General features: G+C 51.0%; 1 protein-coding gene across 5 annotated transcripts; it reads left to right on the top strand.

Moving 5' to 3' along the window:
• Positions 1-22,179: 22,179 nt before the first annotated feature.
• Positions 22,180-57,028, top strand: P4ha2 (prolyl 4-hydroxylase subunit alpha 2). 5 transcript variants are annotated; one of them, XM_045152398.1, is made up of 17 exons: positions 22,180-22,253; positions 22,769-22,897; positions 33,296-33,395; positions 34,017-34,113; positions 34,534-34,685; positions 37,023-37,160; positions 41,826-42,065; positions 43,041-43,234; positions 44,146-44,322; positions 48,630-48,700; positions 48,920-49,019; positions 51,932-51,985; positions 52,392-52,451; positions 52,499-52,564; positions 54,460-54,528; positions 55,120-55,216; positions 56,570-57,028. In XM_045152398.1, the coding sequence occupies exons 3-17, from the start codon at positions 33,314-33,316 to the stop codon at positions 56,638-56,640; spliced, it is 1,668 nt and encodes a 555-aa protein (XP_045008333.1). In that variant the 5' UTR covers positions 22,180-22,253; positions 22,769-22,897; positions 33,296-33,313; the 3' UTR covers positions 56,641-57,028. The 5 variants fall into 5 exon arrangements, with proteins under 5 accessions (XP_045008333.1, XP_045008330.1, XP_045008331.1 ...); XM_045152395.1 differs by lacking the exon at positions 52,392-52,451; XM_045152396.1 differs by lacking the exons at positions 22,180-22,253; positions 52,392-52,451 and having other exon boundaries at positions 48,920-48,995.
• Positions 57,029-70,088: the final 13,060 nt, after the last annotated feature.

Raw genomic sequence — 70,088 nt, 5'->3', positions numbered from 1 at the left:
TTATCTTGACTTTTCTCTCTTGGCTCCACTTTATAGTCCTCTGCCTCTTCTTACGCACTGATGACATTTGAGTAGGAGCTGGGCATTGCGGGGCCTTCGTTGTGAGTTCGGATGCTATTGTTTCCTTTACAGGGTGTTCCGTTTCACTAGACAGCAGATTTACCAGATGTTCCACTGGGTTCTGTTGAGTCTTGAGTTTCGTCTTTGTTGGAGCAGATCTAAAGTCACGCACAGCCTGGAGGTAAAGTCCCCTGTTGCTAAGAGGCGGACTTTCCACGGTTCTGATGGAACACCCCGGCCGTTCAGCAAAGTCCTTCCCTCCGGCTGGTCAAAACAAGTGCCTGCCCTGTGGGGCTTCTGGAATGCCTCTTAGTTAGGGACTCAGACGTGTCGACCTGCCAAGACTCCCAGAACCTTCGCTGCACGCACCCGAGACAAAGCCTCAAGAGGACCCCTGCGTAGCTTCCCAAGCCTCTTCTTCTAGACCTTGCCCCACAGATTTCTTCTTCCTCAGCATTCTATTTCTGATCTCTGTCATACACGCAGTCCGTCGCTCTGTTTGGGCTCCTCGTCCATCTGTCATGGTTTGGATGGAGTCCCAGACAGAGAACACGGGTGAGGACGGAGCTCACCTCGTGTGTTCACCTTCTCAAGACTGAAAAGGTGATCGGAATGCGACTGCCTGCAGTCAGTCGCTATAAATATTTTATCTAGTTTTGGAGTTGCTGAAGAAGGCAGTAACTTTTTTTAAAAAAATCACTCAGCCTTGGCTGGAATATAAGAAAAGTTGTAGAATTAAAAGAAAGGTAGAGGGCTGGAGAGATGGCTTAGCGGTTAAGCGCTTGCCTGTGAAGCCTAAGGACCCCGGTTCAAGGCTCGGTTCCCCAGGACCCACGTTAGCCAGATGCACAAGGGGGCGCATGCGTCTGGAGTTCGTTTGCAGAGGCTGGAAGCCCTGGCAGGCCCATTCTCTCTCTCTCCCTCTATCTGTCTTTCTCTCTCTGTCTGTCGCTCTCAAATAAATTAAAAAAAATTAAAAAAAATAAATAAATAAGAAAGGTAGAGAAAACCCTCCTTACTTCAGGAGGTGGACTGACTGACATCACAGATACTAAGAGGCTGAGTTTTACCTGAAATATCTGGGTCTGTTAGGTCTCTCCAACTCCAGGTCTTTCTAACGTGGCCTCAAAAGTTGGCTGAATAAAACTTCCCGCTCTGGCTATGAAGGGTAGAATGTGTCAGACTAGTATCCTCTTGCCAAAAGAAACTATAAAAGCTAGATGAAATATATAAAACCGCTATTTGATAGCAGTGTAGAATAACCAATACAGGTAAAATTTAGTATTTTGATCCTTGAGAAAAGGAAGCATGTATTAAACTCCACAATTACCTTGACTTTTTTAAATTGAACATTTTTATATTTATTTATTTATTTATTTGAGAGACAGAGAGGGAGAGAGGGATAAAGAAAGAGAGAATGGGCATACCAAGCCCTCTAACCAACACAAACAAACTCTAGATGCACGTGCCACCATGTGCATCTGGCTTACATGGGTTCTAAGGAGTCAAACCTGGGTCCTTAGGCTTCGCAGGCAAGTGCCTTAACTGTTAAGCCATCTCTCCAGTGCATAGCATGACTTGTTTCCCTAGGTGTATTTCACTCATTGGTGCATGAAAGAATAAAGATGAAGCAGAAAGCATTGATCTTTCCTCATGGTGGGTACAAAGATCAACCCGAGTTGAGGGGTGCTAAGGGAGCTGGAATGTAGGAGGAAAATTCCAGAAATGAGGCCCAATAGTCATATACAAATTCCTCTGAACTTAGCATATATTTCAACAGTGGCCCAGAAGCTAAAGAATTGAGCAGATTTCACCACAAAGTGGTGAGCAGACAAATGGGTTCAAGTTCTGTCAAGGTCTCAGTAAACACCTCGGTTTGCAGCTGAGGCCCCAGCAAGGACATATGTAGGAGAATGGGCATGTCGTAAGAGTGAGAGCTGTGCCCTGGTACAGATATGAACCACCCCAGCCCACAGAGCATAAAACAAAAATTTCACCCAAAATGTGCTTTGACTAGAGGGAAAACAACTAAGCACTAAGAAAGAAAACACAATGAAAATAGAATGAGAAATTTCAAATAATTATGATTAAAATGGTCAAGAAAATAGAGGAAAGAACAAAAGAGTGCCTAAAACTGTAATTTCAGTACATAGAAAAGAATCACCTGGAAGTTGAGAACTAAGCAATCTAATACCTGGCATTAAGAACTCATAGGTTTACTGGGCATGGTGGTGCACACCTTTAATCCCAACACTTGGGAGGCAGAGGTAGGAGGATTGCCATGAGTTCAAGGCCACCCTGAGACTACAGAGTGAGATCCAGGTCAGCCTGGACTAGATGTGAGACCTTACCTCGAAAAAAATTTTTTGTTCATTTTTATTTATTTATTTGAGAGTGACAGGGAGAGAAAGAGGCAGATAGAGAGAGAGAGAATGGGTGCGCCAGGGCCTCCAGCCATTGCAAACGAATTCCAGATGCATATGTCCCCTTATGCATCTGGCTAACGTGGGTCCTGTAGAATTGAACCTCGAACTGGGGTCCTTAGGCTTCACAGGCAAGCGCTTAACCGCAAAGCCATCTCTCCAGCCCTCGAAAAAAATTTTTTAAAAAGCAACAAAAGCATCATATATTTGACAACAGAATGGACATATCAGAAAAAAGAATAAGTAAACAAGAAAATATTCTAATTAAAGCACAGAGATAGGAACAGGGAAAAAAAATAAATGAAGAATAAGATATGTGGGACATTGTCAAACAGAAAAGTGTGCATAAAATTGATATTCCATAAGAGATGAGACAAGAATGAGTGCAGTAGTAAAAAAAGTGATAGAACTAGAGGGATGGCTTAGTGGTTAAGGTGTTCGCCTGCAAAGCCAAAGGACCTAAGTTCAATCCCCCTGGACCCACATCATCCAGATGCACAAGGTGGCACATGCATGCACTGGAAGTTCATCTTTAGTGGCTGGAGGCCCTGGCATGCCCAATCTCTCTCTCTCTATGTGCTTCTTTCTCTCTCTCTGTCTCAAATAAATAAATAAAAATATTTTTTTAAAAAAGAAGTGATAGCCAAGAGTTTTCCAATGCCAATGAAAGACATCTTATGACAGATTCTGAAGGCTAAAAAGGAAAACAAATACCCCAAGAAGTAGAAAGACAACCACATGTTACCATATCATAGTCAAACTGAGAAACTAAGGCTGGGGTGATTCGAACACAGTGCCCCCCATAGATGCATGTGTTTGAATACTTACTCCCTAGTTGGTGGCACTGTTTGAGAAGGTTACAGAACCTGGAGGAGGCAGAGCCTTGCTGAAGAAGTGTGCCACTGGGGGGGGGGGGCGTGTGGGGTTCTAGTCCAGCTCCGCCTCCACCCTCTCCTCTCTCTTCCTCTGTGATGACGGGACATCAGTTTCCTGCCCCTGCCATGCTTTCGTTGCCATGATCGACTTCTCTTCAGACTGAAATCTGAAAACAAGCCCTTTCCTTCCTTAGCCTGCTTCTGGCTGTGTATTTTGTTCCAACAAAGAGAAAGTAACAGATACAGAAGATTGGCTCTGAGAAGTGGGGCGGGCGGAGCTCTTCTTTCCAAGGTGAAGGAGAAGTTATTGCTCCTGTACTTTCCCAGCACCAGGAAAGAAGCACAGCTCTTAGTGGGCCTATGTGGATTTTGGCAGCAGCACATTCCTCATTTGGGTATGTTACTTCGTCCCATGTACCAAGTGTTATGGTTAGCTTCTCGTTGCTGGGACAAACACCTGACCAGGAGCAGCTCATGGGAGGAAAGGGCTTCTTTCAGGCTTATAGATTCCAGGGGAAGCTTCATAAACACAGGAGAGAGATTGAGAGAGAGAGAAGGGAACACAGCCAGAGCTCAAGCTAGCTCTGTGCACGCCTTTGGGCTGAACTCAAGGTCTGCCCTCAGTAACACACCTCCTCCACCAGGGCTCCACCTGCTAGAGACTAAGTAGGGAGCTTGATCAAAAATACCTGAGGCAGGCTGGAGAGATGGTTTAGCTGTTAAGGCATTTGCCTGTGAACCCTAAGGACCCTGGTTCAATTCCCCAGAAACCAGGTTAGCCAAATGCACAGGGGGGCGCACGCGTCTGGACTTTGTTTGCAGTGGCTGGAGGCCCTGGAGCGCCCATTCTCTCTCTCTGAGTCTCTCTCAAGTAAATAAATAAATAAAATATTCATTAAAAAAGAAAGCCAAATGAGACTTAAGCTCTGTGGGTGTTTAGATGGATGGCACATGTGTGTGGATGTCAAGGGCACTTGGGCTGAGTGGTCAGGATTGTTGGTCTCCTGAATTCCTGTTCCAGTCTTCACATAGTTATACACAGCTTCCTCAACATCCATCTCCTGCTTGCCTACCTTCACTTGTCACTCCCATTGGTTTGGCCCTGTCAGAAGTTACAGGGCAGGAGACCCCGTTTATGCTGTGTACATAGATCAGAAACCAGAACACAGGACAGGGCATCATGACAGGGGATCAGAAGAGCAAGCGGTCAGCCACACACGGTGTCCACTGAGCCTTTCCTCCCCTTAGTCCTGTGAGAGTGTTGCATAGATTAGCTGGCCAGTTGCAGACGCAGCCCAGGGCTTCACAGGAGGACAGCGGTCCTGCTTCCTGGGGAGTTCTACCAGTGGGGTTTCCATCTCTTTCCCAACTTCACCGCATGCCCGGCTTCTGGTTTTCTTATGGCTTCCCTCCCGCAGCCTGAGCCGAAAGTGGACGGAGCTGGCTGCTGCAGGCCCTGGTTTTCAGGAGCCAGCAGAGAACTCCATGCCCTCTCAACACCCTCCCTGCCTTCCCCACCATTGGGGGTGCCCCACTCCCAAACTGGAGTTATGCTCTAGGGTCTGGGAAATGCCCGTTTGCTCATACTTATGCTGCTTTAAGCAAGGGTCTGGGTTAAGCCTTGTCAGGTTAGAGGGGTGGGGTCCTCAATCAGACCCTGAAAGATACTTATTTATCTTTCAAGGCTCCTTTCACTGAGTGTCCCATGGTGGGCTTCATGCGCCCTCTGGTGGCCATCTTTTGTTTTGCAGTTAGGGTGCTGAACTAGGAGCGCTAAGAAGTTACTCTGCCACCTCCCTGATCTTTCAGAAAGATTCCTCTCAAAGGTCCCACATGCCTTTGCCTTAAGACACAGAGCTGTTGGTTATTTGGGTTTGGACGTAGATAGAATGCTAGGCCTGGACGAGAGCAGCCGTCAGCCTGGCCTGTAGCCATTGGGTGAGTGTGGAGGGAGAATACTGCTGCTCTCCCGGACAGCCGCCTCCATTAAAAAAGCCTCCATGGTGTCTCATGGCCCGGCCACTTTGACAAAGCCACATTTCCACCTTCACTGCCTGCATCATTCTCTCTTCATTCAGGAAGACATTCTGTCCCAGTTCCCTTGGGGCACTGGTTTCTAAAAATATTTATTTTAAGTTATTTATTTATTGGAGACCGAGAGAGGGAGAAAGAGATAGAGAGTGAGTGAGAATGGGCGTGCCAGGGTCCCCAGCCCCTGCAAACAAACTCCAGACACATGTGCCACCCATGTGCATCTGACTTATGTGGGACCTGGAGAATTGAACCTGGCTCCTAAGGCTTTTCAGGCCAATGCCTTAATGGCTAAGCCATCTTTCCAGCCCGGGGCACTGGTTTCTGAGGTGATAGAGGGAGACAGTCAGTTGCCTGGGCCCAGGTCCTCAAATGGCTGGTGCAGGGCAAGAAATGCAGTCAGGTTCTGGTTTAAAGTTAATATCAGGGGTGGAGAGATGGGTGGAGAGAGGGCTTAGTGATTGAGGCACTTGCCTGCAAAGCCAAAGGACCCAGGTTCGAGTCCCAGGTCATAATGAATTTATGTAACTGAAGCCAGGGATTCTTAGCCTTTATAATTAATACAGATCAAAAATTAGCATCTGCCGGGCGTAGTGGGGCATGCCTTTAATCCCAGCTCTCAGGGGGCAGAGGTAGGAGGATTGTCGTGAGTTGAGGCCACCCTGAGAATACAGAGTGAATTCCAGGTCAGCCTGGGCTAGAGTGAGACCCTACCTTAAAAAAAAATTAGCATCAAACAAATATATTTCTTCTCGAAGGGCATGCAATGAGTTTGAAACATGGTCAAATGCTTGTCTTAGGGGTCTGCTTCCCAGAGTTGATAGGAAATGTCTAGCCAATCATGAGATACTATGAGCTTCATTAGATTTACTTCTACCTTGCTAGCTGAAGATGCAGCGAGGGTTGGAGAGCTGGCTTAGCAGTTAAGGCGCTTGCCTGCAAACCGTAAGGACCCAGGTTCAATTCCCCAGTGCCCATGTGACACAGATGCACAAGGTGGCTCATGCATCTAGAATTCATTTGCAGTGGCTAGAAGCCCTGAGGTGCCCATTCTTTCTCTCTCTCTCAGATAAATAAATGCAAATAAAAATATTTATAAAGTTAATATCAGGTTCTGGGTCAGCACCAAGGTTACGGGAATGAGGAGGAAAAGCCAACTTGTGCGTGCACGTGATTCCCTCTGTGCACACGCGTGTCTGTGTCTCTGCTGGGTGGGTGAAAGGTGTCACCACGCCATTCTGTTTCAGTTACTGGAAGTACTGGGACCATTAAGATTCTCATAGTTTCATGTTAAAAAAAGGCATGAGCCGGGCGTGGTGGCACACGCCTTTAATCCCAGCACTCGGGAGGCAGAGGTAGGAGGATTGCCATGAGTTCGAGGCCACCCTGAGACTACATAGTGAATTCCAGGTCAGCCTGGGCTAGAGTGAGACCCTACCTCGAAAAATCAAAAAAAAAAAAAGACAAAAAAAAAAAAGGTATAAAAGCATAAAAAACTACAAAAGGAGAAAATATAAATAGTAACTGCTGGCTAATGTAACATTGTGTCATAGGAACTCATCCATTGAAACACAGCCTGTGTGTGTGCATGTGTGTGTGTGTGTGTGTATGTGTGCACATGTGTGTGTACAGATGTGTGAACCACGTGAGCACGCATGCCGAGACCCACAGAAAGCATCAGGGGTCTTCCTCTATTGCTCTTCTGCTTTATTTCGTTCAGAGTCTGTCTTACTGAACCTAGAGCTCCCCACTTTTCAGTCAATCCGGCTGACCAGTGAGCCCCGGGTGAGTCTCCTGTTCCTGCCACTCTTACAGATACTTGTGGTCAGGCTTGGGTTTAAAGTCTTCATTTTCACTGACAACCTCCATAAATCGACATAACATGCCACCCTCATAATCTCCTCCCACCACCCTCCTTTGGGTCTCCCCCACCCCTCTTCCACCGACTCCCTTCTTATCTCCAACTAGTCCCTGGTCTGTTTGGATGCCATCTCCCCCACCCCTCCTGTTACGCAGGTCTCATATAGGCAGCTTTAGCCACTGTGAGACCGTGAGTACCGTGGCCACTTTGTGTCTGCAAGACAGTCTTGTCAGCTCTCCTCCCCTTCCGTTGGCTCTTACATCCTTTTCTCCATCATTTCTGCAATGGCCCCTGAGCCTCAGAGGATGTGATGGAGATGTCTCACTCAGTACTGAAGACTCCGCTGTCACCTCTTCTCAGCACTTTGATGAGTTTTGTGTTTCCCGGTAATCATGTCATCTGGAAAGAGAAGTTTCTGTAACTTAGAGTGAGGGCAACATTTATATACAGGCATAAACATAAGTGCTTGGATGGCCATTTGGTGGGCATTATATATCCATTTAACCAGACAACAGTCGTGATTTCACCCCTCAGGCTGTGACCTCCCCTGCTACAGGCTTTGGATTAGGTTTTCAGAACCAGGCAGGAATTCCCTCTCATGGATTGTGCCTCAAATCTAATTAGAGAGTTCTCTGGCTTAAAAAATATATTTATTTACATAAGAAGGAATGAGAGGAGAGAGAGAGAGAATAGGTGCACCAGGGCCTCTTACCACTGCAAATAAACTCCAGAAGCATGCACCACCACTTTGTGCATTTGGCTTTACATGGATACTGGACAATTGACCCTGGGCCAGAAGGCTTTGCAAGCAAGCACCTTTAACTGCTGAGTCATCTCCCCAGCCCTCATGCCTGGATTATTATTATTTCTTTTTATCCAGCTTTTATTTGCATGCTCAGGATCTAACAAAGGTCTTCATGCTTGCAAGCAAATGCTCTAACCCACCGAGTCATCTCTCTAGCCCCCTTTTTTTCTTTTTTGGTTTCTTTTCTTTTTTCTTTTTTTTTTCTTTTTTTGGTTTTTCGAGGTAGGTTTCACTTCTAGTTCAAGCTGACCTGGAATTCACTATGTAGTCTCAGGGTGGCTTCGAACTCACGGGAATCCTCCTACCTCTGCTTCCCGAGTGCTGGGATTAAAGGCGTGCGCCACCATGCCTGGCTTTTTTTGTTTTTTTGAGGTAGGGTCTCACTCTGGCTCACCTGGAATTCACTCTGTAGTCTTAGGGTGGCCTCGAACCCCTGGTGATCCTCCTACCTCTGCCTCCCAAGTGCTGGGGTTAAAGGCGTGTGCCACCACGCCTGGCTCTAACCCATTTTTTTTTAACCGTCTTTCTTCTTTTCTTTCTTCCTGAGACTGGGTCTCGAGAAGTAGCCTCGGCTGGTCTCTGACTTACTATGTAGCCAAGGATGACCTTGGATTTCTAATTGTCTGGTCTCTAACTCCTGATTGCTCAGACGAATACCAACATGCCTGGCTTTATGTGGTGCTGTGGATCAAATGCAAGGTTCTGTGAGCACTCAGGCACAAGCCAACAGAGACGGTTCTCTAGCCTGCAGCCTTGTTTATTAATGCTTTTTTCGAGGTAGGGTCTCACTGTAGCTCAGGCTGACCTGGAATTAACTACGTAGTCTCTGGGTGGCCTTGAGCTCAGGGCGATCCCCCTACCTCTGCCTCCCAAGTGCTGGGATTGAAGGCGTGCGCCACCACGCCCAGCTTAAAGTAATTTTTATTATTATGAACGTTACAGTATGAACATATCGATCATATTCTCATCAAGTTATAATTTTATATCCTCTCCCCCCACCCCCATTTCACGGAGGGCCCTTGCTCATAAATTCACCAGTCAGTCTCAGTGGGCGGCATGCCTCATTACAGCCAGATGAAGAGCTTTCATTTAAAGGAGTTGTGGAGCAGGAGGCGCTGGGGAGGAAGGGCGGGTCTCTGAGAATGCGTGCCGGAGCCAGAGCCGTCATTAGATGGATAGTTACCTCGTGATAGACGCTCTTGCCATTGAGGGCTCAGACGCTGTGATAGGAGTCCATGCCAGCCCAGTGCTGGCGTGTGCCCTGACCAGGCAGCTTCGCACGCCCCATCCCTGTTTAGCCTGGCTGCTGTCCTGTGTCATCCTTTAGCAAGGCCTGCCCTAAGTGACAGGGCTGGGGCCCCTATCCACCCCCCAGTGGAACTCACAGTGGGAGGCAGAGCATTCAGAGTGCCTATTTGTGGAGTGAGGGAGGGAAGGAACACCGCCACTCCTGTTTTAGCTGCTCATGGATTCTCAAAGCCAGCATTTCTCTCTCGGTGCGTCAGCATCCCCAGTTGAGGTCATCGCCAGCTGTCCCCTAGCCTGCGCTAGCATGGCCCCTGCTCCTCCTCCCCCTCCCACCTCAGACGAAGCGCTCTTCCTCAGCCCGAAGACCGTCCTCCCGCTGCTCTGCCTCCCCTCCGAGCTGGCAGCTGCCTGACCTCAGTTTCACTCCCAAATCCCTTTCGTGGCCCATGAGATCCCGGCTGATCCAACCCTGGGCCTCTGTAGCTGTACCTCTTGTTACCCGGCTCCACTGTCTTCTGACTTCTGACATTTTGTCCAGACCTCAAGAAGATACAAAAGCTGGAGTTGGTCAAGGGCTTATCACACGAGCAGAGGACCTGAGTTCCAATTCACGCGGAGAAGATGGAGACAGGAGGGTGCCTGGGCCTTGCTCACAGCTTGTCTAGCCAAATCAGTGAGCTCAGGTTCAGTGAGAGATACTGTCTCAAAAAATACCATGGTGGTGGGCTGGAGAGATGGCTTAGTGGTTAAGCACTTGCCTGTGAAGCCTAAGGACCCCGGTTCGAGGCTTGGTTCCCCAGGTCCCACGTTAGCCAGATGCACAAGGGGGCGCACGCGTCTGGAGTTCGTTTGCAGTGGCTGGAAGCCCTGGCACGCCCATTCTCTCTCTCTCCCTCTATCTTTCTTTCTCTCTGTGTCTGTCGCTCTCAAATAAATAAATAAATAATTTAAAAAAATTTTTTAAATAAAAATAAAATAAATAAAAAAAATACCGTGGTGGTGGGGGGGGTGTGGCTGGAGGGATAGCTTAGTGGTTAAGGTGTTTGCCTGTGGAACCTAAGGACCCTGGTTTAATTCTCCAGGTCCCACATAAGCCAGATGCACAAGTGGGCACGTGCGTCTAGAGTTAGTTTGCAGTGGCTGGAGGCCCTGGTGTGCCCATTCTCATTCTCATTCTCATTCTCTCTCTCTCCCTCCGTCTCTAATAAGTAAATAAAATCTTTTAAAAAATAAGGTTGGGGGGCTGGAGCGATGGCTATGCAGTTAAGGTGTTTGCCTGCAAAGCCCAAGGATCCGGGTTCTACTCTCCAGGACCCATGTAAGCCAGACGCACAATGGAGCACATGCATCTGGGGTTCGTTTGCAGTGGCTGGAGAACCTGGCATGCCCGTTCTCTCTCTCAAATACACAAATAAATAAAATATCTTAAAAAAAATAAGGTTGGGGGCTTGAGAGACAGCTTAGCCTATGATGCTAAAGATCCAGGTTTGATTCCCCAGTACCTACGTAAGCACAAGACATTTGCCTGGAGTTCCTTTGCAGTGGCTAGGGGCTCTGGCATGCCCATTCTCTCTCTCTCTCCTATATAAATAAATTAATTAATTAAAAAATAAGGTGGAGTGATTGAGGAAGGTATCTTGGCATCAGCCTCTGGCCTCCACATGCACACACATGTGCACACACCCAAATACAAACACACATTAGCACATATGCATTACACACACACACACGCATACACACATGCTCGCACACGCAAGAAACTTACACAGGCCATGAAACTTATGTCATAGTTTAGACAGAATCTCAGTAGTTGTCCTCAAACTCACCTTATCTTTACTCATTCCTAATCCCCACCCAATCCCAATATGGGCCCAGGGTGAGGGTAGAGGGCAGGGCAGCTGCTGGGTTATAAAAATTTTAAAAAGTATTTCTTATATTACATGCCTCAAAATGCATGGATGTGTAAGCACACTGCGGAGTTGATGCCTGGCCCTCTGAGTGCTTGCATTATGTGGAGCAGCATATCATTCATATATATATATGTATATATATGTATATATATATATGTATATACATATATATATATATATATATATTTTTTTTTTTTCACTTAGCAGCACTGAGGCTTGAACCGTGGGCATTATGCGTGCCAGGCAAGCACTTTACCACTGACATGCAATTCCAGTCACGTACAGAGTCTTTTGTTCGGGACACAGGCAGAGTTGAGGAGGAGGCTGACGTCTAAGTTCATGGTCTGCACCTTGGGGAGTCTGCCTGAGATCTGCCGGGTAATTACTGCTTCTCAAAGCCCTAGGGTGTGTGTAATGACAGCTCAGTTTATGCTGGCTCTGCTGTCTTGGGTGGCAGTGACCATGTGGGAGGCAACTGGGAAGAGACCTAAACTCATTCTAAGGTCTCTCACCAAACAGCTCAGGGAAAAGCGAGTGGGACCTACCTGGTCCTGTTAGATAGGTTCATTTTGAGGCAATATGGTCACCACTAGGTGGCCTCATTGTAACTATATTGCCTGCCTTCTACCTCTGGCCTTGCACCAAAGCTCTGGCTCATTTGGACACACCCAGTCTTTCTTCATTCCCTAGGAGAGCCTGAGCTGTCTAGAGGGCTGGTCCTGGTGCCTATGGGGAGGCTATATGCCAAATGTGATGAGGGGCACAGACGTGTGTCAGTGTTCACAATGCTGTCTGTACCCGGGGCCCCAACCCTGGGAAATGCCAGGCAAGGCCCGGAGCTTATAAGCCCTGATCAGACTTCCAGCTGCTGAAATAGTGAGCAGGGCGCCCGAGCCAGCAGCTGTCGGGGAGGCCTGAATGCCAAGCAGTGGAGCTTACCTGCTCTCCTTACCCAGGAAAAGGGACCAGAGGCAGCTGGCAGGAGGGGCTAGGGCGGGAGGGGTGCCGAAGAGGCTTCTGCTTAGAAGAAAGACTGACCCTCCAACTGCCTTCCCATTCACCCCTCACAGGTGCTCTGAGGTAGCGCTAGGCCTTTCCCTAGAATGGGGCTGCAAGGTCAATGAATCAAGGAGCCATTGGCCAGAAAGGTGTGCTTAGGAATGACAATGGGGTAGAGTCTTGTTTGGCAATGCCTTGACTGTGCTGGGGTCAAAGGCACAGGCGACTCCCTATCTTGAGTCTGAGGAGTGTCTCCAGAGCTGGTTCTAGGCCTGTGGCTGTTTCTCGCAGGGGCCTGCCCCTTCTGGGGCGTGGTGGGCCTTCCCCTCCCCAGATAAGGCTGGTGTGTGGGCCTCCATTCATCTGCCGCTTTCCCCGTTGATGCTCACGTTCCCTGAAAACCTCAGTTTGGACCTCGACTAGTGATCAACAGTTGTCTGTTAAGTAACTGCATGAAGAAAACAATAGAGCTGTTGTTGGGAGGAAAGATTGGCTTTTTAAAAAAAAATTTTTATGAGAGAGAGCGAGAGAGCAAGAGAGAGTGAGAATTGGTGCCCTAGGGCCTCCTGCCACTGCAGTAGAACTCCAAACATGCATGGCGCCTTATGCCCATGCGTGACCTGTGTGCAGGCCCCACCTGGTGTCTCTGGCTTACATGGGTTATGGGGAGTTGAAGGTGGTTCCTTAGGCTTCTCAGGCAAGCACCTTAACAGCTAAGCCATCTCTGTAGCCCCATCCCCTCCCCTTGTTTTTATTTTTATGAGAGAGACAGAGAGAGAGAGAGGAAGAGAGAGAGAATAAAGATTGGCATTTGCTTACAGGATGGCTCTGGGGAAAAGGGGTAGGAAGGTGTGAAACTGAAAGGTATGGCTGTTCAAGATGTTTGTTTGTAGATTCGTTGAGTGACCCCCACTACTGTGCTCACTGGGGACGCCTGGAAGCCACAGTAGTGGCAGGGCGGCATCCACGCATTCATTCCATTTTTTTGGCTCAGCGCCTCCCACGCAGGCCCTTTGCACTAGGGCCTGTGCTAGGTCTGGAAGCACAGTCACGAACAGGACAGAGCCCGCCCGCCCTTGGAAGGCCGCGCAGAGGAGGGAGTGGACGTGGAAGGACGTCAAGTGGTGCACGGCCACGTGGAGCTGTGGGGTCAGTGCAAGACCTGGCTCAGAGTGGCCCAGGCGAGGCGTTGGGAGGAGTGAACTTCCTAGGGGGGGAGTGTTCCAGACAGCAGGAATGGCACATGCAGAGGCCAGCAGCTGATAAGCACCTGGGGAGGGGTGGCTGGAAAGTTTGTGGCTGCACATGGTAAGAGAGGCCATCAGGCAGGAGTAAGGGGATTGGTAGCTTTGGTGAGACTTATGTCTATTCTTGGGGTGATAGGACTCCTTTGAGGGGTTTGTATGTGGAAAATGACCAGAACTATTCTGTTAGAATATCACTGTACCAGGGGAATGGTCTCAGAACAGAAGGGACTGAGGAGAAGCGGTGAGCCGCGAAGAGTTATCCCGTGGTGGGATGGTGTGTCTTGAATTTTGGTTTGTGACAGCCGGATGGAGAAAAGTGAGTAGAGCGGCGAGATCCACTGGATCAGAACTCCAGGGATCCCAGACGAAAACCGTCAGGTGATCAGTCCAAAGCCTGTATTAGGGGAGCTTACGTACATACACGAGGCGTGCCCATCACCCTTGTGGCAGAAAGCAGGACAAGGTGTGTCGCCGCCGCAGCGAGGGCGTGGGGCTGATATTAGAGCCGGGGGAACTGGCTCAGGCCCATGGCTAGCTGGTTTCAGTGATTTGGCCAGCAACATAAATATCTTGGTTTTTGTTTGTTTGTTTATTTGTTTTTTGAGGTAGGGTCTCACTCTAGCCCAGGCTGGAATTCACTATGTAGTCTCAGGGTGGCCTTGAACACATGGTGATTCTACCTCTGCCTCCCAAGTGCTGGGATTAAAAGCGTGCGCCACCACGCCCAGCCAACGCAAATATCTTTATCAGCGCCTGGGGATGTTTGTTCAAGGCCTCTGCTTCTAGTCAAGCTTACCAGGAGTATCACACGGCTGATTGCTCACAGAATGGTTGAGGCACTTTTTATTTCTCAGAAAACTAAAGAAAATAATTAGCCACAAAGAAAAGGCTGTGACCAAATCCAAAATCAGTAGACAGAAATGATAAAGAACAGATTAGTGAAACAGACACTAGAGGAACAATTCAGGGTTGCAAGGATGGCTCAGCAGTTAAAGGAGCTGCAGGCCTGGCTTCAATTCCCCAGTATACACATAAAGTCAGATGCACAACATGCTGCATGTGTCTGGAGTTTTTGCAGTGGCAAGAGACCCTAGTGTGCCCATTCTTGCGCTCTATCTCTCTCTCTCCCTCACAAATAAATAAAAAATGCATATTTAAAAAGAGTAATGTATCCATATTCCTTTGCTGGGTGTGGAGGCACACGGCTCTCTGAAAAGGCACACAACCACTTTGGAGATCAGCATGGAAATTTCTCAAAAATCCAAGCATAGACCTGGTGCACCAGCTATTTTTGTTTTTGAATTTTTATTTCTTTTTACTCAATAAAACTTTGCCTCACCAAAAAAAAAAAAAATCTAAACATAAAGCTAGAGAGATAGCTGGGTTGGTAGAATGCTTGCCTTGTGTAAGTTCAACCACTGGAATCCAAGTGAGAAAAATCACGTGTGGCCAGGTGTGATGGCACATGCCTTTTAGTTCCAGCACTCAGGACAGAAACAGGAGGATCACTGTGAGTTTGAGGCCATCCTGCTGGACTACAAGGTGAGTTGCAGGTGGTTTAGGTTAGAGTGAGACCCTACCTTGCCCCCCCCCAAAAAAAAACACAAAAAAGCTAAGTGTGGTGATAATAGGCTTATAATTCTATCACTAGGGTGGTGGAGACAGGAGAATGACCGGGACTTGCTGGCCAGCCAGTCCAGCCTCCCTGGCAAGTACAAGACCAATGAGAGACCTTGCTTCCAAAAGCAAAGGTGGACAGTGCCTGAGAAATGATACCTGACCCTGTCCTCTAGACTCCATGTGCAAACGCATACACACACACACACACACACACACACACGCACGCACGCACACGCACGCACGCACACACACACACGCACACACACACACACACATGCCTCCAGCAAAACCCCTAAAAATCATTGCTGTACTAGCCAGGTACTAATCCTGAGTATTTACTCAAGAACTCCAAGTCAACATACCTCAGAGGTACTGGCACGTCTGTGTTTACTGTAGCACTATTCAGAACAGCCAAGTTACAGAATGCTTCTAGCTGTCCAACAGCAGAGCAGTGGAGAAATACAATGTGGTACATTGGGTCCTGGGGAATCAACCCTGGGTTTGCATGCAAAGCCAAAGGACCCAGGGTTGATTCCCCAGGACCCACGTAAAGCCAGACACACAAGATGGCACATGCATCTGGAGTTCCTTTGCAGTGGCTGGAGGCCCTGGCTCACCAATTCTCTCTTCCTCTCTCTCTCCCTGCTTCTTTCTCTCTGTCTCAAGTGAATTAATGAATAAATGAACACTTAACAAATTAAACACCAGGGCTGGAGAGATGGCTTAGTGGTTAAGGTGCTTGCCTATGAAGCCTAAGGACCCAAGTTTGATGCTCCAGATCCTATGTAAGCCAGGCACACATAGGTGAGGCAAAGTTGCACATGCCCACTAGGTGGCACAAGTGTCTGGAGTTCAATTGCAAGGGCTGAGGCCCTGGCACACCAATTCTCTCCCTCTCTGTCTCTCTTTCTTGTTCTCTCTCTCTAAAAAAATAAAATAAATACCAAACAATGTAATCAATAAATGAGCAAATAAGCTGAATAGTCAGTTCTCAAAGGAAGAAGTAAAATAACCAATACATACATGAAAAAATGTTCAACATCTTTAGCCATCAAAGAAGTGAAAATCAAAATTAAAATTCCATTTCACACGTCTAGAGAGATGGCTTAGCAGTTAAGGCACTTGCCTGTGAAGCCTAAGGTCCCAGGTTTGATTCTCCAGGTCCCATATAAGCTAGATGCACATGGTGGTGCATGCATCTGGAGTTTGTTTGCAGTGGCTATAGGCCCTGGCGCACCCATTCTCATTCTCTCTCTCTCTTTGTCTCCCTCTCCCTGTCTGTAATAAATAAATAAAAATAAATCTTTTGAGTTGGGCGTGGTGGTGCACACCTTTAAGCCCAGCACTCAAAACGCAGAGGTAGGAAGTTCACCATGAGTTCAAGGCCAACCTGAGACTACATAGTGAATTCCAGGTCAGCCTGGGCTAAAGTGAAACCCTTCTTCTAAAAAATCAAAAACAATCTTTTTAAAAAAATCCATTTTTACTACAGTCATAATAGCTATTACCAAGAAAACAGAAAGCAACAAATGATGGAAAGATGTGAGGGAAAAGGAGCCCTTATACACTGCTGATGGGACTATGAATTGGTGCAGCCACTCAGGAAATTCTTCAAGGAACTAAGAATAGGAGGCTGGGAAGATGGCTCAGTGGTTAAGAGCGCTTGTCGCTTACGCACGAAGGTTTCTCAGGTAGGAGACTCCCCAGGACCCGTGCACATCTGTAAGCCATGAACATCTGGGAAAGGTCAGAGATCAGTCCCTGGGGTTTGCTGACAAACAGAAGGTCTGGGTGGAGAAAGAGACCCAGCCTTAAGGAAATAGGTAAATGAGTGGCAAGAAAAAGACACCCAATGTTCATCTCTGGCTTTCACATGCATGTGCATGGGGTATATGTATCTGCACATACAAATGTGCACATATCACAGCACACGCGCACTCTACACATATATACACACATGCCAAAAATTCACTAAAGATGGAACTACCATAAGATCCAGCTGTACCACTGCTGGGCATATACTTGAACAATCAGAGTCAGCATACAGTAGAGATACCTGCATACTCATATTTATTGCAGCACTATTCATAATGGTCAACTTATGGAAGCAACTACGCGCCCATCAATGGATTTTAAAATGTGATACTACACGATGGCATGTTATTTTGTCATAAATATTGTGTCTGGTTTGGGGAGACCGCGGAGCCTGACTTCCCAGAGGCGGTGTGCTGCTGGGGGCGGACCCTGAAGCGCTCCAGCCCGACCCCGGCGGCCTTGCTCAACTCACTCGCGCTGCTTCCTCTGCTGTGGTGGGGATGTGATGCACAGCCGTCTGCTCCTGCCGCGCTTTCCTCACCGTGGTGAGATTTCTCCTGGAAACTGGAAATAAACCCTTTCATAAGCTGCTTCTGGATGGGTGTTTTGTCCAAGTAACCAGAAGGCAGCTGCTAAGCTCTCCAAACCGTGTCCTCATTCCTGAAACCTGTGAGTGTGACTTTGTTTGGAAAAGAGGACTTTGCAGATATAATTGAGTTACAAGTCTTAAAACGAGATTATTTTGGATTACCTGCATAGACTGTATAACCAAGGACAAATGTCTTCATAAGAGACAGAAGAAGGGAGGGCACAGACACTGAGAGGGCCACAGGACGATCAAGGTAGAAATGAGTGTTATATAGCAGCAAGGCTGACAATTCTGAAAGCTACCAGCAGCTGGAAGAGGCAAGATAGAGTCTCCCCTCCACCTCTCATCAGAGGGAGCCCGGGGCGCTGTCAGCATTTTGATTGTAGACTTCTGATCACCAGAACTGTTAAATTGGCATCTGCTATTTTTTCCTTTAACTATTTTATTTAGTTATTTGAGACAGAGAGAGAGAGAGAGAGAATGGGTGTGCCAGGACCTCCTGCCACTGTAGACACACTCTATATGCATGCACCACCATGTGGCTTACATGGGTTCTGGGGACTCAAACCTGGGTCCTTATGACTTTGCAGGCAAATGCCTTAACCACTAACCCATCTCTCCAGCCCACATTTGCTGTTTTAAGTCACAGTTTGTAGTGACTTGTTGTAACATTCCTAGGAAATGAATACATCCAGGGCCCAGAATAGGATCCCATGATCTTATGCTGAGCTAGATGGGGGAAGGAGGGTTACAAAAGACAAGATAGCCTCTATTTTTTACTGACAACTTCCATAATTGTTGACAATAAACCATGGTAATTCCCTTTCCCACCTCACTTTCCCCTTTGCAACTCCACTCTCCAAGATGGCTTCTTCTGAGTGGGGGCAAATTAAGGGAGAGAAATACATGAGTGAATGAATGGCTGTCTCCTACAAGGTAGGGACAGTGGAGACCAAGGAGATGTGGCCCTTAACAAGTTCTGCCACCGCCCAGGAGCTCAGATTCCGACAAGCAGATACGACCAGTGATGAAATCCTGTGATGTGGGGAACCGGAACCACTGTAGAGCCCTTACACCTTCAATGACTCAAACCTATGGTGCAGAGCAGGATGTGCAGGAGATAGCCATCCCTTCATGTGGTCAGCAAATGCCTAGGGTATATTTCTGTGGTGGCTGGTGAGAAAATAGTGATGGAAAAAGACACTGGTCATTGGAATGTGTGTCCCCCAGTAGACTCAGAAGTCTTGTCAAAGCTTGGAACTTTGATTTCCGGCCACCTGGAGGGCAGAGGCATCACTGCAGACGAAGGGGCGAGGGGTCATGGGGTCCAGTCCCAAGGTGTTTTGGGGCAGATTGGGTCTATAGCCTAAAGCTATGTAGAGCAGCCTGAGCTCTGCCTGGGTCCCTGTGCCCGCCACCCTGCTTGTGCGTGGCTCTGCCTGGGCGGTGGGGCCTCTCTGCTTGGCTCTGGGAAAGGCGGCCAGCTTCTCCCACCGTTGATGCAACTTCCCCTTGGATCTGTAAGCTGGTATAGGCCCTTCCTCCTATAATCTGTGTCTGGTTTGGGAGCTCATCCCAGCACCGTGGAGCTGACTACAAGAGACCCACATAGTTTATGCAACCCTGGAGCTCCCAGGCCAGCGAGGGAAGTCATTACTCAAGCAATTATTCACTCCTGTCTGTGGCAAGTGCAATAGAGCACATAGGAAAGCTAGAGACGCTTATGGGAATTTTTGAAGTCCTCAGGGACGTGAGGGAAATCTGTCAGTGGGGATCTGAAGGAGTCTGAAGGATTGAATCAATTATTGGGTGGTATTTTTTAGACAAAAACGACAGCATGTATAAAGACCTGGGGGTCGTGTGGGAAGCGGGACTTCTAGTGACACAGACTGCAGGAAGATCCGTGTGGTTAGAAATGTGAAGAGGGCCAAGTGGTGTGGAGCTCTGCATGCTTAGAGCTTCTCCAATGAGTGGTGCAGCCTCTCCAGCTGCAAGAGGTACAGGAGGTCGTTGACGCTGCCGTGTGGAAGAGCTGGGAACAAGCAAAAATGGCAGGGTAGGCAGTCAGAAATGTGTTACAATTACCCAAGAGGATCAAAGAGGCTGGAGCGATGGGTTAGCAGTTAAGGCGCTGCTTTGAGAAGCCTAAGGACCCAGCCCCGACGCCTCAGAGCCCACATGAGCCAGATGCACAAAGTGACACATGCGCTCAGGTTGGAGTTTGTTTGCAGTGCCTAAGGCCCTGGCCTGCCAATTCTCTCCATCTCTCACTCTCGCTCTCACAAATAATCATAATAATAAACACAAGGGGATCAAAGAAATGGTGGAGTACAGAGATTCAGGTAGGAGAACTGGGTAGACTTGGGACATGGATGGGGTCTGGGAGCAGGGAAGCAGGTACCCCAGTGGGAATTCCAGCCTTTCATCAGGCCTCTCCTTATGCGCAGCAGGGAATAGGGGCTGCGTGGAGTCCGAGGAACGGGGAGAATGGGAACTCAGTGCTGGACATCTGGCCACTGAGGTGCACGTGGACATCCGCAGAGATGTGTCGGCGGTTGTAGAGTCTGAGGGTGGTAAGGACAACAGTAAAGGCATTTGCTAGGCATCTCACACAGGAAAAAGTATGGAACAAGAGAGTAGAGTGCCTCGGCTTGCGCTCTGAGGGATCCTCAACCTTTACAGACGATTAGGAGTGCAGGAAGAGGGGGACGGTGGAGAAGCGAGGGCCCAGGCTGCAAGACAGCGCGGAAGGAAGCCCAGGGCCCCAAGCGCTCCAAGGAGACAGCGGGAGACCATGCTGCTTTGGTATTGGCGGATGAGGACTGAAGAAGGGCTGAAGCCGGGCGTGGTGGCATAAGCCTTTAACCTCAGAAGGCAGAGGTGGAAGGATCTCCATGAGTTTGGGGGCGGGGGTGGGGGGGCGGCTGTTGAATTTAGAGATGTGGAGGTCGTTGAGAATTTACTGAGACTCAGTTTGGTGTTGGTTTGTTGGTTATGCGACCTGAGGGGGGTGGGAGGTGAGGGCAAGGAAAGTTCTGGCTTGCATGCTTGCTTGGATGAGGAGACACCCCGAGGTGGTAGGGTTTTGGTTCCACAACAATGGCTTGAAATAGCTACAGATTTTGGGATCCACTGGAAGGAGGAGGTTGGGCATCCTGGAGAGACAGGATGGGAGGCGTGGGAGGATGTAGACACAGGCTCTGCGGCATGGCAGGGTGTAGCAGATGCAGGGAGGTTTCTGTTGCGCTCTGGCTGGTGGCTGACAGGGAGGACATTTATCAATTTATTTGAGACAGCAAGAGAGAGAGAGAGAGAGAGAAGAAAGAGAGAGAGGGGGAGGTAGGGAGGGAGAGAGAATGTGTGTGTGCGTGTATGGGCGTGTGTATGGGCGTGCCAGGGCCTCCCCGCAGCAAACTGCAGACACATGTGCCACTTTGTGCATCTGGCTTTACATGGGGGCTAGGGAATTGAACCTGAGCTGGCAGGCTTTGTAAGCAAACAAGTGACTTTAACTGTAGAGCCATCTCTCCAGCCCCCATCTGTATTTTTTTAATTTTAATAATATGTTATTTATTTATTTATTTGAGAGAGAGAAAGAGAAAGAGGCAGATAAAAGACAGAGAGAATGGATGTGACAGAGCCTTCAGCCACTGAAAGCAAACTCCAGATGCTTACGCCCCCTTGTACATCTGGCTTTACGTGGGTCCTGGGGAACTGAACCTAGGTCCTTTGGCTTTGCAGGGAAGTGCCTTAACCGCTAAGCCATCTCTCCAGCCCCCTGTCTGTGTGTGTCTGCGTGTGTCTGCGTGTGTGTTTTTTGAGTTGTATTTCTGTGTGTCTATTTTCCCCAGGTCTGGCCTGCCAGCCTGGCCAGCGCATCATAGGGAACATCCACGCCGGGGCCGGGCGCAGGCATCTCCATTCTGGGCTCCGTTCCCTGATGAGATTCTCAGACTGCCTCCCCTCATTCATGAGCGTGCAGGCTCGCAGGGCGGGCGTGGGAACCTGCCCGGCCACCAGGGCATCCTCTGGTTATCTGGGAGGTCTGCTCCATGCCAGCTTCCCCAGGCTGTCAGATAGGACCGACCCACCACAGGGGCCCAGTCTTCTCGGCCCGCGTGGTGACCAGGAAGGATTTGGGCAAATCATGGGTTGGCTGGTTGGCTCTAGGCTATGGTACAGTTCCCTTGGTCTTGGGTGGGCACCCTTTTCTCATCAGCCCACATCTATGACCAGGAGAGGCACAGCCTTGGGGTGGATGTGCGGGGGGTGTCATGCTCCGCGTGGAGGTGAACCCTAGACCCTCCTCTTCCTCGCCGGCCCTCAGCGTCCACCGTGGGCGACCCCAGCCGCCTGTCACCCGCAGATGGTGGTGATGGATGGGGAGAGGGGGGCGGATGGCAAGGGCACGAGAAGCCAAGCACCCGGCGGGGCCCCCCCCCCCCCGAGGAAACGGCGTGGGTGAGACGCCCGGGGGCTTGGGGAGACGAGACCGCGGCGGGCGCGTGGGGCCTCGGTGCGCGGCGGACGTGCAGCGCGTGGCGGGCGGAGCACGCGGGGCCCGGGCCCTTCCCCGAGGGAGGCGGCGGCGCGCGGGCAGCGGGCCGGGGCCGGGGCGGCGGCGGAGGTGGGGACGTGGCAGAGGCTCAAGCGGGGCGGAGCCGGCGGCGGCGGGGGCGGGGCCGCCCGGGGAGGACGGGGAGGAGCCCGGCGGCTCGGGGCGACGCCACGGGAGGTTCTGGAAAGGCCGGGAGCGGCGCGCGCGGCCAGGTGAGCGTCCTGCGGCGCGGGCTCCGGGGCCGGTGCGCTCGGCGCGCGCGGGGCCGCCTTGCGGGGAGCCGAGCCGCCCTCAGCCCGCCGCCCGCCGCCCGCTGCCCGCTGCCCGCCGCCCGCTGCCCCGCGCGCCCTCCGCCTTCTTTCTTGCAGCCGCCGCCTTAGGTTCCTGTCCCGCCCGCGTCCCTTTCCCGGGGTCAGGGCGGTGAAGTCAGCGGCGCCCTTCCTGCCCGTCCCTTCGGGTGGGGCGGGACCCTTGGCTGCCCTGGCGGGTCAGGCTCTCTGGAAAGGGGGTGGCCTGACCCCCAGGGCTGCCTGGGGCTGGGGGTGTGGGGTGGGGGTTCACTGTCCTGGTCCTGGGAGCGGGGGTGGGGGGCGCAGGTCTGCTTACAGGACTTGCAGCAAGCCCGGGTAGGGGCCGGTTTGGCGCCTGTTAATTTGATGGGCGGTTAGGTCAGAAAGTCGGCTGCAGACACTCCTGGTCACGAACCTGCGGCGTTTGTCCTTGGCAGTTGCGGAGAACATTGGCAATTAGCGGACTCCTCCTCCTCCTCCGCCGACAGACAGACAAACGGAGCCTTCTGTCTGCCAGAAGCCGAGAAGACTAGACCAGCAAAGGCCAGGCTCCCAGCAGCGGCGCGGTGAGTACCGGGCTGGCGACGAGCCCGGCATGCGGGGGACTTGGCGGAGACCTGGGTGACTTCAGGCCCGAGGAGCTGCCTGCAGGAGATGGGCTGGAGTGGTCAGGAAGTAACCTGGACAGCTGCTGTCACCTTGGCGACATTTTCGTGGCAGCAGGATGATGGGGAAGGGATGCCTTAGGGCATAGCTGTCCACGGGCCCCGCCCACAAGAGTCCACACTGAGGGGCAGTAGTACCAGTTATCATGGCCTGCATGTGGACAGCACGGTGACCCCTCGCAACATGAGCATCCCTGCTTCCTGCCCTACGTGTTACTGGGCAGTACAGGTGGGCTCCTGTCTTTATTTTATTTATCTAATATTTGCTTATTTACTTGGGAGGGGCTATAATGGGTGTGCCAAGGCCTCTTGCCTCTGCAAACGAACTCCGGGTGCATGTGCCACCTTGTGCATCCAGCTCCATGTGGGTACAGGGGAGTTGGACCCCCTGGCAGCAGGGCTTCGCAAGCAAATGCCTTTAACTATTGAGCCTTCTCTCCAACCCTCCTCTGTGTTTTAATCCCATAAATTTTAGATAATGTAGGAGCATTAAGGTTGTTTCCAGAATAGAGCCCCCCCTTCTGTAGGGTGACATTAAGGCTCAGATTTTTTGATGTAGACCACCTGGTGACCAACATTCCCAGCCTCTTTATAAGGTGGGGTTCCTGTCCCTAAGAGCAGGGACCTCATCACTTAGAGCACTCTCAAAGGTCTCAGGGATCAACGGTCCACCTACAAATGTCCAGGATGTTTTTTATAAGCGGCTTCTTTTTGGCCTGTGTCACATCTGAGTCAACAGGTTCCACAGTTAAGTTCTCTGTTCAGTGGACAAGGGTTTCCTTTGGCTAGTGCTCAAATTGCCCGGACCTGTCCAGGGTCCAGGCTGCCAGTGTGGCTCAGGGCCTCAGGGCCATCCTTTCTGTTTGCTTCGCCCCGCTCACAAGGGTGTTTGGGCTTTTGAATTTTTTCTTCTAGGGTTTTCTTCTCCCTCAAACAGCCACACATGTCCATCCACTATGCTGCTCAGCCAGTGCAGTCACGTAGCGAGGATGGCGTTGGCAGGGGGTGGGGGGCCTTATCCCAGTGACGTCATGCTGACCCAGCCTCGTTCTTGAAGAAGAGAGCTCAGCATGGAGACGCAGTGGCACCTCGGCTAGGCCGTGTGTGGCTTGGTGGTTGCTCTCAGCCTTGTCACAAGGAGGTACTTGTGCCTACTTGACCAGTGCTTTGGATTGGTCGCAGTGATCTTGCTTTTTTTCCCCCCTTAGGTACTCCCTGTGTGCTTGGGGTCTGTGTGAGTGTGCTGGCATGAGGGAGGGGACAGAGGGGTTGGTGGGGGCACTCTTCTTGCCTGTGGGCAACTCAAATCTCTACGATGGCTGATTCACACTGGCGGCTGGCCGTGTGCCCGGGGAGGAGCTCAGAGTGTGGGTGCTCATCTTGGGACACTGGGCTCGTTTGTGCAACTCTGGGGGAATGAGTGGGGTGAGGGAATCTGGGGTCCTGTCGCTTCCTGAGAAGACCTTCCTGTTTGGCTGTGCCCTCCCACATCCCTGGGAGGGTTGGAGGCTGGACACAGGGCCTTGGCTGACATGTGGCCACGCTGGCTGATAGTGTGTGGAGGGCCGGTAGGTGTGTCCCTGGCTTCTGGGATCTGTCAAGAATTTAATCTTATGCAGATGGAGTTTGGCAGCAAATGCTGAACTGCAGGCACGTGCTAGGCCCGCAGAGTGCTCGAGTGAGAGTGAGACCTTGACAGAGCTTCTCAGATCTGGTCAGCTAGACCTTTGAAGTGCCCGAGGGCGCGACAGCAGCCTGTCCCAGAGCAAAGGGAACCAGTGGGTCCTGTGGTCTGTGGGTTTTGTGTTGAGGACATGGGATGAGAGACGGTGTTTTTGTTTTTTGTTTTTCCCCAGAGAAATAGAGGAATGAAGAAGTCTGGACTCGATGACTTGGGGCCCTCAGAGAGAGCTCTTGTTCACTGGTGCCGCTGCAGGGTGGAGGACTAAGAACTTGGTAGTGAGTTCTGCAGCTTAGGTCGGCTCTGTCTGCACCTGGGCACAGGCCAGCCTCTGTTCCAGGTCTCTGGGGAAGTGCCCGCTAGTGTTGAACGTGGCGCTCCCGAGGATCAGGGTGTAGTGGAGATCCGGGTAGCCTGGTCCTTGTAGGAGCGTGGAATGAGCAGGCAGGTACACAGAGGAACGTGAGGGCTCTCGGTATCGGCTCAGCCCCTGCCTTTGGCCAAAGAACTTTCAAAGAGCTTTGGAGGCCAATTCCAGCGTTCCCACTGAGCAGCAGTGTACGTAACTGACTTGACACCTGACTCTGGTCTTTGCTGAATTGAGTGTGTCACTTCCTCTGGCACTCCTGGACCACGGACATTGCCATGTCTTTACTGCCCTCTAGCCGGGCGGGACCTTTCTCTTCACCCAGAGATCAGCTGACTTGGGCTGGGAGCTGGTTGTTTTGCGGCGCTTTTGGTGGTGTTGATCAGCATAGACGGCTCCTTGCTGACATCTGCCATTTCGTTCAGTGTAATGCCAAAGACATGCTATACAGGTCCCCGTGTGACTCCATTTGAATGGGCGGGGACGTTGAGGTCCAGGGAAGCCTGGGTCTTGTCCAAGGTCATGAGGCCAGGCCGTGCTGGTGGACCTCGGAGTAGTTATGAGTCTTTCCAACTTCAGGCAAGTAGACCTGCTCAGGGCTGTGTTGCCTGGTTGGTTTATTTGTAATGCTTTCTGAGCCTGGGCAGGGAGTGACTGCCCACTTGACCCCGAAGAACCGTGTTGCCGTTCCTGGGCGCGCGGGCTCTTCTTCTTGTGGGATTGGCGCAAGGTCGTTAGGCGTACTTGTGAATCTTTGGGTCATCTGGGCTGAAGTCCTTAGTGCGCGGAGCTGGCGCCCCTGTGTGGCAGCCCTCCCTTGTGCGCCGTGAGGTCACAGGTGTGGCTCGTAAAATTGGACGGCAGCAGCATGTCCACGACAGCCGTTGGGGGCTTAGTTTGAATTCTTAGTGTGGGTGAGAAGCCCTCCAGCCCCAGTCATCTGGCTTATAGCTAACTTACACAGTTGTGCTGGCTTGTCTGGGCTTTCACTTTCTGCAGAGACTGTTTTATTTTGCATGCGGATACATGTGTGTGTGTGCGCGTGTGTGTGCATTCGTACGTGTTTTTTGAGATCTCTTACTGAACCCAGAGCTCACCGGCTTGACTACGCTTGAGCAGCCAGCATATCCCAGGGATCCCCCACCTCTGCCTCTCCAGCACCGGGGTTACTAGCTTATGACAAAATGGCCAGCACTTTACCTACTGAGCCATCCTCCCAGCCCACGAATCATCCATGGTCAAGGACAGTCTGAGAATCTTAACTGGGAGGTGACAGAAAGCGGCACGTGTGAGTCCTTGCTGTGCTGCTCTCCCGGGATGGCCGTCCCTGTGTTTACATGTCCGCTGGACACACTGCCTGGGGTTTGTCTTGTCATCACTCTGAGGCCTTGTGCTCATCAGGATGACTGGATGACACTGCAGCAACTCTTTGTTCTTTTTTTTTTTCTTGTTTTTTTTTCTTTTGTTTGTTTGTTTGTTTGTTTGTTTAAGGTAGGGTTTCACTCTAGCCCAGGCTGGCCTGGAATTCACTGTGTTGTCTCAGGGTGGCCTCGAACTCATGGTGATCCTCCTACCCCTGCCTCCCGAATGCTGGGATTAAAGACATGCGCCACCACGCCCAGCAGTAACTCTTATTTAATAGTGACCCATGCTGGCAATTTCATGACAGTCCATTGTTTTAATTAGTTATGAGTTATTGGTAATGTCTCGCTGTGCCTAATTTATAAATTAAGCTTTATCATAGATTCGTGTGCATAGAAAAATCCAGCATATTTAGGGTTTACGATACTGTCTGTGGTTTCAGGCATGCACTGGGGGTCTTGGAATGTGTCCTGTCGGCCAGTGGGGTGCTACCGGACCTGGAATGGAGATGATTATCAGGCTTACAGGGTTTCTGTGGGAATTAGATGGTAGAAGTGAAAGATTTTTGGAAACATAAACCACGGTTATCTCAGACTAGGTTCCCGGAAAACAGCCGGAGGCAGAGCTTAAGTGCTTAGTGCTTTATTGCAAAGTGGATTGCAGGGCAGGCAGGGTGAGGGCAACGAAAAGAGAAGAATGGGAAGCAAACACACGTGGTGCCAGCCAGCCAGCCACTGGGCACGGAGACCCACTGGCTGTTCAGCTGCTTAGGACCTGCCTGTGTGCAAGCTCTGTCAAGGTGCCATGCCGAGGAGCGGTGCCCCGGAGATGACCTTGGGAGAGGACGCACCTCTGACCTCTTGTCTCCTATCCTTCACTGGCCGGCGTTGCCTCGTGGGAAGTTCATGTTCCTGGCTCGGTGTGGGCCTCCTGTAGCTACTGCAGAGGACAGCCTTGAGGTGGCAGCAGGAGCCAGACACTCTTGCATGGCTCAACAGCATCTCGCCCTGGGCTGAGGCAGAGCAGGGGTCCAGGGCCTGGGCCATGGCGACTGTGAGGTGGTAGGAATAGGCTCGTCCTCGGGTGCAGTTCCTTCTTGTAAGTTAGATTCACCCAGAGTCTCTGCCAAGACCCTGGCTGAAAACCCACTAGGTTCTGGTATGTGGTTTTTTAAAAAATTAGTATTTTCTCTTTGAGAGAGGGAAAAAGAGGCAGAGAGAAAGAAAGAGATATACTGTAAAAGACAGGGAGAGACAGAAACAGAGACAGAGAGAGAGAGAAAGACAGAGAGAGAGAATGGGCACGCCAGGGCCTTTCAGGGGCTGTGAATGAGCTCCAGATGCGTGCGCCCCCTTGTGTGCATGCGTGACATTGCATGCTTGCGTCACTGTGCGTCTGGCTATATGTGGGACCTGGAGATTGGAACGTGCATTCTTAGGTTTCACAGGCAAGCGCCTTAACCACTACGCCATCTCCCCAGCCCTGGCATGTGGGTTTCAGCAGCCTTCCCTGTTGTTTCAACGCCTCATTACTAAAGCAGGAGACTGAGGCTTTGCTGTACCCAAGCAGAGTAGAAGTGGACGTGCTCAGGAACATGGTCAAGAAGGTGTAAGGACAGATGCACACTGTCGGACACATGCAACCTTATGTATATCTTCTTCCTTCTCTCTTCTTCTTCTCCTTCTTTTTTCGAGGTAGGGTTTCACTCTGGTCCAGGCTGACCTGGAATTCACTATGTAGTCTCAGGGCAGCCTCGAACTCACGGCGATCCTCCTACCTCTGCTTCCTGAGTGCTGGGATTAAAGGCGTGCACCACCATGCCTGGCTTTCTTTATGTATCCTTGCCGGGCGTGCTGAGCTCCCTGTCCCGCTGCTGACCCCAGTAGGGGCTGTGCGTCCAGGACCAGCGCTCCCTCACTGGCGCTCCTCCGTGGCGTCTTAAACGTCGATTGAGGGATGGGCCCCGGGGGAGACCACGACTGCGTCCAGCAGAGCTCCAGGAGCGTGTTCTCCACGTGAAGTGGCTGAGGGGTGGAGATGGGGCCAGCGAGGGCAGCAAGGCCAGGTCACAGAGTCACAAGGGCCTTTGGGGCTAAGGAATCGGGACTATGTCCTGCTGACAGCGGGTTGTCAAGGGAGCGGCTCCAGTAAGACTTGCTGGCAGGTTGGTACAACAGTTGGAGGGAAGCCAGGTGAGGTGTGGAGAGGTTAGAACAGGTGGGACCTGCTTGGCTGCAGGAGTGGCTAGGGTGGCTCACACCAGGGTGATGCCTGAGGCAGGGTCTCCCTCTAGCCCAGGCTGACCTAGAACTCACTATGGAGTCTCAGGATGGCCTCGAACTCATGGTGGTCCTCCTACCTCTGCCTCCCGAGTGCTGGGACTAAAGGCGTGCGCCACCATGCCCGGCAGTGAGGAGGCTTGAGTGGGTGCCTCCCATGCTTCCCTGGGGTTCCTGTGCAGGTCATTCTGTGCTCCTGTGGCGGGATCTCCTGGAAGCCATGCATGACTCCTCCTAGGTTGAGCCCTCAGGTTCTCTCAGCTCTGCCACTCTGGAGTTGGCAGTAGCACTGGAGGGGAGGCACGGCCATGGTGAGGTGGGCGAGGGACAAAGAATTCTGCTCAAGGCAGGCATGCACTCCAGGGCCAAGCCAGACCTATATGTTCTCAGCAAATCCATGTTCTGTCTCTAGGCTGTTGTTAAATGCTTTGTTAAAACTCAACTTGGTGCATTTGGGTCACAGCCGGGGAGCTTGGCAGAGGGTCCTGCCTGATGAGGTAAGGGGAGAAGCTGAGGACGCTGCTGGCCTGCAGCTGGAAACAACTTTTCATGGCCATTTGGCCAGGTTGTTAATGTCCTTTCCAAAGAGCAGGCTTACTGTAGGACCTCTGGTTGTATGTTTTGGAATTGCTGTGCTTAGAAACAGTGCCAGTTGCCTGGTGGGTGAATTACTGTCGCTGGGGTGTTGGCAGGTTTTGCAGGAGCTCCCTGTTGGGGGTCCACACTCTGCCAGAGCCCCTTGGAATTTGTTTTAAAAGGGCCTACTTTTGTTTTCTTTGCATATTAATATGTTATTAAATGCTTTTTAAATTCATATAGAATTCCTCGTAGAGAGATTAGGAAACCAAGCAAGAAGAAAAATAAAATTATTTTCCCAAGATACAACTAGCTTAGACCTTCTCTTTGTGCATCTATAGGTGTGTGTGTGTGTGTGTGTGTGTGTGTGTGTAAAATTTGGGGCCTGCTTTGCTTAGTCCTCGATCTTTCCATAGTGATCTGTGGATGAAATGTAATCCTTGGTTGTAGTTACCCCATCCGTACAGGTCTGTGCTGAGGAATGATTTATTGGGGTACCTGCTATAGCACAGGCATTTTTCTTAAAACCTGGGATGAAGTTCATAAAAGTCAACATTGTTTTCTGCTCAGGCATGGTGCTGCTTTGTTTAAAAGGGGCTTTAACACTGAGCGCCTCCAGGCTTGGCCTTGGGTTGCTAAGGGTTCCTGGGCGGGCTTTGGCAGCACAGGATGCTGGGTAGACACGCACCTTCTTTGCCATGAGTGAGCTCCAGGTATCGCTGGGAGACTTGACCCTTCTTGATGACCTTGGGTACAAAGCCTTTCGAGGTCAGGGACCTGGGTCAGGAGAAGCCAGCCGATGGAACAGCAGTGTTGATGTGGCAGCATGCTTGAGGTGCCCAGCTCTCCAGGCTGGCAGAGTTGTCATGCCCCTGTCCCCTGCCAGAGCAGGACTTTGCAGTCTTTGGTAAGTCAGTTCCCAAAACCCATGTGTGATTCTTTGAGGCTGTGCCTCCAGGCTGGGATTCGTGGATGGGCTCAGTCTAAGCCAGGCGGCACATTCCAGAGAAATGACAGCTGGTATTCATGTAATAAAGAGCTCTGGCTGGTTTTCCCTGGGCACAGTAAGGTATGAACCATGGATGGCATCTGAAAGGAGTGGAGAGGCCTCCCTCTCTCTCGAGTGTGCTGCCTGATTTCTGTAGAGGCCTGAGCTGTGCCTGGCCACACGGCTGGAGAGAGGCACGGGGCACCTCACTTCTAGCTAGGTCTAGTCTTGTCTCCCATCCTGGGACCTGCTTTCTCACCACCTCGTGCTCTGAGGGGCATTTGGCTAATGCCCACTGTCCATAGGTCCTCCTGGCTCTTGTTTTTCCTATACACATAAGAAAGTGACTTCGGGCTGGGAAGATGGCTCAGTAGTTAAAGGGGCTTGCTTGCCAAGCCTGCTGACCCAGGTTCCGTTCCCACTACCCATGTAAAGCCAGATGCCCAAAGCGGTACATGCATCTGGAGTTCATTCGCAGACACAAGAGGCACTGGCTTGTCCTTATATATTTTCCCTCTCTCCTCACAAGTAAGTAAATTTAAAAAAAATAAAAAGGAAGGCGATCTCTTAAGCTACTACGTCTGACGAGACACAAGAACACACATCCAGCCTGTTAAGAGAAAGGCGCTGATTGACGGGAGCCAGAGAAGCCAGTGGAGTTCTGGGATGAAGGCAGTGTGGGGAGGGCGGGCAGCAGACCAGGCTGGAGCCAGGAGGACCAGACTCTGCCTCAGGCTGGCCCAGGCCTGGTCACCTCCCAAGGACTTCCTGTCTCCTTTCCCTTGCTCTGTAATGAGCGCCTTAGCCCAGGACTCCCTGCCTTGCAGCAGGTTCTGGCTTGACAGATAATTGTCTGGTGAGGCTCTGGACCCCCCAACACACCCAGACTGTGATAGCCACACAGTCAGCTCCACAGACATTCGGCTGGGGCACAAACACCTGAGACCACTGTGCTCTCCTGCCAGTGATAGAGAGGCCCGTTTGCTCTGACCCTGTTCCGGGCCAACAGTGGAGTGAGATCTCTTTGGAAAAGGTGAGGCGAGGAGAGTGGCTGTGTCTCGTTGGCCAAGGCAGGCAGAATCTGATGAAGTGGCATGAGCTCGGACAGTTTTCGCCCGAGAGGCATTTGCAGTCCCTTTCCTCTCCCTTGCTTTCCCTTAGTAACTTTCCATCTGAGCACTGCAGTGAGACTTGGCAGAAGCGGGAGGAAAAGGGGGAGTCAGGCCGAGCAGGGGCTCAGTGGGTGCTGGTCCTCCGGCACGTTCCGGGCTGCACAGCTGGACGGAGAGCCGACGTCCGAGGCTCCCCTGTGTACTCAGGGCCGCGGCCAGGCTCGTCCTGCTGCGTCTGCGCCCTCAGAGCTGTCCCTGGCTATTTCTAGGTTGACGAGAAGGCAGTAGCTGGCCTTGTCCCCAGGTCAGCAGCCCAGCCCAAGGTCTTGGCCGTGTGTGGCTGATTCACTTTTGTCTTCCCAGTGCCTAGCTCCGTGCCTGGCTTCTCTGGGGCTGCTAGGAAATATCTGTGGATGAAGGGGACTGGCCAGTGCGCATAGGACAGTCGTCCGCCCAGGAGCCTCACTGCGGGAGGAGCGGTGTCTGCCCGAGAGAGTCACTCCGGCTGCTGTCTGGGTGGCAGGTGCAGCCAGGCAGAGGTCAGATTTGACTCTTCGTCTGCCAGCCAACTGCTAGATCCCAGTCTGGCTTGGTCCCATGGAGCAGATCATATTGGTCCTGTGTCTGTCACTGCCTCTCCTTTCTTCTTCAGTTGTGTGTGTGTGTGTGTTAATGTGTGTGGATGCACATGTGTAGTGCAGAGGTCACCACCAGGTGTTCTCCTCAGTCATTCTCCACCTTTCGATTTGAGACGGGGTCACTCACTGAACCTGGAGCTCACCAAGTCTGCTAGGAGCCCCAGGGGTCTTCTCCCATCTCTGCCTCCCGGCGCTGGGACTACGGTGCCGTGTCTGAGGGTCAGATTTGAGTGTGTGTCTCTGACTGCGTTCACGGCACATGGGGATATGTCTCCTCATCTCAGTTGCTTGTCTTTAAAGTTACTTTTAATGTGTGAGTATATGTGTGTGGGTGTGTGCACACACACGCACGTGTTCATGAGTATACCTGTGTGTGGAGGCCAGGGGACAACCTTGGGTGTTATTCTCAGGAATGTTAGCCACCCTGTTTTAGATAGGGTTTCATTGGCCACCAAGAAGATAGACTGGCTGCCTGCAAGGCCCAGAGATCCTCCTGCCTCCGCCTCCCTGTCCCCAAGCTTACAGGCCTGCACCACCAAAGCCCACATTTTTACATGCTTATGTGAGTCCTACCAACCAAACACAGACCCTCATCCTTGCAATCCAAGAACCTTACTGACTGAACTATCACCCCAGTTTTTTTTTATTTTTTTAAAAATTATTTTATTTATTTATTTGAGAGTGACAGACACAGAGAGAAAGACAGATAGAGGGAGAGAGAGAGAATGGGCGCGCCAGGGCTTCCAGCCTCTGCAAACGAACTCCAGATGCATGCGCCCCCTTGTGCATCTGGCTAACATGGGACCTGGGGAACCGAGCCTCGAACCGGGGTCCTTAGGCTTCACAGGCAAGCGCTTAACCGCTAAGCCATCTCTCCAGCCCTCACCCCAGTTTTTTAAAAAAAATTATTTATTATTTATTTGAGTGAGAGAGAGGTGGGGAGGGTAAGAGAGGCAGATAGAGAAAGAATGGGTGCAACAGGGCCTTCAGCCACTGCAAATGAACTCCAGACATATGCGCCACCTCGTGCATCTGGCTTACGTGGGTCCTGGGGAATTGAACTGGGGTCCTTAGGGAAGTGCCTTAACCACTAAGCCATCTCTCCAGCCCCCCTCCGTTTTCTTTCTTTCTGTTTTAAGACAGGGTCTCTTAGGCAGCCCAGGCCGCCCTTTAGCGCTCACTACTCCTGCCTCAGTCTCCTCAGTGCTGGGGTTACACGCGTTTACCACCATGTCGTGCTGGAATTTGTTCTTTTTCACTGTGTTAATCTGACGAGCATCCCGGCATGCATTGCAGACACTGCCCTGTCTGATCATGAAACCGCACGCGCCCACCTTGCTGCTGGTCTGGTTTGCTGTCCTGAGCTGTGTGCCGGCGGAATTCTTTACCTCTATTGGTATGTGGTGACCGGACCCCGATGTCCCCGAGCAGCCCCTTCTCTCAAATGCCAGGGCATGTCACGGACAGGAGGCCCGTTCTCATGCAGGGAGGGATGTTTGTGACCCGCCTGGGCAGATGGAGCTTGCCGAGTCCTGTTTTCCCCTCTTAGAGCCTTGTGACCTGTGCGAACCGGGTCCCTGTCGTTGGGACGTGCAGGACGCATCTGGCTCTCGGGTCTTTTTCAGCTCAGGGCCAGAAGGTGTCTGGGAAGTGAGCGCGCAGTGTCCTGAGCTCCTCTTCTCCTCCTCACCTGGAGCTCTAAACCTTGCTTCCATGTGAGCCCTTAGGGTCCCACCCCCCAGTGAAGACAGTGGGAGAGTAAACTTGAAGCTTTGTACCTGAGCGCAGTGAGCTCACCCAGACATCGGCTTGTCACCTCTGACTCTCCCTAAGGTTGGGGGGAAGAAGACCGTGTGAATGACTAGGTCTGCTTTGACTTCCAACCCCAGTGCTTCCCATTTCACTGACATGCTCTAGGCTAGGGGTGAGAGAGGGCCACTTCTCCGTTCGTATTTTGGGTTCTAAGGAAGGCTGGCTGGTTCTCACCCATTTCTCATTGGCCGTTACTCTCTCGAAGGGCACATGACTGACCTGATTCATGCAGAGAAGGACCTGGTGCAGTCGTTGAAGGAATACATCCTTGTGGAGGAAGCCAAGCTCTCCAAGATTAAAAGGTGTCCAGTGTCCCAAGACCCCATGCACACCCAAAGTCGGCCCTACTGCCCATCCTGCGCTGATCCGTCCGTCCTCCCATGCCCCTCCCCCCAGGGTATCCGTGACAGGACTTGAGAGGTGATGTGAGTGGACCTGGAGGTCATTTTCATGCCAGTCCTCTGGAGTAGCTAAGTGCACAGGCTAAGGAGTTATTGTTGCCCCTTCTCCTTACCCCCACCCCTGCTTTGTACTTCAGACCTTTTAACTTGGTGTGGTGTCCACACGCCACCTAGATTTAAGGCTAGAAGTGTCTGTGGACATTCCTGTATTCACATCTTGTTCCCTCTTGGTGGATGGGCCCTGGGCCTCACCAGGGAGATCACCCAGCTTAAGGCCTCTGTGGGTGGGTGTGGTAGTTTTCTTTCCCTTCGGTTCCGTAGCTGGGCCGGCAAGATGGAAGCTTTGACCAGCAAGTCAGCCGCTGACCCTGAGGGCTACCTGGCTCACCCGGTGAATGCCTACAAACTGGTAAAGCGGCTGAACACAGACTGGCCCGCGCTGGAGGACCTGGTGCTGCAGGACTCGGCTGCAGGTGAGGGCCAGTGGGCGGGGCCCAGGTGTGTGTGTGTCTGCTTCTGTCTGAGCCCGTCTTGGGTCTGGTGGATAAGTGTGGTATATAATCACCTTTCTGCCCCGCATCCATTCTGAGCTATTAGCTATCCTATTTAAAAAAGATATTTTTTGGGGGGTGGGTAATGACATCTCTTTTTATAACTCCACTTTAGTAATGGGTTTTTATAGTAAACAGGAACCACAAAATGCATCATACATGAAAAATCACAGCTCTTAACCTGGTTGCCTAGTGATAAGCACCATTGACATCGTTATCTCAGGCAGGTGTGGTCGCTCGACCTCTTTGATTATAGAAAGGCTGAGGTAGGAGTATCACTGTGACTTCAAGTGCAGCCCAGGTACAGTGTGTTCCAGGTGAGCCTGAGTTAGTATCAGACCTGCCTCAAAAAAAAAAAAAAAAAAAAGAAAAGAAAAAAACAAAACAAAACCTTACAGTCATTATGTCTGTATACACTAAAAATATAGAACCAGGGGCTCGAGGGATGGCTCAGTGGTTAAAGGCATTTGTCTGCAAAGCTTGATGGCCCTTCTATTCCCCAGTACTCACGCAAACCCAGATGTACAAAGTGGCACACACATCTGGAGCTCATTTGCAGTGGCAAGAGACCCTGGTGTGCCCGTTATCTCTCTCTCTAGTCTCTAACAAATAAAAATTTTAACACAAACAAAAAACCATGGAATCCTGCGAGGATGGGGGTGAAAACTTACCCACTTCGAAGGACAAGCTAAACTGGGTCAAACAGGCTGAGTGTTGGGGCCAGGACAAGCTGTGGAACGTAGGCTCCCGGGACGCCCTCCCTGCGCCAGGCACTTACTGCGGAGCCCCCAACTTCTGCGCGCGCTGCTGGACGCGTCTGCGACAAGCGAACGAGGGCTGGACGGCGGTCTGCGTGTTATGCTGACGTGCTGTAAAATTGGCCGAGCATTTCACGTGGGATTGTGTTCCAGATTCTCAGCAATCTTTTACATGCATCTTGGCGTCTAGCTCTTGATTATTTTTCTAGGGTGAATGCCCAGAAATGGCATTTACAGGTCAGAGTGTGGCTGTGTTCAAAGCCTTTTCTGGGTTGTTCTTTCTGTGTTGTCACACTTTCCTGGATGGAGTGAGCCTGGAGGTGGGCGCTGCTGGATCCCAGCCTTGGTCTGGGCTCTTCTGAGCTGGGGTGCGCTGATTAACATCAGACCAGCCATCTCTCCAGTGAGGAGCAGTTACAGCCCATGTGACCCGCCGGGGTTGGGCTAGGCTGGGGGAAGGGAGGGAATGTTTGAGCTCAGCCAGGCTGGAACTCTGCCCTGTGAGCTCACTGCCTCAGAATCACCACTTTTCCCAGACTTCCCCCTCTCCCCTGCCTCCTGGGCTGGGCCTGCAGCTCAGAACAAGCCCTTGAGCCTGCACTGCGAGCTGCGCATGATCTCGGCTTGCTCACTCTCTGGCTCCTTCCTTATAACTGCCCAGGGAGACAGGACTGGCTGGAGAGCAGAAACCTGTATTTGCGTCAGACTTCAGTGCTTGCTCCTGACAGCATAGTGTGGCTTTTTCTAGAGGGCATGCTTTCTTCTTCCTAGGTTCTAAACTCTCTTAGAGTCCTTAACTATGGAACTATGAAGAAGACAGGGCAGTAGCTTCTGGGTCCCTGGGGTCCCAGCCTGGCTAGAATTGGCTGCTGGACCCTGTCGCAGTGGGAGTAGATAGCTACGGAGAAGTTCATGGGCCGGGGAAGGAACACCTTGGTGTTTCGCGCCAGGCTGTCAGCTCACAGGCTGAATCAGGCCTAAAACATCAGCACCTGAGGGCCCAGCTCTCACCTGGAGCCCTGGGATTGTTGTTGGAGATGCGGCTCTGAGGGTGAGCCTAGGGCTCGGAGCCCCGTGACAGCCATCAGGGCGCTTCAGTGGTCAGGGGCTGTCCTGGGCTCCAGGCTGTGGTCTTGGGCATCACCGAGAGGAAGCTCATGCGCTAACTCCTCGATGTCCGAGGGCCAGCCCATGTGCAGGCCTTGTCTGTGCAGCCCAGAAAGAAGCGAAAGAGAAGTTCTGTAGTCAAGCCCCAGGAAAAACTTTCTGAAAAAAAAAAAAAAAAGGTCTAAGTGATCAATCAGTTCATTTTTGTCGTGCTGGGCTGGCCGCCACGGCCTTACCCATATGCTAAGCAGGTGTTGTGCCACTGAGCTTTTTAAACCTTCATCCTGCCAATCACCTTTGCGGGATGGTATAGGGAGACCTGCCCAGGACTGCCTTTGGTCCCAGGTAGCATTCCCCCTAGATGCATGACCTCTGTCCTTCTGTCATCCGAAAGGTTTTGTCGCCAACCTCTCAGTGCAGCGGCAGTTCTTCCCCACAGACGAGGATGAGCTGGGAGCCGCCAAAGCCCTGATGCGACTTCAGGACACCTACAAGCTGGACCCGGCCACGATTGCCAGAGGGGAGCTTCCAGGTACACGCTCTTCCCTCGCTGGCACCGCGGGTAACGGTCCTCGTCTGCATTCCTCTTCGGTGCCACTTTCCCATCGCCGTGATGGCTACCTTCCCTTAGCTTCTGCCCCACCAGCTTGACCCAGGTTTGATCTAATACTGTCCTCTCAGAGGATCCGGTCTGCTGCTCTGAGCACCAGCGGTCAGCGGGAGAACCAGCTTCCATCTCCAGTCTTCCTGTTGCCTTCTGTGGCCTCACTGCCCACCCTGTCCCCTACAGTGAGTCTCTGGTCTCACTGCCCACCCTGCCCCCTCAGTGAGTCATCGCTGACCATTTGTCCCCTGTCTCTCTAGGCTCTCTCCTTGAACTCATACAGGGTTCTCCATCTCTGCCTTCCTCCCTTCCCTCCTCCCCGAGTTCATACTTAGGCTCTGTCCTCACTCATCTCTTCCACCCCTCAGTGGCTCTAGGCTCGTCTGAACCAGTCTCTTTCTCCTGAGCTTCCTGGTGGGTGCAGTGAGCAGTACTTGCTGTTTCTCTGGTGCCTGTGTTCTCTGGCACCCACCATGCCTCTGGACTCCTGTCTCCTGTTCCTGACCTTGCAAGGTCACCAGTGGCCACTGGGGATATAAAACCTCGTGGACGAATTTCAGGCATAAGGTTCTTTAACTTTTCAATAGCACTTGACGCACTGCTGGCTCCTTTCTGCCTGGTATTCTCCACTGAGTTGGGACTCTGCTTTCTGCTTCTTCTCTTTTGGCCTGTCTGGCCATCCATCCTCCACCTCGTTTTTTTGAAAATTATTTATTTAGATAACTTTATACATGTATACAACGTATTTTGACCATATTCACCCCTCTGACCTTTTATCATCCCGCTCTTATTCCCCTTGAGCCCCCCCTTCCTCCCAACTGGCCCCCCTCCTATTTTCTAGACCCCCACGTCCCTCCTCCTGCCCTGTCTTTGCTCTCAGGAGCACTTACAGGTGTCAACACTAGTGACAAAGATGACTTCCCCTGCCAAGATCTCATCAGGGAGGTGTGATGTCTCATGAGCCCCTCCACCACTTGTTTTTTAAAACCACCGTCTCTCCCACCCACTGACTGCCTTGTGCTGCTATTAAAAGAAGATATCTTGGTTTATATGGGCAACTTGAGAGCAGTAAACCAAGGGCTCAGTTGGACCTCATTATACTCTGAATGTCCCCTCTCTCCTGGGGGCCCTAAAAGAGACGCAGCAGAGACTCCCATGGGGCATGGAAGCTTGCTTCCTCTTGAGGTATTCTGTTACCCACTGGCCAAGGCCTTGGGTTTTGGCACAGAGAACTCTGACAAGCCGGCTGCCTCCCTCAAGACTTGGACCAAGCCCCAGGCATGAGGCCGAGAGAAAAGGTGCCTCTGGGTGGCTGTTTGCCCCGTGCCTGGGAGACTGGCCGATGAGAGCTGTACCCTGACCTCCATCTTTCACCCTCAGTGAGCCGACCCTTGACTCTCCGTGAGGTGGAGGTGTGCACAGGCATTTGAATACGCTGGTGAAAAAACCCAGGAGACATGCATTGGCAGAAAACAGATGTACACGTCTCCCATGGACTTCTCAGACTTCACACGTGCCAAATTGAAATTTCCATCCCTTTTATGAGCTATTCAACCTCTTTTCTTGCCTGTTTTCTCAGGGTAAAGCACCCCTGTCCCTGGCTACCTAAGCCACCACCCTCAGTCCTGGGTACTGTCTCTACTGACTGTAGCCTCGGGACCGCATCTTTCTCAGACTGATTATTGAACTACCTGCTGACCTGTTTTCATGCCTCCAGCTCACTTCTTTTTCCTTTTGAGATTCACAGTCTCCTCCCATCACCCACCCTCCTTTGTCCTCTTTCCCCCACTCTCTCCGCTGAACTCCCTCTTCTTTCCTAGTATGACTTCTCCTATTTTGATGTCTCTTTCCCACCATCCATGACAACCTGTCAATGGGCCCAATATTAGACAGTCATGTGCAGGTAATGACAGCCTCCATGATGCCGTGACCATAGTGATCTCTCTGTGTCTGGAAGAGTGATAGTGTTCCAAAGCAGTCCTCTCCGCTCTCCGGCTCTTGCTTCTTCCCACCCCTCTTCGGGAGTGTTCCTGGGTCCACTGGAGGGTGTGATAGAGACGTCTCACTTAGTGCTAAGCACTCCACCGTCACTTCTCAGCACTTTGATGGATTTGGAGTCTCACCAGCAGTCACTGCCATTTGAAGAGAGAAACTTCTCTAACCAAAAGTGGGAACAGCACGAATATGTGGGCATAGGAAAAGTATTAGAGGGCAATTTTGTGGGCATGATATACCCATGTGGGCAAATAACAGTTGACAGTGGTAGCACCCACCACCCCTGTTGCAGTCCAGTTCACATTGCTGGTAGAAATCACCCAACCAAGAGCAGCTTCTGGGAAAAAGAGATTTATTTTGGCTTACAGGCTCGAGGGGAAGCTCCACGATGGCAGGGAAAATGATGGCATGAGCAGAGGGTGGACATCACCCCCTGGACAACATAAGGTCGACAACAGCAACAGGAGGGTGTGCCAAACACTGGCATGGGGAAACTGACTATAAAGCCCATAAGCCCGCCCCCAACAATACACTCTCTTCAGGAGGCATTAATTCCCAAATATCCATCAGCTGGGGAGCTAGCATTCAGAGCACCTAAGTTTATGGGGGACACCTGAATCAAACCACCACAACCCCCAAACCAAGGGCTATGGCTTTCCCAGCCGTACGCTTTGGACTGTGTTTTCAGTATCAGGCATGAATTCCCTCTTGTGGAATCTGAGAACATTTGGTTACTCCCATAACAGACAAGCCACTGCTGCGCCAGTGGGGACATCTTGCCTAGGTGGCCAGCTGTGTAGCCCGCAGAGTCCACTCTGGTTGTGACTGTTGATGACTTTCCTCCCCCAGCAGTCTAGGAAGCACTTCCCGCGCCGTGTCTGCTGGCCAGCAGGGAGGAGGCCTCCGCTCGGTTCCAGCGTGGCCTCTCAGTGTCCCGCCGTTGAAGCGTGTGTTGTCTTCAACAACAGGGTCTTGACGTCTAGTTTTAGGGGCAACCAAGAGCCTCCACGACAGCCAGCTCGTTTCTTAAGGCCATGCTCCGTGTGCTCTTCCTGACCCTGGCGCTCAGCTTTGGGGATGAGCCTGAAGTCGTCCTGCATATGGATTCGCGGTCCTGTTGCTGACTTGCCCTTTGTTGTTAGTGTCCCCGTCACGTCCCTCAGCTGCTTTGTCCCCTCCCCCATTACCTGAGCTCCTTCCTGTCTGACAGCCTTTGACACTCAGCTCCGCTGTCACCATCCAGGGAGAAGACATGGGAGTTGGCTTCTAGGGAGGATGCTGAGCGTCTGGAAGCCATTCTTAACATCCCTGACATCTGTGAGACACGTTCTTAATGGCTGCCAGTCACTAGTGTCCTGAGGTGACATCTTCAGATGCCATCTCTTTGGGTTTTTCGCACCAGCCCTTTCAAACTGATGGTGCCGTCGCTGTTTCGATGACAGCTATGACTTCTGTTCAGATGGGAACTCAGGTTTAGGCTGGATAACCTGTTCAGAGTCGGACACCTGCTGTCCTGGGGCATAGCGAGGTCCATGTGGACCTGGCTTTGACCAGGAACCCCCTAACCGCTGGTCTGCTTGTGCCTCGGTCTTGGGTTTACTTTCCCTGACGTGTGTGTGTGTGTGTGTGTGTGTGTGTGTGTGTGTGTACGTGAAGGCCAGGGCACAGTATTGTTTCTCTTAGGCCCACCTGCCTCCCCGTCCCCCGTCAGTTCCGAGCCTCGGGCTGGGCACTGCTGTCTGCCGCGGGTGCTTCATCCTGGCACATCTCAGGCAGGCAGAGAGGGCGCCGCCCCCACAGTTCGGTGATGCCCGCCGAGCCTGACAGCTGTTGGTGGGGAGGCTTCTGAGCTGCGCAGAGGGGTTACCGCGCTCCTTGCTGTCTGTGACGCTGGTTTCCTCCTGACTTCCCGAGGAGAACGCAGTCCCTCCCACCACGAGCCTGTCCTAAGCCGCACGCCTCCCCTTGGCCTGGCCCCTGTCTTCGTGGTCACTCTGCCGCGCCCGGCCCGCAGCAGGCGACCCATGATCATGAGGCCCGCTGGAGCTGCTGCTCTGTAGCAGCCAAAGCTGGGCTGCTCCCTGGGCTCTCGGCCTTCCTTGGAGTTGTCATCTGCCTCTAACCCACCCTCCCCCTCACGTGTCCTTCCCAGTGATGCTGACACTCATCCTCTCCCCTTCCCTCCTGAGCCTGTGCTCCCCGGGCTCTGGCCTACCCACCTCCATGCTTTCTGGGCTCCTCCAAGGCTTTCCCTGCCGCCTGAATTCTCAAATTTATCTAGTTTTTTCTTCCTTCCAGACTTACATGGCTAGCTCCCCCAGGCGTCCTGTTCTGTGTGGCCCATGGGACCTCCACACTCTGCTCAGCACAGCATCCTGATGGGCTTCCCAAGCTCAGACCCCTTCCCACTCGGGAGCAGTCCGACCCTAAGACATTGGTTGAGAACCGAGCCCAGGGCAAGGTTCTCTGAGGCGGTGTGATGTCCAGGGGAGGTTCCGCTTGGCTGATGTTCCCTTCCAGACGTCCCCTTGGAGTCCGAGTCTCGCTCCGCAGCCCAGCAGTCCAGCGGAGCCTGACCGTTGGCTCCTCCTGCTGCAGGAACCAAGTACCAGGCAGCGCTGAGTGTGGACGACTGCTTTGGCATGGGCCGCTCGGCCTACAACGAGGGAGACTATTACCACACGGTGCTGTGGATGGAGCAGGTGCTCAGGCAGCTCGACGCCGGGCAGGAGGCCACTGTGGCCAAGCCGCAGGTGCTGGACTACCTCAGCTACGCCGTCTTCCAGCTGGGGGACGTGCACCGGGCCCTGGAGCTCACCCGCCGCCTGCTCTCGCTTGGTAAGGAGGTCGGGGGCCAAGGAACTGGGTGCCGCTGCCCGCGTGGCCTGACCCTTTTCCCTCCGCCGACTTTGCCAGTGGTTAGCGCGTTAGTGATTTCAGGCCTTTCCGCCCGCCACCTCGCTGCCTTCCAGGGTTACTGCGAGATGTGGCCTCAGCTGTCGGTGAGTAGTCCCACAGGAGGACACGACACTGGGGCCTTGTGTGTCCCACGATGTGAGACCGAAGAAGGCCAGATGCACCACGCCTTTATTTACTTATTTACTCATTTTTAATTTTTTTGTTTTTTTGAGGTAGGGTCTCACTCTAGCCCAGGCTGACCTGGAATTCACTATGGAATCTCAGGGTGGCCTCGAACTCACGGCGATCCTCCTACCTCTGCCTCCCGAGTTCTGGGATTAAAGGCGTGCACCACCACGCCCGGATTGTCTTCTTTTTTATTATTTGTTTTTTTCTTTTTTATATTAGTTATGTACACAGTGTGTACAGCCATGTTGGTACCACCTTTAGCCTCCTCCCTGTCCTTCCCCCCTGCAGGGACCCTCCTCGTTGGGGTCTGTGGGTTGTGCATTGTGGGGGTGGAGGCAATGTCTCTTTGCATAATGCCCAACATGTGGCTCTAACAATCTTTCCACCCCCTCTTCTACGTATTTCCCTGAGCCCTGTTACACACCACACCTTTATGTCTGTTCTGCCTCGGGCTAACACCTGAGAATGTTCTTGTCTGGAGTTTTGCCACACAGAGCAGCAAGGGTTTGGTTTTGCCACTGCCCTCCACTCCCCGGGGCCCCAAGTGTGAAAGACCCAAGGCGTGTTAGTCCTGGGCTTCCCTTGAGTCGGTGTCGGGATACCTGCAGCATGCAGAGCCCAGCACACCAGCGGGCTGCTGGGGGAGAAGCCGCGTACGGGGCAATCTCTGTAAATCACCTAACACATGTCTGTGCTTCCCCCTTCCTGGTTCTTTGCTTTCTCCAGACCCGAGCCATGAGCGAGCGGGAGGGAATCTGCGGTACTTTGAGCGCTTGCTGGAGGAAGAGAGAGGAAAGGCGTTGTCCAATCAGACAGCAGCTGGGCTCTCGGCCCAGGAAGACTTCTACGAGAGGCCGGTGGACTACCTGCCCGAGAGGGATGTGTACGAGAGCCTGTGTCGTGGGGAGGGCGTCAAACTGGTGAGACTGCGGGGAGCAGGGTGCCCACGCTGCAGATCTGGGTGCTGGGCAGGCAGCTTGGGGAAGAAGATTCTTTGCAGGTGTTTTTCTTTTTTTAAATATATTTTATTTATTTATTTATTATTTATTTATTTAGTTGAGAGAGAGAGAAAGGGCACGCCAGGGCTCCAGCCACTTCAAATGTACTCCAGATGTGTGTGTCCCCTTGTGCATCTGGCTTACGTGGGTCCTGGGGAATCGAACCAGGATCCTTTGGCTTTGCAGGCAAACGACTTAACCACTAAGCCATCTCTCCAGCCTGTTTATCTCCCCCTCTCCCAGTGTCTCCTCAGTTCTTGGTGGCTGATGGCTGGGTGTTCTCTGAAGTGTAGGACAGGAGGCTGTCTCTCCCGACGGTCCCGGGAGACTTTCTGTCCTCCGAGTTATTGCTGTGCTCCCTGCTCTCGCCCCAGTGTGCCCAGTGATCGCTGCACTCGTTGGAGTGAGGGGATGGTGGGGGTGGGTGTGCTTCCACTTTGCAGGAAAGTTGGGGAGTAAGTAAGCCTCACTAGTAAAAGGCAGCACTTGGTGGGGCTGACTGCCGGCTTCTGGCTTTTGAGTCACGGAGGCGATGTGAGTGCGCGAGAGAGGCGCTCGCTCCCTGGAAAGGCTGCCCATCCTGCCCTCCAGGGCTGTGCGGATCTGGGAAAGGGGTCTGGATCGCCCTCTGCCCCAGGACTTGGTGTTGCCAGGTGATCTTGAGAGAGGAGGGCTGAATGGTTAGTGCAGCGTCACTTCATGAGGGTCTAAGTGAAGGGCTTTCAGTTTCTCTTGTGGCAAGATGGGAGGGAACGGCTGTGGCCATGGAGTGTGACGCCGGTGTCTGCGGACAGACTCAACTCAGGATGCGTTGCTGTGTGCCCCTCCCCCAGACACCCCGGAGGCAGAAGAGGCTTTTCTGCAGGTACCACCATGGCAACAGGGCACCGCAGCTGCTCATCGCCCCCTTCAAGGAGGAGGATGAGTGGGACAGCCCGCACATCGTCAGGTACTATGATGTCATGTCTGATGAGGAAATCGAGAGGATCAAGGAGATTGCAAAACCCAAAGTGAGTGTCTCTGTAGGCCCTGCTGGGGTGCCGCAGGGGCCGGGGGTGGGGTCCTCTCTTTCTGCCCCTTTGGGGTAGCTGGCTCACCCAGCTATTGTTATTGGTATCTGGCGTGGGCCCCCTGACGTGCTGCAGAATCAGCCTGGCCTTGCAGGCTCACATTCTAGTAGGGAAGGAAGAGGGAAACCAAGATGGACAGACCCCCATGACGACAGGCCGTGCCGGGACCGCACAGGGGCGCCTGCTTTTCATCTTTTTGTCTGGCTGGGGGGCTGAGTGTAGGTGGGATTTTAGGTGGGGGGGGCTAGTTCCTGGGGGGCTTCTGATGCACCCCGCAGTGGACTGGCTGACTGGGAGGAGAGCCCACATCTGTGCAGTTGGCCGGACTCTCCACATCAGGAGCATGCCAGTCTCTCACCTGCTCATGTCTTTGTACACACGTGTTGGGCTGTGCACACGTGTGCACCTGCACATGGAGATCAGAGGACAACCTGAAGTATTATCCTTAAGGATGCTGTCCAAACTTAAGACAGGGTCCTCTCCTTGGCCGGGAGTTCACCAGTTAGGCTAGAGTAGCTGGCTGGTAAGGTCCAGGGACCCTCCCGTCTCCACCTCCCAGTGTTAGGCTTACACGTGGGCTGCACCATGCGTGCCACTTCATGGGGGACTGGGGATTGAACTCAGGCCTTCATGGTCGTAAGGCAAGTGCGTTTTGACTGTGCTCTCTCCCCAACCCCTTTGAACTTTTAATTCATATAAGGTTTATACATTTCCCATTAAGTTTATTCCTAGTGTTGTTGGTTTTTTTTTTTTTTTGGCTTTTTCATTGTCTTTTAGCTGGTTACATTGGCGTATTAATTTACTATTATATGCTAAAGAATAGATTTTTTAAATGTTTTACAGCGATAGCTAGTATGTATTGAGTTCTTAAAATCGGCAGGACCTGTCCCAGGTGCTTCACTTAGCTTTTGTTAAGTGAGCCGTGTGCCTGTCCTCATTTTCCCTTGAGGAAACTGACCTGCGCAGGTCGTAGAAAGCAGCGGACCTTGCTTATTCCTTCTTTGACATTTTAGCTGATTTTCTTGGGTTGTCTAGATGGCATTAGTGCCTGTTCATTAGGGAAGTTTTGTTTCCCCTTCCTCACAGTCTCAGTCCCACTGTTGGCATGATCTCACTGAGTGAGAACTACTGTATTGTGCACCCTTGTCTTGTTTCTGAATACCCTGGAGATGCCTTTGGTGTTCTGCTGCTAAGTGTGCCATTGGAATTGTGTATGCGCATGTCATGTTATACAATTATTCTTCCCTCTGGCTCCACTTAACATCTTTCGGCGAGAACTGCAAGCTGTCAGTTCCCGTTCTCCCTCAGATGAGTGGGAGGGAAGGTTAGCTAGGGCCTCGTGGCTTTGCTTCTAACGGAACTGTGTGGCTGGAACCCCAATGCTCGTGGACAGATCTGAAATGAGTTTCTATCCTGGCCTCTGGATCTCACCTTGGAACAACCTTGACTTGCCTCCCAGGGCATCTAGGGCTAAGGATCTGTTGTTTGTATAATCGGTATGACCGAGGGAGGTTCTAGACAGTGTACGTGGAGAATTGCATCCAGAACCCTTCTCTCCACTTCCCGGGGCAGCCCCATTGTCCTGCGGGGAAGAGAGCTACTTCCTGGTTCCCAGCGTCATGCCAAGATCTCCTCAGTTTCCTTACCTGTCCCTCAGCTCCAGAACCAAACAGTCCTCTGTGTGTGCCTGCCCACGTGTGGGCAAGCATGGGGAAGGGAGCGCTGGGAAAGCTTGTCTTTGAACGGGGGTCATGTGATGAGCCAGACACGTTGGCCACCATAAACTGACCTCTCCTTTCCGGAGGCCAGGACAGACAGATGCTATTCTGGCTTTGAAGTGGGGCCAGTGAGCTTAGCCTGGCTTGTGGGGAAGGCCTGGCAGCTGCCTCTGCGTCCCCGGCCTGCTTTCAAAATAGACTTGTCTGTCCCCAGGGCAGAGCACAGCTGCCCAAAGTCTTTTTTGGGCACTAGGCCAGTGCCGGAGCTCAGATGTTTGAACAAGGTCTGGCTGTGGCAGCAGCCGCCATCAGACAGGGACCAGCATCCCCTAACCTCAGGAAAAGCTCATAGAGAAGAGCCTGGGTAAGCCATCTGCTCCAGGTATGCTGGCCACCTTGTAAGAGTGTGCTCTAGCTGTGTGGTGTCCCTCCTCGCCCAGGCCACCAGGCCTCTCTAGCCCTGACCTCTCGTGTAGCCTCCTCACTAGTGTCCGGCTCTGGCCTCTCCTCACTCAACGCTCAAGTGCGCTCCTTAAATTCTAGTTAGCGTCGCTCTCCTGCATTGCTCCTTGTTGGCCACGAGGTGGCAGCAAACCCTGGTTCCCGCTGCCTCCAGCTATTCTCATCTCACCACTTCGCATAGTCTCTACCCACTCTCCTCTCACACCTGGGCCTTCGCTCCATGGCTCCTTTTCCCCTTAACATTGGGTGGTCCCCAAGCCGTGTGGACCCCGCGGCTGAGCTCCCACGGACAGCAAGCTCACCATTGCCGGGCTGGTTTTCTGCCTTCTCCACTTGCATAAGCTGCATAAGAGCAGGGCCCATGTGGGCGTCGCCCAGCATAGTGCCAGGCCCGTGGTGGGTATTTATCAGTATTTATTGGAGCTGAGAGGAGGTGAGGTAATGTAGTGTAATGTGAGGTAAAGCGAGGTAATGTGGAATGGCCGGCACTCTGGACGTAGTAGGTATTTATCAGATTTTTATATTTGCTTTGTTTTTGTTTTTCGAGGTAGGGTCTTACTAGAGCCCAGGCTGACCTGGTATTCACTTTTTTTTTTAATTTTTTTGGTTTATTTTTATTTATTTATTTGAAAGAGAGAGAGAGAATGGGCACGCCAGGGCCTCCAGCCACTGCAAACGAACTCCAGATGCGTGCGGCCCCCCCTTGTGCATCTGGCTAACGTGGGTCCTGGGGAATCAAGCCTCGAACCAGGGTCCTTAGGCTTCACAGGCAAGTGCTTAACTGCTAGGCCATCTCTCCAGCCCTGGGATTCACTTTGTAATCTCAGGGTGTCCTCGAACTCACGGCGATCCTCCTACCTCTGCCTCCCGAGTGCTGGGATTAAAAGCGTGCGCCACCCCGCCCAGCTTTTAGCACTGTTGGTTGAAGTCATGAGGAAGTGCAGTTCCAGAGTGTCGTGGCTCGCGCTGTGGACTCTGAGGTCAAGGGACAGGGCTGCTCTTCATGGGTGGTCCTTGCACCTGCCTGAACATGGCCGTCCTTGCTCAGCCTACATCCTGTGAGGCCACTGGGACGGTCACAGGTGACTGGACCCTCGCTGCAGGCCACCTCTGCTCAGGCAATGCCTCCTGGCACTGGCAGTTTTTGTGAAGACCAAGGAGATGAGATGGGGGAGAATCTGTGCACATGCACGTGTGGGGTCTTGGGGGTGCCAAGGACAGGCGGCTTTTAGGTAGCAAAATTACTGCCTCATGACACCAATTCTCATCTGAATGTATGTGAGGTTATGAGACTTCCAGGGAGCGGAAACCGCTGCCTGTTTTCTTGCGAGCAGCAGTGAAAGCCCAGTGTGCAGATGCCGTTCTCTTCTTTTCTCTTGAGAGTGTGTCTGGAGGTTCCAGCAGGGGACCGCAGCTACTCGTGTACCCTTGACCGAAGACCGGTCCTCCTCTATTCGGGGAAGGTCGTCCTCGTCCACCGAGCGCGCAGCTTCGGGAAGGATGCGCGTGGGGCAGTGAGGGAGGAAGGGGGCACCCGCCTCGCCAGCCAGATCAGCCGAATCTACCCTGGCAGTCAATGGGGTGACAGATGTCACAGCCAGATCGCCCTCACATCCCTTTTCTTTTTTCTTTTTGTCACAAGAGTCTACTGGGGTTCTGAAGAGTGGGGGAATGCAATCAAGTCAAGAGCAGCGCGTGTGCTGAGACGCAGAACTGCTGGGCGGGATCAGCTAAGCTCAAGCTAGGCATAGGCAGGTGGACTGTTGGCCTGGCAAGGAAGGGAAGTGTGTCCAGGCATGGACGCACGGATGGGCCGGCAGAATCCACAGACAGAACCGTGCAGGCCACACGGACCTGAGGGGGAGGAGGGACGAGGAGTGACCAGCAGGGAAGGGGCCCGGGTCTGCAAGCACGGAGAACTCCGGCACCGGCCTTGGCCTTGGCCTGAGCCGCTGCCTGCAGAGCTGCTTCCCTCGACCGTGTGTCTGAGGGACATGGTGCCCGTGTCCCCTGGGAAAACACTGAGGCCCACAGAGGATAGATGCGCCCTGTCTTTCTGGCTTCCAGCTTGCACGAGCCACTGTTCGGGATCCCAAGACAGGCGTCCTCACCGTGGCCAGCTACAGAGTTTCCAAAAGGTAAGCGGACATGGTGGTGCTGGGACGGCTGCTCGAGGTCCCGGTGCCCACATCAGGAAGGATGGCTTGGCTTGCCCTGCCTGCTGGCACCTCCCTGCTTGCTTGTGGCACTCACCCTGTACGGCCTGTTAGCCCTGCTCTTGACTTTGGGTGGGAGGTGCAGGCCTCATCCAAAGCCGCCCTCCTTTTGTCTTTGACCTGTCCTCTTCTGTGGCCCAGCTCCTGGTTGGAGGAAGATGATGACCCTGTTGTGGCCCGAGTAAACCGCCGGATGCAGCACATCACAGGGCTAACGGTAAAGACGGCAGAGCTGCTGCAGGTACAGCTGGCCTTGGGGCCATGGGACTGGCAGTGGGCTCTGTGGGGCTAAAGGGTCAAGCATGGTGCCCAGACTGGGGTCTGGGAAGGCATGTCTATTGTATGAATTACTTCTCTTGTCACTGATGAGGTACCTGGCAGAAGCAACCTGAAGGGGGCTGGAGAGATGGCTTATCGGTTAAGGCACTTGCCTGGAAAGCCTAACGACCCAGGTTTGATCCCCCGACGCCCATGTAGAGCCAGATGCACAAAGTAGCGCACACATCTGGAGTTTGTTTGCTGTGGCTAGAGGTGCTGGTGCAGCCATTCTCTCTCTCTCTCTGCTTATAAATGAATATATATATATATTTTTTAAAGAAACAACTTGAAGGAAGAAAGGTTTATTTTCACTTACAGTTCTAGCCCACAGTGCATGGAAGGAGGAGCCTGTGGCGTAACTTGTCCACGTCTCAACAGAGCAAGAAGCTTGGGCTGGCCAGAACTAATGGCAGTTATAAACTTCAACGCCTACCCTTCCCCCCAGCAGCCTGCTTCTGCTGGACATGCCACATGCCCCAAAGATGCCACAATTTCCCAAAACAGCATCACTACGTGTGGATCAAGCGTTCATCCACGAGCATCCTAAAACTTTCTAAACAATATCGTTGTGCAGTGCTGGCTTCGTGCTGGGAAAGCAGAACTGGCTGCACCCGTTCATTCAGCAGTGTGTTCCATAAATATTAGCTGCGCTCCTACTGTGTGCCCAAGTGTCTTGTGAGGAGCTAGGGTTCAGTGTGCGCATTATCAGGCTCATTCCTGGCTTCTTGATTATAGAAGCTCAAGCCCAGATTTACTCCAGAGGTACCAGTCAGAGAGAAAAATAGGGCTGGGGAGAGGGCTTAGCGGTTAAGGCGTTTGCCTACAAAGCCAAAGGACCCAGGTTCAGCTCCCCAGGACCCCCAGATGCACAAGAGGGCGCACACATCTGGAGGTCGTTTGCAGTGGCTGGAGGCCCTGGCACACCCTTTCTCTCTGCTGCCCTATTTCTCTGTCAAATAAATAAAAATAAAATATTTTTTAAAAAAGAGAGAGAAAAAAATATCTCCAGAGGTGACCGTTCTGTGTCATGGTGAATGTCCTTGGAGACTGCCTCTTATTAACCTTGACATTACCAAGTAGGCTAGAGTGGGTGACCAATGAGCCCCAGGGTCCACCTCCCGGCACTGGGGTTACAAGCGTGCACCACCGTTGCCTGGCCTATGGACTGGGATCCAATTCCCACGCTGAGGCTTGGGAGGCATGCTCTTGCCCGACTCAGCTGCCTCCTTAGCCTCCAGTTCTGTATTGTTCGAGCAGGGTCTTCTTGGTGCTGTGCTTCCTTTACTGTGCCTGCGCTACTTCTGCATCAGGCTGGGGTTCAGGTCTCTGGCGGTGACATCGTGGACAGCTGACTTCCTAGCCTGGACCGCAGCACAGGGCTGAGTGGAACGGACCCTGGCGTCTCTTGCTCTGCTGGCTGGCTTCCTCGTGTTCTCTGTGTGTCCCCACCTCACCCCCAGCCTTGGAAGACAGCAGCTTCCTGCCACGGGCTGGCTCCGTCCCACGTGGCCTCTCACTGGTGCAGCTCAGTCATCCAGTGTCAGAATGCCACCGCTCTGTGAGGGGCTCTGGTAGCCAGGACTCTTCTGGAACCTCCAGCCCATCCTTGCCAAGTGCTTCGGACACCGCTGTTTTTATTCTTCCTCTAGGAACTGCCTTGGCAGTTTCCTTTTACCAGCCAACGGTGCTGCAAACGCTTCGGTCCTTCGGCCTGGTCTTGGGCCCGGGAGCCCGGGTTCCTGCACCTGTCCCCACGAGCTGCTTGTACTGTGACCAATGCCAAGGTGCCAGCAGTTCCCCCACGCCAGGCTCTCGGGCACGCTGCGGCATCCGGGAAGGCGTGGCTTCCCTGGTGTGCCCGCGCTCTCTGGGCTCTAGCCGCCATGTTCTGTTTTGGGGGTCAGAAGGGACTGGAGGCTTCCTTGTGAGTTGGGTGAGAGCGTTTCTGAAGAGCAGGAGAGGCTGCACCCCAAACCCACTAAGATTCAACACTTCAGCCTCACCAGAAAAGGAACATTTCACCCGTCTTGTTTCCTCCTTCGCTCTGCGCCAGCCCCATGAATACCTGACTCTTCCAACAAGCTGAAGACTCCCGGGAAGAGCTGGCCTGGGGCTGTCTCAGCTTTCCTGGCTTTTGCCCTTCCTGGGGCCATTGTTTCATATACTCATGCTATTTTTGCTCAGACCTTGCTTTTTGTTGTTGTTGTTTTTCAAGCCTTGGTCTTGCTCTATCCCAGGCTGACCTGGGTTTCATTCTGTAGTCTCAGGGTGGCCTCCAACTTACAGCAATCCTCCTGCCTCAGCCTCCCAAGTGCTGGGGATTCAAGGCGTGCGCCACCACGCGCAGCACATTTCAAAATCTTGTATAATTTGTGTCTTCTGGGATGTAACAGTTCCAAACTAAAGCCCTTGTGAGGTAACAGGCATTCCCGCCGACTCCTGCCCCCTTTCTTCTTTCCTTCCTTCCTTCCTTCCTTCCTTCCTTCCTTCCTTCCTTCCTTCCTTCCTTTCTTTCTTTCTTTCTTTCTTTCTTTTTTTTTTGAGTTAGGGTCTGGCTCTAGCCCAGGCTGACCTGGAATTCACTATGTAGTCTCAGGGTGGCCTTGAACTCACAGCGATCCTCCCACCTCTGCTCCTGAGTGCCGGGATTAAAGACAAGCGCCACCACGCCTAGAAGGTCACCCATTTGCTGAGCCTTACTCTGGACACAGCTGTTGGTGCTGGTACCTCCATGGACTGCTTTGGGGGTTCCGGTTGTTCTCCGGCCTAGGGAGATGGTGTTTTCGGAGAGAGTGGCTACTGTGGGGTTGGTCACGCCGCTGTGTCTCTCACCAGGTTGCAAATTACGGCATGGGAGGGCAGTACGAGCCACACTTTGACTTCTCCAGGGTAAGGCTCAAGTCCCAGGTGCTTTCCGAGGGCCCCACTCTCACTGGTTTGAGGAAGCTAGAGCTAAGGGATTTCAGTCTGCACATCCCCCACCTCCAAGGGCCACTCTACAGCTCAAATGTGGACCAGTGGACCTGGGGGACCCAGTAGAGCCTGGCTATTTCCTGTAGGTCCAGGGAGGGTTTTCCCTGTTACAAAAGCAAAGGACCTCGCTGCTTCCTTGTGGAAGTTGTTGCTGTCCTCTTCCCCTCCTCATGCCCTGGAAAGTTCCCTTGGTGGCATTGTCCCGTACTCTGGGCTGTTGTATGGGACGCACACTTCTTACCATCCCAGCCCTTTGGCCCCCGTCCTTTGGGTGGTGGGTGAGTTGGTTGCAAATGTGGGTGAAAGTTGTTGTCTGTTGCAGCGACCTTTTGACAGCGGCCTCAAAACGGAGGGAAATAGGTTAGCGACGTTTCTGAACTACGTAAGTATCGGGTCCAGGCCCATGCGTGCTCTCACTTAATTTTATAGAGCCATGAGCAAGATGTTTTCAAGCGTTTAGGGACTGGGAATCGTGTGGCCACGTTCTTAAACTACGTGAGTATGATGTGTGCGGCTGATGGCCCTACAGAGACCCTGGGTCCAGAAGACTCATGTCCCACCCCATGGGGGGGCTGGTACCGCCAACTGGCGTTCAGCTCCCCTTACCCACCGTAGCGAGTAGCTGGCCTTTGCATCCATCCGTGTGCCTCTCCCATTCCTGTTCCCTGCCAGGAATCTATTCCTGATCCCTTTTTCCTCCCAAGCTTTTTAAAAAAATTGTGGTTAAAATAAACATAACATAAAATTTGCCACCTTAACCATTGTTTAATGTTCCTTGGTGGTGGTATTCAATAGATTCCTGATACTGTGCAACCATCACCACCATCTATTACCATAACTCTGCACACCTTGTGAAACTGGAGCTCTGATTTCTATTGCACAGTAATTCCAGATTGCCCTCCCCTCGTCCTTGGCGACCATCGTTCCACTTCCTGGCTCTTGACTCGGATGACTCACGTTGCATAGTTTCAGATGAGCGGGACCGTAGGGTGTGTGTCTTGATGTGGCGTGCCGGACTTCCCCAGCAGCGCTCTGCAGCAGGCGCTGCTCCTCCCCGCTGGGCCCGAGCTGCTCTGGGCCTTGGGAGCGGGCGTCCTGGACTTTCCTCCTAGTGGCAGAGTGTGGCGGTAGTCTTGAGTCACTCTTAGATGGAAGCTGCCTCTGTTCCCCAGAGGCTCTGTCTGCCGCCCTGCTCCATCCGTATCCCTTGGACTGACCCTTCACCCGAGGCCTTACTTCCAAGAGGCGTAGAGCCTGGCTGTCAGGGAATTTAGAGACAAGTTCATTTTGTCCTTTTTAATGTTAATTACGTGCTGGGGACTGTGCTACACACACACACACACACACACACACACACACACACACACACACACGGGTGAGCAGGACCTTCGTGGTCTCCCTTGGGAACTGGAGGCCTCACGTGAAAGACTTGCTTGGAGCATGGGAGAGGGTCTTATTTAGTTGCCATGGAGACAAACATGGAAGAAGTAATGCAGGCACCGGCTTTGGTTAAGACCTCTCTTGGGAACATGTCAGTTGAGACTTGAAAGTTGAGTGGAAATTTGCTCGTGGAATACGTTTCTGGCAGAGAAGCTGTGTGCAGGCCTGGAAGAGAAGTCGGAGATGTCAGGAGAAGAGAAATAAAAAAAACGATTGTCTTTGGAGTGGCAGGAGAGACTAACAAGTTTTGGGGTGCCCCTAGGTTTGATCCCCAGCATTAGGGAAGGCATTGGGGGTTTTCACCTTACGTACTCATTTACCATGTGTCTGTTGGGTGCCCTTCAGTCAGTCTGGTATGTGTCCTGTGGAAATGTTTTTTAGCTCCAATTTTTATTGCAGTATAGGCAAAAAAAAACTTTAAAACTTTGAAGTAAGAGAGCCAGACAAGAAAAAGTAGTGTTTTGGCATTCTGGGAAGGTGAGGGTTTAACTAGAGCAGCAGACTACTAACGAACACCAGAGAAATGGCCACCCAGGGGAGGGGACATGCCTGGGACTGGAAGTCCCGGGGTGCTCCTGCAGGGCAGCTTGCTGGACACAGTGGTTTAGGCGAGGCCCAGTCTGGCTAAGGGGTCAGGACAGTGCTGGTCTGATCCGCTGCTTCCCATCCATCAGCAGTGGCTCCTTCCCATCCGAGGGCGCATCCATCGGCTGTGGCTCTTCCTTCTGTAGGCTTTGGCTCTGGAATGCCCATGGCGTACAGACTTTCTGACGCGGCACACAGGCGAAGCAGGGCGTGAGCACAGGCTCTGTAGGTCAGCAGCTATCCGTGAAGCAGAGCCTCAAGCAGCCTGGCTCACACTTGGAGCAGGGTGGTCTGCACACCTTGCCGTGCCCTTGGTGGCCTGGTTGCTGTTCAGAGGGGCCAAGCTTTATGCCTTGCATTCCCAGATGAGTGACGTAGAAGCTGGTGGTGCCACCGTGTTCCCTGATCTGGGCGCTGCCATCTGGCCCAAGAAGGTGAGTGTGATTTGTCTGAAGGTGGGTGTGATTTGTCTGAAGGGGAGTGTGATTTGTCTGGAGGAGTATGATTTGTCTGAAGGGAAGTGTGATTTGTCTGAAGGGGAGTGTGATTTGTCTGAAGGAGTATGATTTGTCTGAAGGGAAGTGTGATTTGTCTGAAGGGGAGTGTGATTTGTCTGAAGGAGTATGATTTGTCTGAAGGGAAGTGTGATTTGTCTGAAGGGGTGTGATTTGCCTGGGCCATAGGTCGAAGCTGGTGCAGACCTTGTCATGTCCCCAGGGCCAGCACTGCCTGCTTGACTGTCGTTGTGATGCGTCTTAACCTCTCCCCTCTCCCCACTTTCTATTTGGGGAGCAGGGATGAGGAGGGGCACAGTTTTAGAAGCAGGTGGAGCTTTGAACTTCCACGCCACCTTGAAGCATAGGTTCTTTCTGGCACATTTCTGTCTTACTGCAGTCCCAGAGCCTTGTATCCCTGAATGCTGGAAAGGGGGGTATTTGTGCCAAGAACAGGGCTTCTGAGGTTCCTGCGGGCAGGTCCTTGTGCCCGATCTCTGGGGTCTGTCTGACAGGCCATCTCTTCCCCAGGGCACGGCTGTATTCTGGTACAACCTTCTGAGGAGCGGGGAAGGTGACTACCGGACAAGACATGCAGCCTGCCCCGTGCTGGTTGGCTGCAAGTGGGGTGAGTGGCTTTGCGGGGTGGCGTTGGCAGTGGTGGCCGCAGCCTTGGGTCCGACCATTGGCTGTAGAAACCCAGAACTGGGAGATAATTGCTGACCAACCCACACAATTCAAAGGCCGGGTCTCCCCAGTGAGGGCACTCTGTTGAGGGCAGCGCCATCCCGCCACCCAGCTGTCCACTCAGCTGGTCAGGGGCACTCAGATGCCCAGAGAGCTGAGAAAGGCGTGGGCTGCATAGGCATCTTAGGATACCCTGGGGGTGTCCTGTCGAGAAGTGGGCTCTGGCCAGGGCTTCAGGGGGGGCTTAGGGATGAGCAGGAATTAGAGAGACAAGCAAGACCTGCACAGTATGAAGTGAGGGGCCAGCCCCAGTCAGCCTCATAGGTAAGGGGCCTGGTTGTCCTTGTCACTTGAAGAAGGGGAGGCCTGCGCCATAGGAGCCAAGAAATGAGGCTGGAACTTAAGCTTCATCCTAGAAGAGCCACGCAGGGTGTGAACCAGGATGGAGCAGGAAGTGACCACATGAGTACAGCCCTTGGAATTTGGGGGGGGGGGGGAGAAATAGTAATAGGCTCATAAAAATTATGCAAATGAAAAAGAAAATGAGGCAGTCACGGACCTGGGAGGGTTGGGGGTGGGTAGTTCATGAAAGGACACGTAAGTCTAGTCTACTGTATGACTCAAGTAACATTCTCTTGACATGATGTAGACGCTGCATGGTAATTTAAATAAAATGCCTCATTTAACTGTATTTTACTAATATAAGCCTTATAGAGGACTTGTTCAATTCAGCACATTTGTTAAGTTAAATTGTATTCTAAGGTCTCTGACTTCAGTATGTGTTAGTTTTAGGGTTTTTGTTGTTTTTGTTGACAAAAGCGACTGTTTGAGGAACAGAATCAGGGCTGTGTGCTGGAGACACTCTTTCTAATTGTCTCGCGGGGCCTGGAGCTCATGACCGAGCGTCCCCATTCCCCAGCTCCCTCCCCCCCCCCTGCACTAACGCCCACCCTCCAGCGAGGCTCCCACCTTCACTGCTCTCTCATCCGCTTCCCCCCTTCGGCATCCTGGCCGCTCCCCGAGGCGTGGGGCCCGTGATGTCCACCTTCCTCCCAGGGCGACGTCCTCAGCTGCACGTTCCGGCCCCACGGCGCCTCTGCTCTGTCCCCATGGCAACCTGCGCACCCGCGAGGCGTCGCTGGTGAATTTCACGTGTGTTTCCACGGCTCACGAGCAGCGTGAGGCCCGGGCCGGGGCCCTGTTCCCAGAGCGCCCAGCTCTGCGCGGAGGAGGCCTTCATCTGGGCTGCTGAGCTGCCCGCTGGGCTGGTAACATCCCCGCTCTCTGTTCACAGTCTCCAATAAGTGGTTCCACGAACGGGGACAGGAGTTCTTGAGGCCCTGCGGATCCACGGAGGTTGACTGACGCCCTCTGCTGCCCACCCCCGCCCTGGCCCCTCCGCCAGAGTCGTCCTCAAGCGCAGTGTGGCAGACGCTTGCACGTGCCGGCTCCTGCCACGCGGCTCTTTGGAGGAGTTAGTGTTCGTCTGACGTGGAGCGTGACCTCCGCCGAGTCCTGAGTGTCCTGGGTCCCAGACTCTGTGGGCAGCCTGTGCCACCTGTGGCCCCGAGGATAGCAATGGAGCTGCTGCAGCAAAACCAGACTGCTCAGCACCTTACAAGGTGCCCTTGTACCTCAGAAGTCTCATGAACCAAAATGCTGACTCCTTGTTTACATGATGTTTGTGTGCCATTCGTTTGTTGTGGCTTTAACCAAAAATTAAATGGCCTGCCCAGAGCCTTAAAGAGCGTTATTGGGAGTGTGTGTGGGGTTTTTTTTTTATTATTATTATTACTATTTTGAAAAGATGTGTGGTCTTTTACTGGGCTTACCGGTGCAGGTGGAGTCTATAGAGCTTTGCTTCAAAAGCTCAAAGCCACGTAGTCAGGTTTCAAGCTGCAACAATTCTTCTGATACCAACTTTACTTTTGCAGTTGCTGGCAGAAAGCACCTGTCCTAGAGCAGCTTGTAGGAAAAAGTTTATTTTGGCTTACAGCCTCGAGGGGAAGCTCCATGATGGCAGGGGAAAATTATGCCTTGAACAGAGGGTGGACATCAGCTCTTGGGCAACATAAGGTGAACAATAGCAACAGGAGAGTGTGCCAAACACTGGCATGGGGAAACTGGCTATAACACCCATAAGCCCGCCCCCAACAATCCACTGCCTCCAGGAGGCGTTAATTCCCAAATCTCCATCAGCTGGGCACCCAGCATTCAGAACAGCTGAGTTTATGGAGGACACCTGAATCAAACCACTACATTCCCATAAACCCGCCCCCAACAATCCACTGCCTCCAGGAGGCGTTAGTTCCCAAATCTCCATCAGCTGGGCACCCAGCATTCAGAACAGCTGAGTTTATGGGGGACACCTGAATCAAACCACTACATTCCCATAAGCCCGCCCCCAACAATCCACTGCCTCCAGGAGGCGTTAGTTCCCAAATCTCCATCAGCTGGGCACCCAGCATTCAGAACAGCTGAGTTTATGGGGGACACCTGAATCAAACCACTACATTCCCATAAGCCCGCCCCCAACAATCCACTGCCTCCAGGAGGTGTTAGTTCCCAAATCTCCATCAGCTGGGCACCCAGCATTCAGAACAGCTGAGTTTATGGGGGACACCTGAATCAAACCACTACATTCCCATAAACCCGCCCCCAACAATCCACTGCCTCCAGGAGGTGTTAGTTCCCAAATCTCCATCAGCTGGGCACCCAGCATTCAGAACAGCTGAGTTTATGGGGGACACCTGAATCAAAGCACCAGGGATGAATGACAGCACTGATGCTAAAATACAGCCAACCCTGTCTTTTTTACTAGAGGTGTTGACGGATAAATCACTAGAGAAATGGCTTCTTGACTGCCCCTAAAAGATGCAAATACTTCATGAGACTTACAGAAATCAGTACAAATCTGTTAAAGCGATTTTTTTTTTTTTTTTGGTCCATTGTCAGCATACCTGGTGTTACAGTCCAGTTTGTATTGATGGCAGAAATCACCCAACCAAGAGGAGCTTGTGAGAAAAAAGCTTTATTTTGGCTTACAGACTCGAGGGGAAGATCCATGATGGCAGGGAAAACGACGGCATGGGCAGAGGGTGGACATCACCCCCTGGCCAACATCAAATGGACAATAGCAACAGGAGTGTGTGTCAAGCTGTGGCATGGGGAAACTGGCTACAACACCCATAAGCCTGCCCCCAACAATGCACCACTTTCAGGAGGCTTTAATTTCCAATTGCCATCAGCTGGGAACGTAGCATTAGAACACCTAAGTTTATGGGGACACCTGAATCAAACCACCACACGTGGTACAGTTTCTGCTGGTGCCTTTGGCGAACACAGGTAAGAGAAGGGAGTTGTAAAATTACCAGATGATGGGGCTGGAGAGATGGCTTAGGCGGTTAAGCACTTGCCTGTGAAGCCTGAAGACCCCGGTTCAAGGCTCGATTCCCCAGGACCCACGTTAACCAGATGCACAAGGGGCGCACATGTTTGGAGTTCATTTGCAGTGGCTGGAGGCCCTGGTGCACCCATTCCCTCTCTCTATCTACCTCTTCCTTTGTCTGTTGCTCTCAAATAAATAAGTGAAAATTTAAAAAATTACAAGATGGGGCTGGAGAGATGGCTTAGCAGTTAAGCGCTTGCCTGTGAAGCCTAAGGACCCCGGTTCGAGGCTCGGTTCCCCAGGTCCCACGTTAGCCAGATGCACAAGGGGGCGCACGCATCTGGAGTTCGTTTGCAGAGGCTGGAAGCCCTGGCGCGCCCATTCTCTCTCTCTCTCCCTCTATCTGCCTTTCTCTCTGTGTCTGTTGCTCTCAAATAAATAAATAAATATAAAAATTAAAAAAAATTACAAGATGATGTAGTTGCTGCCTCCCAAACACGTTTAAGGAGGCATCATTGCACAATACATCAAAAAATACACTAAAAATGGGTAATGTCATGCAGATTATTATCAGGACTGAATTTCATCTGCACCAAGGGGTTAAATCATTCCCAATTCCAGGGTGGTTTTTGTTCTTGTTGTTGTTGTTGGGTTATTTTTGTTTGTTTGTTTGTTTTTCAAGGTAGGGTTTTACTCTAGTCCAAGCTGACCTAGAATTCACTGTGTAGTGTCAGGGTAGCCTCAAATTCTTGGCGATCCTCCTACCTCTGCCTCCCAGTGCTGGGATTAAAGGTGTGCACCACCACTCCCAGCCTTAAATTATTCTTTTTGTTTTATCCCCCAGGATTTCTTTAAAATGTTGGTGTTGACTATGGAGATATCATTTACTTTGTGGGGGTAAGATGGCTAAGCCTAGGCTAAATGTTGAAAGATTTTATGGCTTATGACATGTTGTCAAGTAATTTATGTTTTAATTTCTTTTTGCCAGAACCTGACAATGAAAATTCATATCAATATTTAGCAATTCTAGTGCATTTCACAGCTCATTTGAATAAGTTCACTAGGTTTAATCTTCTCTTTCTTGATAAGTCATAGACATTTTTAGGTTTGTGTTCATTGTCTTTTTGAAAGTTCTTTTATATCAGACTTATCAAGCTTTTCCTTCTTTATTTATGCTTTTATGTCTTATATCCTTCTGTATTTCCAGATCATATTTCCTCTATCTCCTAAAACACACACAGTACCTTTTTAAAATATTTTTTGTGTTTTGGGTATGTAGTATGAAGTAGAATATTTTAACAATATTTGTGAGCTGGGCATGGTGGCGCACACCTTTAATCCCAGCACTCGGGAGGCAGAGGTGGGAGGGTAGCCGTGAGTTCGAGGCCACCCTGAGACTACATAGTGAATTCCAGGTCAGCCTGGGCTAAAGTGAGACCCTGCCTTGGAAAAAAAAATCTTATTAGTGTAAGGTTTATGCTACAATGAATAAATAACCCTCGAAAAAATAATCCTCAAGTCTCAGGGGATTAATATATAAAACTGTCTTTCATGAAGAAAGCAACAACCTTGGGTTGGGCTGGAGAAATGACTCTGTGGATAAAGCACTTGCTGCACAAGCGTGAATCCCTGAGTTGAGATTTCCAGAACCAGGTTAAGCCGGATGCTGTGGTGGGAGCATCTGTAATGTTAGTGAACCTATGGCAAGAAGGGACGTGGAGACAGGAAAATTTCCCCAAAATTTGTGAGCCTGGTAAGCACCGTGGTGAATGAGACCCCGCCTCAAACCAGATGGATGTGAGAACCAACACCTGGAGTTGTCCTCTGACCGCAAGTGGGTGTGCACACGTGTGCACATGCGTACAGACACACAGCCCTGGGTCTAAGGTCTTCATGTATGAACACGAGAAGCTGTCTGCTAAGGAAGCCTGGGAGGCGCCGTCTGTAGTGTGACAGAGCCAGTGTAACAGAGCAGGGAGCAGAGGGGTGAACTGGGAGCTGAGAGCAGACAAAATCCCGGCAAATAAGGGGCTCATTATTTTTCTTATTTGATTAGGAAGGGACTGCATGGATCTGTATAGTGGTGCCGTTAATCAATTTCAGAAAATTAAGCCATCTTCTCTTTTAGTAGTGCCTGTGTTCCTGTTGGAATTTTGTTGAAATACTTAAAAGAGGGCTGGGGAGGTGGCTTAGCAGTTAAGGTGCTTGCCTTCGAAGGCTAAGGACCTAGGTTCGATTCCCCAGTACCCACGTAAACCAGACACATAAGGTGGCACACATGTCTTAAGTTAGTTTGCAGTGGCTGAAAGCCCTGGCATGCCCATTCTCTGCCTCTTCCTCTCTCTCCCTCTCTCTCTCTCTCTCTCCCGTTCTCATAGTAAATAAATAAAAATCTTTTGGGCTGGGGGGATGGCTTAGTGGTTAAGGCACTTGCCTAGGTACCCAGGTTCAATCCCCAGAACCCACATAAGCCAGGTGCGCATGGTGGCACATGTGTCTGGAGTTCCTTTGCTGTGGCTAGAGACTCTGGCATGCCCATTCTGTCTCTTTCTGTCTTATAAATATCTAAAATGAATATGTAAGAGAGAGCACAATACTCTTGTTTCTTAACCTTTATGTTGTTTAGACCTATGCTGTATCTTCAGATAATTTTACCACAGCCTTACAGTTTTCTAATTGTCTCTTCTTCCAAATGCAGCTAGCAATATTTAAGTATTGTTTCCATCCCATTTCCTCCTCTCTTCTTTTATTTTTATTTATTTACAAGATAAAGAAAGAGAGAGGGAGAGAATGGGTGTTCCAGGGCCTCTAGCCACTGCAAAGAACTCCAGGCATATGTGCCACCATCTGGCTTATGTGGGTCCTAGGGAATTGAACCTGAGTCCTTTGGCTTTGTAGGCAAGTGCCTTAATCACTAAGCCATCTCTCCGGCTCCCTTTGTTCTTTTTGCTTTGCGAGCAAGCACCTTTAGCCACTGAGCCATCTCTCCAGCACCTGAAACGTTTTTGGTTGAGTGCTCAGCATTGCAAATTCCAAAGGCTGTGAATGGGGATAACATTCCTACATGGGGCTCACATTTTCCTCTACTAGGCAGAGGAGACTTTAATTCTAAGGTGACTTAATTCAGGCTGAGTACTCCTTCTGGCTTAGCTTTAGTTGTCCCTGGCAGAGACTGTCCTCTGGAGATTGTGCATTAAGAGCCCATTGTGATGACTGGATCTGCCCTCATTGGCAGTTTCTCGGCCTCCAAACTCATTCTACTTCTAGCAAATTTGAAATTTGAATCTAAGGCAGAGGTCTTCTGCTTAATACCATTGATGCCATCACAGATATTTGATTCAGCTTTCATGATATATGCTGCTTCTTAGCTTTAGTGATTGGACAGGGCCTAAAAGTTGGTCTGTTATAATCCAGTCATAGAAGTCTATTAATTTTGAGACTTAAAAAAATCTCTTTTGTGGGCCAGAGAGATGGCTTAGCAGTTAAAGCGCTTGCCTGCAAAACCAAAGGAATTCCTCAGGACCCATGTAAACCAGATGCACATGTTGGCACAGGGATCTGGAGTTTGTTTGTCGTGGCTGGAGGCCTTGGTGCACTCAAAATCTCTCTCTTTCACACTCTCTCTCAAATAAATAAATAAAAATAAAATTAAAAATTCTCTTGTGTAAAATGAAATGCAAACTCAAAAAGCCTTATCTTTGGTATCTTCCTTTGCTATCTGGTCTAACAAGATATTCCACATTCATTTGAACATTTCTTGCATTAAAAGGAGTCAGCCCACAAAATGGCCTGGATACCCATGACTTCTCAGTATCTGGCACTACCTACACGAGACCAGAGTAGCAGAAGGAAAAGATGATGACATCAAAATAAAAGAGAGACTGATGGAGAAGGGGAGGGGATTTGATGGAGAGTGGAGTTGCAAAGGGGAAAGTGAGTGGGGAGAGAATTACCGTGGTTTATTGTCTATAATCATGGAAGTTGTCAATAGTAAAAAAAAAAAAAAAATACTTTTGAAAAAGGGGGAGTCAGCCAGTAAGGAATCTGTCATGTGCTGGGACAACTGCTCATGAGCGCCAGCCCCATCCTGGAGAACACGAATGGTTCCTGCCCTAGGCAGCGCCCTGCTCCCAGCAGTCCTCATTCACTGACCTGGCTTGGTGTGGACCAGTTGGCTGTGGCGGCCAAGAGCGTCCAAGCGTTCCAGCTGGCGTTTGGTGCTGGTCTAGGGATGCAGCAGCCTGGCCTGCCACACGGCTGCTCTTGGGAACAGTCAGTGAAGCTGACAGCAATTCAGCAGTGTCCCCGCGACCTCATGCGGACTCACTGCTGGTGAGAGAAGGCCAGGGTGTCAAACCCTGACCTGGTAGCGCCCCACGGCCTTGACTCTAAACATGGTGTCTAAGGTCCATTCAACAATTATTAAAGGTCTGATGGGAGAGAAAAGGAAAATAAAATCCTGTCCCTTTAAAAGATTAAGAGCTGCAGAAACTGGAGGTGACTCCTAAATAGACGTGGGAAGTGCAGGGGATCTGATAACAGAAGCGACACCCTTGAGTGAGGGTCCCCTTTAACCAGGGAACGCGGCACTGCAGAGGGGTGTGCGCTGTGAGTCCTGAAGCATCGGTGGGTTATGCTTCTTGGCTTCAAATACCACGCACATGGCCTAAGAAATAAAGGACAGGGCTGGAGAGATGGATTAGCAGTTAAGGCACTTGCCTGCCAAGTTAAAAGACCCAGGTTCAATTCCCCAGGACCCACATAAGCCAGATGCATAAGGTGGCCCATGTGTCTGGAGTTCACTTGCAGTGGCTGAAGGCCTGGCATGCCCATTCCCTTTCTCTGTCTCTCAAATAAATCGATGAATAATAAAATTAAAGGAAAAAAATAAAGGACAGTGGAGCACGGCTGTAGTCAAATTCCTCAGAAGGCAGAAACAGGAGGATTGCTGCAAGTTTGAGGCTAGCCTGGTCTATGGCAAGTTTCAGACCAGAGCTATATAGCAAGGTCTCAAAAAAAAGAAAGAATTTAATATAATTTTATCCCACCCTATTGCTCCATACTCAGTGCCACTTCCTACAGGAAAACCTATTTCAAATGTCACTGTTAATTCTGTCTACCCTAAATCATGCATCTATTAAGTGCTATTTTTTGAGTTTTCTACTTTAAAAAATTGAGAGAAATTCATTTAACTTATATTCACTCTCTTCCATTACATGTCCCCACCCTGTCACTTGTTAAAATTTTTTTGTGTTTATTTTTATTTATTTGAGAATGACAGAGAGAGAAAGAGGCAGACTCCAGCCACTGCAAACGAACTCCAGATGTGTGTGCCCCCTTGTGCATCTGACTTACCTGGGTCCTGGGGAAATCGAGCCTTAAACTGTGGTCCTTAGGCTTCACAGGCAAGCGCTTAACTGCTAAGCCATCTCTACAGCCTCCGGGGGTGATATATTTTTTAATATTTTATTTATTTATTTGCAAAGAGAAGGAGAGAAAGAGAGAGGGAGGGAGGGAGAGAGGGGGCATGCCAGGGCCACCTGCCACTGCAAATGGCTGCCTTTTTATGTGGGTAATGGGGATTCAAACTCAGGCTATTAGACTTTGTAAGCAAGCACATTTAACTGCTGAGCCATCCTTCTAGTTCTTGGGTGATATTTTTAACCAAGTAGAAAAGGTTACAGGTTTATAATTTAAAAACATGACTACATACAAAGCTACATGCTTAATAATAGGATTATCCTTTTGCTAATAATAAACAAAAAATTCTGAAAGTATGCTTAGTTAATGAAAAGCTTTAATAAGAGATGAATATACTGGAATACCAAATGAACAAATTACTAAGTGAGTGTATCAACCATGATGGAAAAAGTGCTTAAGAAATTAAAGAGATTATAGACACCTAGAGATGAAGATATGAGAAATGAAGTATCTTCAGATTTTGAATTTTCACCTTGAGGAAAGTTCTTTTTTTGAAAATTATACTGACATACAAAAAGGGAGCACTGCCTTGTCTCTCAGTTGTCCACTGACTTAAATCCTGTGTAAATGTAACCTGAATTGTTTTTTTTTTCAAAAAACTTTTCATGTTTATTTACGTAAAAGCAGTTATTGTAAGAAAACATTTTTCTACCCTAGTTAATATTGACAGATGTCTTCCACTATAAGCAAAACCTCAAAATACAAACCTAAATGACTTATCTGTCCCCCCACACCTCCCCTAATCCCACGGAGTCCAGTAACACAGGCCTGGTTGTTTCTCCCTACCTTGCCTGTGGGGCAGAGAAACCAAAATTGCAGAGGTACCAGTCACCCTAAGATGTCAGAGTTCTCTTTAACCTTTTCTGTTCATCAGATCACAGGAAGCAGCCACTGAGCCTCAAGAGTTAAGATCTTGTTGGTTTGTTTTGTCAAAATAATTTTTAAAAAATATTTTTTTTATTTATTTGAGTGAGAGAAAGAGGGGGAGAGAGAATGGGTATGTCAGGGCAAATGAATTCCAGATGCATGTGCCATCTTGTACATCTGGATTACATGGGTACTGGAGAACTGAACCTGGGTGCTTAAGCTTTGCAAGCAAGTGCCTTAACTGCTAAGCCATCTCTCCAGCCACAGAATAATTTTTATTTATTTGCAAAGAGACAGAGAGGGAGAGAGAGCATGGACATGCCAATACCTCTTGCCATTGCAAACAAACTCCAGATGCATGTGCCACTTTGTGCATTTGGCCTTACATAAGTACTGGGGACTTGAACCTGGGTCATCACACTGTGCAAACAAGCACCTTAGCCTGCGGAGCCACCTCTCCAGCCCCTGACTTGGTTTTAAATGTCAGTATCAATAATTTATCAGTTGATTTTTCATGTTCGGGTCCTGTAAAGCTGATTTACAAAATTTTCTTGGTACAACCTCATCTAAATGTGAAAGCTCTGGCCTGGAATGGGGGAGCCCCCAGTGACACGCCCCCTCTAGCAGGCTGCTGGAGACTTAAGCAGGAAGGTCAACCTTAATAAAAAAATGCCTGAGGCTGTGTGGGGACATACATTTAGACTATCATCAGGTATTGCAAGCAAGCCATCTCTCCAGCCCCTTAAGCGCTGTTTCCTTTGTTCATTTTCGTAAACATCACCAAAGACTGGGGAGGGGGCGGGCAGAGCAATTTGACTCTCATTAGCGCTGTAGGGGTCTCCTCACTGCCCTGGCTGCCTTGAGCAAAATGACTCTCAGTCTAACAGTTAGCCAGACTGCCTCATGCCCACACCAGTGGTCTGGGCCACTCCGTGGACATGGTGAGAAAGCTACCTAGCAATCACAGTGACCGCCTCTGCTCCTCCCAGGACATAGCCTGAGCCAGAGCCGTTCAAAACTGTACTAGAGGATGATTGATGATGATGATGATCATCATCACAAATTTGATGAACTCTAGATGACCCTGCAACCATTTCCATATTGGCCAAAGGGACAACACTTGCCCAGGTGATCTGGCAGAAGGACTGTCCTGACCGGGGCTAAGTACCAAGGAGGTAAGGTCGTGTTGGTCCAAACAACTGGCTGTGATTGGTTCAAATGGCTGTGTTTGGTGCAAGCAGTCCTTCGGCAGTACCTCAGTCAGTCCAATGAAAGTCATCTCTCAAGGGGTCTTTTCTCGCCTGGTTTTGGCTGTGCAGGCTGAACCCATGCCTTGACAACAATCAAGACAAGAGACTCAGAGTGACCACACTGACAAAAGCCTCACAGAGACGTCAACACTAGAGGGCGCCATCTGCTGCCGCATCCTCTACTACAGCTGCCCGGGACCAGCCCCATGCTTTGGGGAGAGGTTTCTTTATCTCTGTAAAGATTCTGAATGCTTTCTGAGCAAACCTTCATTTTTGGTAAAAAAACCTTACCTTTGGGGTTAAAAGAGGTAAATGGTAGGAAAATGCCTTGCATTATATGGAAGATCCCAAGTTTTATGGTTTTTTCGAGGTAGGGTCTCACTCTAGCTCAGGCCACTATGGAGTCTCAGGGTGCTCTCGAACTCACAGTGATCCTCCTACCTTTGCCTTCCGAGTGCTGGGATTAAAGGCGTGCGCCACCATGTCTGGCTTGGACTAGCATTTTGTTTATTCATTTTATGTTTCTATTTGTTTGTTTGTTTGTTTTCAAGGTAGGGTCTCACTCTAGCCCAGGCTGACCTAACATTCACTGTGTAGTCTCAGGGTGGCCTCGAACACACAGTGAATCTCCTACCTCTGCCTCCCGAGTGCTGGGATTAAAGGCATGCGCCACCACGCCCAGCTCCACGTTTTATGTTCCTAAGACGCTTTTCAGCCCTTCTGAAAGCGCATTTGCTGTGAAAACGGCCGGCTGCTCCCAGGAGGCCTGTCTTCTTATTGCTCCCTTCCCTAAAAAGTCAGTCTCTTTCTCTTCCTGCACTTGTAGCCAACCAGAACCTCACAAAACAAACTCCAAGCGCCTTTTGTGTTCAGGTTTTCAGCTGTCTTCCTGGTTTTCGTTTCATGAATGAGCTACTTGAAACCTTGTGGTCTACTTATTGCCCTCTCAGTTCCCATTCTTTGACTCATTCTTCATGTTTTTACACAGCGTGCCTGCCTCAACAAATCCCCTGGGAGGGTCCCCTGAAGTGTCCTGGGTGCCCCTCGTGGCCACGTCCAGTGCAGTGCTCAGGGATCCCTTTCCTTCCCAGTGTCCCTTGCTGCTCCTGCTTATCCCATGTTTCCTCTTCCCATTTTTCTTTCACCTTCTGTTCTTTCAAAAAAATTATTTATTTATTTACAAGCTGAGAGAGAGACAGAGAGCATCTTGTGGGAAGAAAGGGTTTATGTTTATTTTGGCTTACAGACTCATGGGAAAGCTCCATGAAAGCAGGGGAAAACGATGGCATGAGCAGAGGGTAGAATCATCCCCTGGCCAGCACAAGGCAGGCAACAGCAACAGCAACAGGAGAGTGTGCCAGACACTGGCAAGGGGAAGCTGGCTATAATTTCTATGTCAGCCCCCAGCAATACACTGCTCCAGGAGGCTCCAGTTCCCAGATTATCATCAGCTGGGAACCTAGAATTCAGAACACATAACTTTATGGGGAACACCTGAATCAAGCCATCACATTCCACTCCTGGTCCCCAGAAACTGATACCCATACATGATGTAAAATGCAATGCGTTCAGTCCAACTTTAAAAGTCTCTATAGGTTTTATCAGTCCCAATGATGTTCAAACACCCCCACATCCAAGGTCTTTTAACTGAGCAATAATAAACTTAAGGGCTGGAGAGATGGCTTAGCAGTTAAGCACTTGCCTGTGAAGCCTAAGGACCCTGGTTCGAGGCTCGGTTCCCCAGGTCCCACGTTAGCCAGATGCACAAGGGGGCGCACGCGTCTGGAGTTCATTTGCAGAGGCTGGAAGCCCTGGCGCGCCCATTCTCTCTCTCTCCCTCTATCTGTCTTTCTCTCTGTGTCTGTCGCTCTCAAATAAATAAATAATTAATTAAAAAAAAAGAATAATAAACTTAAAAAAAACATAATGTCACAGAATAAACATTCATACTACAAAGGATGGCATTGAGCATAGAAAAAAGATATACAAGGTTTAAAACAACCAGGGCAAACATCAAACTCTGTAACTCCAAGTCTGATAACTCTAACCAGTGACAAGTCTACAAGTACAATAATTCTAACCAGTGAAAAGTCTCTGGAGTTCCAATTCCACCCCTCCAGCTAGGCTACTCACAGTTCCAGAAAACTTCATCCTGTCCTGGCAGCTCTCCTTGGTAGCAATGCCATAGTCTGGCATCTCCATTGGGTTTCCACTGCAACCCACGGTTCATCCACATGGCTCCTTCAGGCCTCCATGCATATAATCCAGCTAGCCTGTTTAACACTGCTCATGGTCATTTCCAAAATACAAAACACCATGTTGCAAATCCAATGACCCTCTCTTTCCTGCATTTGTTATATTCCATAGAACCAGGTGGGCTACCAATTTGTTAATCCAGGGGGGAATAAAACAGACTTTGAAGAACAGGACATTCCTTCAGCATTCAGGCCCCTTCCTACAAAATAGTCCACATTCTTCCTGCTGTTCCATTGCTGGTCAGCTGCTCAATCTCAAAGGTTGTAATCTCGCATACAATTGCAGCTGAATAGGCAGCAGTTTTGGCCCAAAGATTTCATTTCTTTCTGTGGCACATCCCTCTGATTACATCACTCCATTTGTATGCAATGCAACCCTGCACAAGTTCTCAGGACATGGGCATAACAGCAAGCCGCTCACACAAACTGCTTGTAGCCCAATCCAAGCAAAGTTCTTTCTCACCCTCACAAGCCAAACCTCACAGCCCATAGTTCTTACTGCATTCAGGTCTTTCAGCTCTGACCAGAATGGTCCATCATGCTGTACTTACAGCACTGCAAGGCATCTCTTAGGCCAAGATTTCAAATCCTTCCACAATCCACCTCAAATCAGTTCCAGTTGACGAAGGCCACATAGTCAGATTTCTAGCAGCAAAGATTCCTCTTCCCAGTACCAATTTTACTATTGCAGCTAGTTTTGAGTTGCTGCACAAAGAACCCAACCAAGAGCAGTTTGTGGGAGGAAAGGGTTTATTTTGGCTTATGGACTTGAGGGGAAGCTCCATGATGTCAGAGGAAACAATGGCATGAGCAGAGGGTGGACATCACCTCTTGGCCACCATCAGGTGAGCAACAGGAGAGTGTGCCAAACACTGGCAAGGAGAAGTTGGCTATAATACCTGTAAGTCTGCCCCCAGCAATGCACTGCCTCCAAACTGCCGCCAGCTAGGAACCCTAGTATTCAAAACACATAAGTTTATGAATCAAACCACCACAATAGCAGGTCAGAATTTGTTTGTGAATACTTTTCTTTTTTCCAAAGTTCATGACTAGGTACTGCTAATGCTTAAACCTTTCACTGTAGCTTTGTAAACAATTCTTTCAGTTATCATTTTACTTGCATGTGTGTGTGTGAGAGAGAGGGAGAGGGAGAGGGAGAGGGAGGAGAGAGAGTGAATGGCTATGCTGGGACCTCTTGCTGCTGCAAACAAACTCCAGACACAGGTGTCACTTTGTGCATCTGGCTTTATGTGAGTACTGGAAGATTGGACCTGGGCTGGCAAACTTTGCAAGGTGGCCATTGCCAGATGTGTTCCTTAGAAACTGGCAGTTACAGAACCATGAGCCAAATAAACCTCTTTACTTTACACAGTCAGTTCATATCACATTTTGCATTATATGATACTAATTGGATGAGTTACAACAAAGCATTCACTAAGATACCATCCATGTAGATTTTTCTGTTTTTCATAAACAGAACCATACATCTTAGTCTACAGTTTGCTAATATTTTAATGATTTTTCCAGGCTGGAAAGATGATTTAACAGTTAAAGGCACTTGCTTACAAAGCG

Source organism: Jaculus jaculus, chromosome 6, assembly GCF_020740685.1.
Source record: "Jaculus jaculus isolate mJacJac1 chromosome 6, mJacJac1.mat.Y.cur, whole genome shotgun sequence".
NCBI lineage: Eukaryota > Metazoa > Chordata > Mammalia > Rodentia > Dipodidae > Jaculus > Jaculus jaculus.
This window is presented reverse-complemented; position numbering and strand designations above follow the sequence as displayed.

Excerpts from the sequence above, each read along its gene's own strand:
- P4ha2 (XM_045152398.1), top strand. The coding sequence starts at position 33,314 with ATGAAACCGCACGCGCCCACCTTGCTGCTGGTCTGGTTTGCTGTCCTG. Across the intron at positions 48,701-48,919 it reads AGCTACAGAGTTTCCAAAAG|CTCCTGGTTGGAGGAAGATG; the intron begins GTAAGCGGACAT and ends TCTGTGGCCCAG. Across the intron at positions 51,986-52,391 it reads CACACTTTGACTTCTCCAGG|CGACCTTTTGACAGCGGCCT; the intron begins GTAAGGCTCAAG and ends TGTCTGTTGCAG.